The sequence below is a fragment of the Jaculus jaculus genome, chromosome 9, assembly GCF_020740685.1.
Source record: "Jaculus jaculus isolate mJacJac1 chromosome 9, mJacJac1.mat.Y.cur, whole genome shotgun sequence".
In the NCBI taxonomy this organism is placed as follows: Eukaryota; Metazoa; Chordata; class Mammalia; order Rodentia; family Dipodidae; genus Jaculus; species Jaculus jaculus.
In genome coordinates this window covers 77191202-77252462 of record NC_059110.1, presented here as the reverse complement: position 1 = coordinate 77252462, position 61261 = coordinate 77191202, and the positions used below count along the sequence as shown (strand labels likewise).

The window sequence follows — 61261 nt, the reverse complement described above, 5'->3', positions numbered from 1 at the left end:
GAACCCAGATCTATAGTATTTGGCCTTATAGTAAGTATAAAAGAAATAGTAGCTCCTGTTTAAGGACTTTTATTGAACACGTACTACATAGTCGGACTATTCATTTTTTATTTATTTGTGCTCACATGTATATGTGCATGGGTGTACCAGGGCCTATTGCCACTGCAAACAAATGCTCATATGGCTTTATATTGGGAGGCTGGCAAATGGAACCTGGGCTGGAAGGATTTGCAAGCAATTGCCTTTAACTGCTGAGCCATCTCCCCAGCTCCTATACACATACACACCACACACACACGCGTGCGTGCACACACAATTTTATTTGGGGGGGGGGAATATGAATGTGTGCACCAGAGCTTCTATCCATTGCAAACAAACTCCAGATGCATGTGCATGTACCACCTTGGGTTACTTACACAGGTACTGGAGAATTGAACTTGGGTCCTTGGGCTTCACAGGTAAATGCCTTAACCACTAAGCCATCTCTCCAGCCCTTTGTTTTAAAGGAGGCTTAGTAAATATTGTTATTGATTTTTATTGAGTAAGAAAGTGTGGCTCAATACCACAAGGCATAAGAATCTTCAGTTTTTCCCAGCAGGAAGCTTGGTGCTCAGACCTCAGGTCCTCAGTCACTTTGCTTCCTCTGTGGAATCTCTCTGTGGTTCATATGCTCTTTTGCAACACTGGCCCAGCCTTAATGAGATCTTGTTGTCATGTCAGAGTTAAGTTTGCCCACCAGACTCCTGAGGACTAAATGGAATCTAAGACATGACCGTGGGGAATGGGAAATAAGAACGACAATGTGAAAACGTAAAGGGAGGTGCTTGAACAGCGCCCTTTCTATTTGAGATTCTCAAACCCTTCCGATTGTTCCCAGATTGAGGCCCTTATTATGGGGGAGGGGACAGAACGCGCCTGCGCTGATTCGGGTCCCTGCGCCTGCGCACAGCCAGGCTTCCGGTGGCTTCTCTGAGGCGTGACCTTCGATGGTGGCTGACTGAGCGCAGTCTGTGGCGCCTGGTGGAGGCGAGGTGAGCCTCAGGGTTTCAGTTGTCAGGGAGTTGGAGCGGGAAAGACAGACTGCGCCCAGTCGGGGTTGTGGAAGGGAGCACACAGAGACTCTGCCAGGACATTTTCTCCTTCCTTCAAGGAGCCGCTAAAGTGGGCCCTTCCGGCTGAGGCTCGGGTGACGCCCTCGGCAGGCGGCCAGGTGGCATGCGCGGGATGGGGGTGGGGGCTGGGGCGGGGGGAGTATCCTCTCGTCTTCCCTCCTCTCCCATCTTCCTTCCCTCCCCTCATCTCCACTCCCCTCCTAGTCTCCCTCCTCTCCCTTTCCCTCCCCTCATCTCTACTCCCCTGCTATTCTCCTTCCTTCCCTTCCCTTCCCCCTCCCCTCCTCTCCCCTCTCCTCTCCTCCATTCGACCTCCCCTCCCCTCCCCTTCCCATTGGAGCAAGGCTCGTTGACAGCTGGAGTCAAGGAAACTGAGGGGTCTCTGCCTTCACGGTTGTGGTCCAAGGGGACATTTGGCACTTAGAAATGTATTTTGTTGAGTCTCACGTGGTGTGGTCCATGCCTGCAATCTCAGTTCTTGGGAAGTGGAGACAGGAAGATCAGGAGTTCTAGGTTATCTCTGCTTGTGGAGACAGGAAGATCAGGAGTTCTAGGTTATCTCTACTTTGAGACCAGCCTGGCTGGCCTGCATAAGAGCGTATCTTTTAAAAAACTGTCATCTATCACCTACTACTTATTTATTCCACTTGTATAATATCTTACATAAGTCTCCTTAAGTTTAGGATGTGAGTTGGTATTTCTTGTTGAGAAAAAAATAATTGTATAACTTCTGTTGCAGTTCCTAGAATGGCACAGAAATATTCTATAAGTCTCTTGACACCTTTGCTGGAAGTCCAAGACATAGAAACAAAATTGAAGCAGTCCTGAACTTCTTGTTTCCCAAGTTTTACTTTTGCCAATGATATTTGGAAATTAATATTTACCTCAGTGCGCCTTTCATTGTTAACTGTGTTTGCATTTGTGTTTGTCTCTTTGGGTAGTGAGGGTGGAGCAGAAATAATCTTATTTGGGTTTGTACTGACTTTTTCATGCAATGAGCAAGTGCTATCAGAATAAAAATATACTAGCAGGCTGAAAGCAGTAAGATTACAACAGAAAATCTGTCCAGAAGACAAAACATCTTGTTTCACATTTTGAAGTTGTGAAAACTAAGTGGAAACATTGTTATTCCAGATATGAAGTGAAGATTTAGTCTGGCTTATCTCAACAGGATGGGCAGAGAGGGCTGGTGTATCAGACAGATTCAGGTTCACTGAGATGACCTTCCAGACCAGGCACAGTTATGGAGGAAGGAATATTTATTGAAGCTTCCAGATCCAGGAGAAGTTCCATAATGGCAGAAGAAGCTGGCCTGCCTTCACAGTCCCAAGCAGACACAGAAAAGTACAAGCCTAAAAGTCGAAAGCCACAGCACACTTCAGGAACTCCAGCTAGGCACACTTTGCACATCTTTATATTGAAATCTGAAACCTACCACCACACCTTAAGATCCACTCAGTGACATTGCCTCCAGTCAGATGGCTGCAGAATGCATACTACAAACAAATAACTGAATATATTGGGGGCCACCTATTCTATTCAAACCACCACAGCTGGGGAAATGGCTTAGCGGTTAAGGCGTTTGCCTGAAGCCTAAGGACTACAGTTCGATTCCCCAGGACCTGCATAAGCCAGATGCAGAAAGGAGTGCATGTGTCTGGAGTTTGCAGTGGCTGGAGGGCTTGGCGTGCCCATTCTCTCTTTCTATCTGCCTCTTTCTATCTCTCTCTCTGAAATAAATAAATAATACATTTAAAATATTTAAAAAAAAAACCAGAAAGGGCAAAGAGAAGAATCTGCATAGGGCCTTAAAGTGTAGCATGGAAAATATTCTCACATGTCTTATATTCCTTCCTACCAGTCTGCCAATTTGATGATGGATCCTGAATTCTGAAATAAATTCTCTTTGCTGAAAAAAAATTGCCTATATTTAGAAAACAAAATTATATTTGTTTTGGTAAGTATTTTGAGTGGATCTGGAAAAATATGCTACGAATTCTTAAAAAGTAGAGAACTCCCTATAGTGTTTACATTATTAGATTTGAAATTAATTTTTGGCATGTATATGTGTGTGGTGTGTATGCATGCATGTGTATGTAGGTGCATGTGTGTGCATCTGAGTGTGGAGGCCAGAGAGCAGACACCTTCCCAGTTCCTCTCCACCTTATTTATGGGTGCAGGGTCCCTCATCTGAATCTAAGGCTTGCTAATTTGGTTAGTGTAGCTAGATAACTTGCTCCAGGGAACTTCCATCTCTACCTCCTGAGCATGGGATTTATAGGTTGCCCACCACACCCTTGTGGCATTTATGTGGGTGCTGGGGGTTAGAGCTCTGTTCCTTAGGCTTGCACAGCAACTCACTTTACTCACCAAGCTATCACCCCAGCCTGAAAGTGATTTAAAACCATAATTTCTATAATTAGTGCAATGAGAAGTTATCTTGTTGTTGATAAAGATGAGTTGCAAGTTTATTTCTTTGAAGGTTTAGTCAACTTCATTTTGTGAATTTGGAGTGCCAAAGAAAAAAAATTATAGACTTGATATTGAAGAAAATGAATAGAAACCTAAATGAAAATTCAGCTCGGAGCACAGCAGGTATTGAACAACTTTTAAGCCTTTCTATATTTTGCATATACCATCTTAAACACATATGTATCTTGTAGATGGAGCATTTTGAAAGAGACTTTTAAAAAGATTAAATATGGGCTGGAGGGATGGCTTAGCAGTTAAGGCACTTGTCTGCAAAGCCAAAGGACTAAGGTTCAATTTCCCAGGATCCACGTAAGCCATGCACAGGTGGCACATGTTTCTGAAGTTTGTTTGCAGTGGTTAAAGGCCCTGGTGTGCCCATTCTCTCTCTCTCTGTCAAATAAAATAAATAAATAATTTAAAAAGATTAAATATGCTGGGCATGGTGGCACATACCTTTAGTCCCAGCATTCAGGAGGCTGAGGTAAGCCTGAGACTGCATAGTGAATTCCAGGTCAGCATAGGCTGGAGCAAGACCCTATCTTGAAAAGCCAAAAAACAAAAACAAAACAACAACAAAAAACCCCCAAACAAAAAACAAACAAACAAACAAAAAAAACAAAAAAAAACCCAAATTAAATATTTAGCTGCTTTTATTTTTAGGTTCAAAGCCATAAAATAACTTTGTAAGGCAAAATATTGAGTGGTATTATATAGATTTATCCTAGTACTCTTTCTATAAAACTTGTGTGATTGACTTGTTTATGCTTTTAAACTGAAAACAAAGAATTACATCTATTTTATGTCTTTTAAAGATTGGCTTATTCAAAATATTTTTAGAATTTTTATCTCATAATATTTTATATAATTTATGTTTTCCCAACTTGTTAAAGAAGTGTAAGGTCAGAGTTCAAAAATGATGTCAGAGGCACAATGATCATAATTATCATTTTTGGTAGATATACCATATTCTACACACTTAATCATAAGTGTTTATTTAATCTTTACACCAACCCTCCAAGTAATCTGTTAAAAGATAGGAACAGACCTGGTTGAGGTGGTACACACCTTTAATCCCAGCACTTGAGAACAGAGGTGGAAGAAAAGATGGCTTAGCTGTTAAGGTGCTTGCTTATGAAGCCTGAGAGCCTAGGTTTCATTCCTAGTGCCCACCTAAAGCCAAATGCACAAAGTGGTGCATGATTCTGGAGCCCTGGTGTGCCCATTCTGTCTCTCTCTCTTCTGTCTCTGTCTCTCTTTGAAAATAAATAAAAACATTTAAAAAATCTTACTTATTTTTATTTACTTGAGAAAGAAAGAGGGAGAGAGAGAGAGAGAGAGAGAGAGAGAGAATGAGAATTGGTATGCCATGGCCTCTAGCCACTGCAAACAAATTCCGGACTCATGCACCACTATGTGCATCTGGCTTATGTGGGTACTGGGGAATTGAACCTGGGACCCTAGGCTTCTCAGGCAAGAGTCTTAACTGTTAAGCAATCTCTTCAGCCCAAATTAAAAAAAAAAATTAAAAGAGATAGAAACAGGATTGAACCCAGAAATCTGGTTGTAGAGTCCATGCTCTTACTCATTATGTTATGCCTCTCTTTATGTGATATTGGCACAAAGAGTTCAAGGGAATTTCTCACATTTATACTTTGAAGTTATATTTCAGATTTACTTTGAAGTCATTGTTAAAACCTAGGAAGCCTGACCCAAAAGCCAAGTCATTCTCCTACCCTTCATCAGAGAGTTTTTAGAGGCAGTATTCTCCTGCAGTACAGCAATGACGGGTAAAGTGGCAAGAGAGCTAAACTAAGATTTAGTAAGTCTGAGTACTACTAGGTTCTTTCAGTGACTTGCTTTGAAGGAATGGGGAGGTTTTTGTGTCACATTTACCCCTAAGTCTTCTTGTCAACTTTAAAGTTTATTTTTATTTGGATTGGATAGTATCATTCTCTAAGTCAGTCCTAATGATTCATAGAAAGATATTATAGACAACTGAGGTGTTTGTTAAAATGAGATTTTTGCTTTCTAGACCAAACCTATTGAAATAAAGTTTGTAACAGTGAGCTTATTATCTTGGAATGTGCATGTTAAAGCAGAATTCCAGATGAAGTCTTAGACTAAAGTTTGATAACCATGATCTTCAAAGTTGGCTGCTATAGTCCCAAGTATAGGTTTCTGGGAAGCATCATTTAAAGTTTGGTTCTTCCTTGCCTTTATTCTAGCACAGAGGCTCCCTGTAGTTGATATGGGAATAGACAATACAGGAGGGAAATAAGGAAAACAGAGGTGGGTTTGTGGATGAGAGCAAACAAGAAGAATGAAGGTCACATTAATATAGAATGAGAAAGGACCTTTAAAAGAGTGATAAATGGGACTATATATGATTAAAAAAATGATAACCAGATTTGATGGCTCACATGTTTATTCCCAGCACTCAGGAGGCTGAGGCAGGAGGATTGCCATAGGTTCCAGGCCATCCTGAACTACAGGGTGAGTTCCAGGTCAGTGGAGGCTAGAGCAAGATCCTGCCTCAAAACAAACAAACAAACAAACAAACAGACAGACAGACAGACAGACAAACACACACCAGAAAATTTAAAAAAGATGATTAAAACCAGTTTAAGGACATATAATTATATCTATAGATACATTAATATATAGAAATTGACCTTCAAAATGTGCATTAGTATATATGTCTAATTATTTACCTGTTTTCTGCTAATTTTTTGCTATATGCAATGTAGGCTGTTTGCCTGTGCCACTATTCAATCAGAAAAAGAGGAGCAGACAGCCGTTAACTTCTAATCCAGTTAAAAATGACCCAGGTATCAATACTGTTTCTGACAGTTATGATTTTCCCCCTCTACCAACAGGTAAGAAAATGAGTAAGGTGAAAATTTTCAAGAAATGAGACTACAGTTGTAGAAAGTTACAATTTCTTTCTTATTGTAATAAGTCATTCCTCCACTTATTTTCACTATCCAAATACAGAGATTTTTACTTGTCTCTTTCTGAACATTCCAGTACAGGAGTTTGAGTTTCCTTATCTACAAGGGTGGCTTAGTGTTTAAATAGAGTATCTTAGGTCTGGACCCTTTGTTCTAATAAAGTAGTAACTTATATTGCAAAGATTTTTTTCTTTCTGAAATAAAGATACCATGGTAGTAAAAAAAAAAAAAAAAAAGGAAGAACTTGAGTTTCCTACAGAACGGAGGACGTGTGTATGGAGTACAGGAAAAATGGGAAAGATAGGCTGTGGAAAGGGCAGAAGCTAGGAATTTCTGGTTCTTGGTCTTGCCCTTTTTTCTTTAATTATCTTACTTGGGGGAGAAAGGGGGGGAAGAGAGGGAGAGAGAGAGAAAGAAAAAGAGAAAGAGAAAGAGGTAGATAGAGAGAAAGAAAGAATGGGCACACCAGGGCCTCTAGCCACTGCAAACAAACTCCAAATGCATGTGCATCGGTCCTGGGAAATAGAACCACGATCCTTAGGCTTCACAGGCAAATGCCTTAACTGCTAAGCCATTTCCCCAGCCCCTTAGCCCGTTTTCTATTGGCATTTTTGCTTTTCTTTGCCCATTCTACTCTCAGCTATGTCCTGAAAATTCATATGTTGAAATGTAATCACTAATGTGATCATATTAAGAGATGGGTCCCTAGGAGGTGGTTGAGACTTTTCAAATCCTGTCCTAGCTTTATGGTTAGGCCTCTGACTTCTGAATCAGTTAACTGCAGTGGTGAGTGCTGGGAGAGCTTTGCTGACTTTTTACTTCCTTTTGGAAGAAGACAGGGCAAGCAAACCATCTGAACCAGATTTGGCACATGCTGGTAATGCACACTTAAAATTACTTTAAAATTATTAATAGAGTCCTATATGACTAGAAATTTAAAATATTTATATATAAATAGCAGTATTTGAAGTGTTAATTTCATTCATTATGCTTCTTTAGACCTCAGTGAAGTCCTATAGTTGCTATCCTTCTGCATCATAAAGTTAATATTATTTCCATTTTTTATGGATAATACTTAAGACATTCACATGGATATGTACAAGTTAGCGTTTATCTGGTCATTCCCCACTATTTAAAATGTGTTTGTAAGTAGCATAAGAACCTTGAAGAATAAGTTTGAGCTGCTCTGTAAGGAAATATGCATCTTCTGAATTACTGGATAGGTCTAGCTCTGGTCAGGATTACTATTTTTTTTTTTTTTTTTGATTTTTCGAGGTAGGGTCTCACTCTAGCCCAGGCTGACCTGGAATTCACTATGGAGTCTCAGGGTGGCCTCGAACTCATGGCAATCCTCCTACCTCTGCCTCCCGAGTGCTGGGATTAAAGGCGTGTGCCCCCACGCCCGGCTAGGATTACTATTTATTGGGGATATAATAATAAGATTCTTAATCTAGGGAAGAGAAAGGATTTCATTAGTGTTTTTAATTTTTTTCCCTTGACCCGTTGTTGAGCTGGGATACAATCAATCTGTAAACAGAAAAGAGACTAACAGAGTAGAATACAGTACCAGTTGTCATGTATTTATTTCAACGGGAGAGGAAAAAAGCTTAGAAACACTGCATTTGGCTGAATTTATGTCACAAAGTATAAGATACTATATTAGGATTGTGGAAAAGATACAGATTATAACTATTATCTTTCCTTAAATTCAGTCGGGAAGAAAGACATCTATAAAAATGAATTAGGCAGGTTGTGAAAGATTCTGCCACAAAGTGTTATTGAAGACCATGTGTATATTTTCATATTTTGAAGCCTTTGAAATTATAAATTATTCTGAAAAATTCTGTATATCTTTTGTCTGTGTTCTTATATTCTTGAGACTGGGCATGGGAAGCTTTGAATCCAGAGGTGGCTCCTTTAAAGAAAACAGCAAATACAGGGTATGTGGCAATCTGTGAGAAATAAATGTGTGTGTATTACTGACTGATGTTATTCTTTTATGTAAAATTTTCTTTTCTCAATTTGAAAACAAGCTATATTTAACAAACCGTATTTCCTTGCAAGGCAAATACCATCTTTAGCTTCTTGTCCTCCAAGAAATCAAGATTCTATGTCTAAATCTATTTGGTCAAATACTGGGAGACTTCAAAGTAGTTGGAGGTGAGTCAACTTAAATTTTCTCTTTTCTATCTCCTCTGTCATGCCTCTTTCCTTAAAATTGCATGTAGGACATTATACATTAATGACTAACTTCCATAAATTATGTACATTTTCCTTTATACTTTAAGTTATCTGTAAAATACATATACTACTCAGCACAATGTAAATGGTATATAAATAGTTGTTATACTATAAGGAATAACAACAGTGAAATAATTCTGTATATGTTCAGTACATATAAATTTTTTCCAAATACTTTTAAATTGTGGTTGTTTTTGATCTGAGGATACAGAAGTTGTTGGTATGGGAAGTTGACTATTTTGTTTTTGTTCATATAGTTACTTTAGCAAGGAGTTTCATGTTTTCTTATAATCTCATGTTGCTGTTTAGCATATTTTTGTTTAAATTGAAGAACTCTTTACCATAATGTTAACCTATTGAGATCATAAAGCTCCTTGGTGAGTTGATGGACAGCTTTAGCTTGAATACTCACAGTTTCTATGTCTCTCATAGTCACTTGATAAGTGGTAAGAGAATTTTAGTATCATTCTTTTATTATTAAAATGTTTTTTCGCTGGCCATGGTGGTGTACGCCTTTAATCCCAGCATTGGGGAGGCAAAGGTAGGAGGATTGCTGTGAGTTCGAGGACACCCTGAGACTACATAGTGAATTCCAGGTCAGCCTGAGCTAGAGTGAAACCAAAAAAAAAAAAAAAAAAAAAAAGTTTTTTTCATTTATTATTTGGGGGAGAGGGAGAAAGAGAGAGGGAGCGAATGGTCACGCCTGGGATTTCACTCACTGTGAACAAACTCCATGCACCCTCTTGTGTGCATGTGTGGCATTGCGTGCTTGTGTCACTGCATCTGGCAATGTGGAACGTAGAAATTCAAACAAGAGTTCTTAGGCTTCAGGCAAGCCCTTTAACTGCTAAGCCATATCTCCAGCCATAAAATGTCTTTTGTGTCAGTGTGTTGTCCTATTCCAGTAGCTGCTGCTGCTCCTTTTTTTTTTTTTTTAAGGTGATTTAGGCTTTTCTGGAGAAGGCAATTTTTTTAATTTAATTTTTTAAAATTAGTTTTCTATTCAGCAAATACAGGCAGTTTGGTACCATTATTAGGCTCATCCGTGACCTACCCCCTCTCCAATGGCCCCTCCTTGTTGATATATATGGTTAGTGCATTGTGGAGTTAGCCCACAGTTATTGGTATGATAAATGTCTCTGTATATTATGACCCAACATGTGGCTCTGACATACTTTCCGCCACCTCTTCCGCAAAATTTCCCTGAGCTATGTTGGGTTCATTTTTGGTCTGTTTCAGTGATGTGTTGGGGGCCTCTGAGGCTCTGGCTTTCTGATTTGATAGGAGTTGATTTTTCTCTGCGTTGGTCTCCTTCCCCCTTATGCTGGTATCAGGTTTATCAGAAAAACAGCACCTTTGCTTGTTTTGCCAGTTTTCCTTAGTTTTAGTCGGGGCCTTTTTGAGGTATGATGGGGTGGCTCTATCCTTAGGATCTGCATCTATCTGAAAAAGAGAACCAGAATCTCCAACGGAGAGTAAGTTAGCACCAGGATAAATGAGATAACCCTTACTTTTTAAATAGAGAGTTTAATAGTTGTAGGCCCTCTTGTACCCCATGATTGATGTTAGCTTGATATTGGAGAGTGGGCTTATGTTTGGATATGGTTCTGACTTGTTTCCCAGCTCCAGCTATGGGTCCCGCATCACTGAGGGGATCAGTTAGCCAAATCAAGAGCAGTTGGTTCCCCACCATGTTGAGTGTCATTATTGCACTTGTGTGGGCATCACAACAGGTTATTTGTTGCTAAGTACCTTACCCCAATAAGTACAGCAAACATCAAAAAAATCAAACGAAAATAAATGCTGGCAAGGATGTGGAGAAGCAGGAACACTCATCCGCTGTTGGTGGGGATGTAGGATGGTACAACAACCACTTTGGAAAGCAATATGGAGACTCATGAAAAAGCTGACTATACAGATACCAACAGACCCAGTTATTCCCTTACTGGGCATCTACCCTAAAACCTTCAAACCACAGGCCAGAGAGATTTGCTCAACCATGTTTGTACCAGCACAATTCATAATAGCTAAGAGCTGGAATCAACCCAGATGTCCATCAATAGAAGAATGGATAACTAAGATGTGGTATATCTACACAATGGAATTCTATACAGCGTAAGAAAAACTGACACAAAGAAATTTGAGGAAGAATGGTTGAGCCTAGAATAGATCATTCTCAGTGAACTTACCCAATCACAGAAAAAAAATCGCCACATAGTCTCACTCATCTATAGCACCTAACCTTAATCTACCCAAGATACCTGACATACCCAGCAAGCATCTCATGGACTAGACACTAGGATAGAGGGTGAGGGAGGGGAGGGCATTGAAGGGGTGGGAAACACTAATCTAGACCCAAATGGCAATGGTACCATAAAATTCTACTTCGTAAAAGGCAGACCAAATGGCTGAACCTTCACCAGGCCCTTACAGGAAACACCTAAACCACAAGACACTGGAGAGGGTAGGATCAGGTCTAACCTAAATCTTGTACTTCTTCTCTCCTTCCCTCTTCCTCCCCTCCCCTCCCTAACTCTTGTATATTAGTTATCTTTTTCCTCATTTTCATAGTGGGCACTGACCTGTAACTCCCAGTACCAGCATGGGGCTATCATCCACAATGAGCTTTTGATCAGAAAAACCTACAAGGTTTCCTAAAAGAATGACAGATTTCTGTCAGAGTACTTGAAGACCCACCAAAGATCAGTGGTAAGACCCTATTGCTGAAGACTCCATATGCAGCTGACGCGTAAAATGGAATGGCATGGCTGGAGGCCAGGAGAGAGTCAGTCCCCAGACAGTCAGTGTGTCTAGTGCCAGAAGGTGCTACATGGGTGACTGGGGGAAATGACCAATATTTGTCCAAGCAACTCATGGTCTAACCTACTTAGAAGGCCATTTTTTAAAAAAAACATTTAAGACATTTCTAGTCTGTTGTAGTTACTTTCTTGTTGCTAGGATAAAACACATGATGAGAGGAAAGTTTTTATTTTGGTTTACAGTTGACAGAAAGCTTCATGATGGCAGGGAAAAGCCTGGCATGTGTAGAGCCTTGACATTTCTTTTGGCACAGCAGGTAGAAAACAGTAGCAGTAAGTCAAGCTTTGGCAAGGGGGAGCTGGCTTTAAAATCCCAAAACCTGCCCCCCAATAATATACCTCCTCTAGCAAGGCTCCAACTTTTCAAATTGCCACCATCTGAAGACCAAGTATTCAGAACATAGGAGTTTATGGGGGACATCTGATTCAAACATCACAATTTCACTTCTCTCATAATTATGTAGAATACTTTATAGAATCTTTACCATTTTGAGATATTTTCCATTTATTCTGTTAAAGAATATGAGAATATTAGTACCATGAAAGTTAAAGCCTAAATTTTAGAAAGATGCTCCTTAAAATGATACATACCTATGAATTTTGCTTGAATTATCATGGTATTTTATGATAATTTAGGAGTTGTTATTTGTTTTCTTGCTGCTTTTAACTGGAAGAGGTTGAGTATAGTCTAAGATAATTGAAATTTAGAAGTTTTCATTAACAGACTAATGCTTAAGCATCAAGGCCTTATTTACCTTGTCTTCTTCAAAGTCATGTCCTCATCCATAGATCAGAGAAGACAGCAGCAACAGAGTAGAAGCTTTGTCTCTTGTCTGATCCTGTATACACTCACTATAGCCTTATGATAGTCCTGGTGCCACAGACCTGGTTGTAGAGTAGCCAGCACATCCATATGGTTCCAGCAATAACCTGCTCTTGAGGTCTTTGTTATACACTTAGACCTAACTTTTTCCCAAAGAGAAGGGTCATATTACTTCCTTCCCTATCTAGAACCCATTGCAGCTGTGTGTCTTGATCTGGGTGGGGTACTGAGACAGCTGAATTGAATTGGCTTCTGAGGCCTAATCTCTGTGTGTTGGTGCACGTGAGTGGTGAAAGGACTGTGGTAGCCCCAGGGCTTAGTCTACAAGCTAGAAACTCTCTCTGACCCAAATTGTTAGAGGAAATTTCAGTTGTATTATTGCCAATTAGTAATAATGAAGCTGAAAGAAACTTTCTACATTATAAATGATAATAAGAATTTCAGTACCTGTGAGAGGAAATCATTCTATTTGTTATCACTATTGACAATATTACAAAATTGTTGCCATATGAAGAAGTGATCAATATAGGAAAAATTCTTTAAAGAGACACAGTGTGTGACTTTTTCTTAGGAGATGTGAAAAAAAATCTCTTCATGCTAGATAGGGCACCCATGACAAACCAAAGACACGGTTCCACCCAAGTCTAGCCTGATGAACCAGAGTTTATTGGAGGTATTTACAGGAACATAGGTGAGAGGTTAGTTACAGGAACATGGCGGACACAAAGGCAGCTGCATCACTGAAAAGCCCATCTCAGCATGGGTGATGAAGCCCATCTCTTGAGCTCCCTGCCCAACTTGCAGGAAGTGACACTAGAAGAACCTTCACTCTCTAGGAACTGTTTGTTCACTGCTTTTGTTTCCTAGGGCCAGGACCTTGTGCATTTTCTAACTTTCTGATCTTCCTGCTTCTTGTATGTTTAATTAGCTTTATTAATTGATTAGTCTTAAGAGGCTCCCTTCTCCCTGTAGAAGGGAATGTTTTCAATTTTTACGAAATAGATGCATAACAAGGTATATCATATACTTAATGAATAATAAGTCTAATCATTTTTTAATGTTTGTGACATTTATAACTTACCTAATTTTGTAATACTGGTTTCTTAATATAGTTTATACTCAACTCATTTAGCAATACTTCTCAGGGCCCATAAAAGCTTAGGCTTATTGCTATTCATTATACCCCTTTTGGTTGGATTATTTCCTTAAAGTTGGGTTGAGAATTGATTGCCTTCTTGTAATGCTTGCAATACTTCTAACCATCCCATGCTGTGCCAAATGAGCTAGCCAGGCACTCTAACTTGCAATATCCTAAGAAAATTCTTCACGATTGAGAATATTTGGGCTAGTTTTTTTCCCTGTGCAACTCTTAGCTAGCTGATTAGAAATATGCTTTTGATTTTGGATTTATTAACATCATATTCTGGCCAGCTGGTACAACCCCCTTAGATTACTGTAGCAAGTAAAGGCTACAACTGATTAGTAGGGCTTCTCAAAGCACAAAACATAAAATAGCTATTCACCTTATGGCAAGCCATACTTTGCTTTGTAGAAAATTTACAGGTAAATGTATAAAGACTCAAGCAAAAGTCCTCTAAGTCATTCTACCTGGAAATAAAGCACTATCATATGAAGGCTATGGGATAGTTTGAACATGTATTGTAGCATTGTATTTTCAGTTGGGAGACAAGTATTCTCTTAGTTCTGAACTTGCTATGTGGCTTTAGACATGTTATTTCTACTCTGTCTCCTCATCTGGAAAAAGAGATAGTAACCTACTAGATGGTTATATGATGATGTGTTTGAAATTGAAATTTCTAACTCATAGTTAAAAAGTAGTTTTATAAACCACAAGTTGCCATAAAATTTGTATCAGTTGTTTCTTAAATTAAAAAGGACATAAAAACAAATGTTTCTGTACATATATGTATCTATATATTTATATCTGTATCTGTAGCTATCTATCTATCTATCTATCTATCTATCTATCTATTCATTTTTAACTGTTACAGCTATAGAGATGACAACAAAAATTTCAACTTGAAAACTTGGGATAAAAATAATTTTAGACCTCAATATAAAACAACAAACCTAGCAACAAATGATGGAATACCATTTTGTCCGGTGAATTTGGGAGCTCAACAAACCCAGCAATTAAAAATGTCTGAACCACATCACTTTTCTGGACACAAAGAAACTGAGGAACTCAGGCAAGCAAGTTTATCAACAATACCAGGTGCAACAAAAAAAGGCCTAGACAAAAACAGTGCATTACAGGCATTTAAGCCTAATTTTCAGCAAAATCAATGTAAGAAAAAAAAGTTGGATGGTGTTTCAGAAGGAAACGCTGTGAAGGTAAACATTTAAATATTAATGAGTGGCTTATTTATATTTTGAAAATTATTTTATTTATTTTGGTGGTCCTGGTAATTTTGTTTTCTTGTTACCCTTTCAGCCTAGAAATGGAGCAGCTACTTACAGTTGTTAGTGTTTGTGTGTTTAAATAGTATGTATTTATTCTGATCAAATGTCTGAAAAATCAGTGTTTTTAATAAGCTCTTAAGGTAAATTTGAAGTAATCTTCAATGGGAAGCATATTAGAATCTTGGTTAGGAGGGAAACAGTGGAGGACAGCAATAACATTTTGAAAATGTCCCATCAAGAGCTCTTCACAGTGTTCACTCTCAAAAGGGACATTATCCTGCTTTCCTTGAAATTAGTATTTTGTACTATATTTTAGATCTTAAAAAATACCAAATATCTTTCTATCTCAGAACCTTTACACTTGGTATTCTGTCTCCATTTAACTACTTGTTTAAAATATTAACTAACACCTGTCTCTTTAAACTTCTAACCCATTATTATTATTACTATTTTCACTCTCTCCATTTTTTTATAATTTTTTTAAAAAATTTTATTTATTTATTTGAGAGCGACAGACACAGAGAGAAAGACAGATAGAGGGAGAGAGAGAGAATGGGCGAGCCAGGGCTTCCAGCCTCTGCAAATGAACTCCAGATGCGTGCGCCCCCTTGTGCATTTGGCTAACGTGGGACCTGGGGAACCGAGCCTCGAACCGGGGTCCTTAGGCTTCACAGGCAAGCGCTTAACCGCTACGCCATCTCTCCAGCCCCATTTTTTAAAATTAGATACGGACATATTTAGTATGTAAACGACACATTGTTGGCACCATCCTTTCCTTCCTCCCTGCCCTTTTTCTGAAAAGGCCATTCTTGTTGGGGATGCAGGTCAATCCATGGGGATTGTGGGTCATGCATTATGGGTGGGGGGGGAGGGGGAGGGGAAATGTGTCTGTGCAAAATGCCCCAACTTATGGCTCTCACAATTTTCCCGCTCCCTCTTCCACAAAATTCCCTGAGCCATGCTGGGAGCATTTCAAGTCTACTTCAGTGATAGGCACTTAGGAGCCTCTGGATCTCTGGTTTGGTAGGTGTTGAGTGTCCTTCACCCTTGTGCTGATATCAGATTTACTAAGAAAGCAATACTGTTGCTCATTTCCCCAATTTCTTTGTGGTTTCATCTTGGGTTGGGGTGAAGTGCACTGGGTCATTTATCAACTCAGGTCCAGCTCCCATCTGTAAAAGAGAAGCAGATTCTCCAACGAAGAGTGAAGTCAGCACCAGTTAAATGGGATAACCATTATTAATTCAGAGAGAATTTAAAGGTGTAGATCCTCTTATAGCCCAAGGTCAGTGGGAGCTTGATAATGCAAAGCAGAGTCATTATCGGGATATGCTTCTGACTTGTTTGCCAGTTCCAGATATGGTTTAATTTCCACTGAGAGGATCTGTTAGCCAATCCAAGAGCAGTTGGTTACCCACCATAGCTGTGTGCCACTGTTGCACTTGTGTGAGCATTACATCAGGTTGTTTGCTTCTGAGTGGCTTAGCTTATGAATTGCTTGGACAGATGTTGGCCCCTTTCCACCAGAAGCTCATGTAGCACCTTCCAGCACTAGATGGGCTAATTGCCTGGGGACTGGCTCTCCTCCGGATTCCAACCAGGTCTTTCCATGGTCTGTGCCAACAGTGTATGGTCTCACCTATTATTTTTAGTGTGTAGAATATATCAATTCCTAATGATGTTATCAGTGATGCATCAATTTCAAATTACTATGTAGAATAAATCAATTTCATATTGATATATAGAATGTATAAATTCCTAATTGATATGTAGACTGTATCAGTTCTAAGATGTAGAATACATCAACTCATATTATGCGTTTTTCACTTATTTTATGAATACCCTTTCAAATGATAAATTATGTGACAACAGATACCTTGTCTGTAATGTGCACTACTATTTCCTTAGTAGTTTTGTTACAGAATGGGTACATCAAAAACACTTTTTGATTTTTCATTAATGTACATTAGTTATACAAAATAGGTTTCATTTGGAAATTTTCATATATGTATATAAAGTACTTTGACTGCATTTGTCTACTGTTACTAATATTTATCTCCCCTTTCACTCCCTTTGGTCCTCTTACTTCTCTTACACTTTTATATATGCTTTTTCTGATTCTGATAAATACTTATAAGGTAAATGAATGAATGTGTGAGAGCATTAGGGAAAGAATTGTTTTACTTGGCTGTTCATCAGAGGATCTGGCATATGATACTTTTAAACAAGTGACCAAGTGAATGGACGGAATGACCATTTAAATAATACTCTTCTTTTTTAAAAAAGTATTTATTTACAGAGAAAGACAGAGAGAGAGAGAGAGAGAGAATGAGAATGAGAATTAGAATGAATGAGAATAGGCATGCCAGGGCCTCTAGCAACTGCAAACAAACTCCAGACTCATTTCCACCTTGCATCTGGCTATGTGGTACTGGGGAATCAAACCTGGGTCCTTAGGCTTTGCAGACAAATGCTTTAACCACTAAGTCATCTCTCCAGCCCTAATTCATTTCTTTTTTAAATTATATATTTATTTATTAGAGACAGCAATGGAGAGGGAGAGAGAAAGGGCATGCAAGGGCCTCTAGCCACTGCAAATGAACTCCAGATGCATGCACCATCATGTGCATCTGGCTTATGTGGGATCTGGAGAATTGAACCCGGGTCCTTAGGCTTTGCAGGCATGCACCTTAACCACTAAGCCATCTCTCCAGCCCCCTAATTTATTTCTTGATTGTCTCAAAGCACATACATGTTGTTTTTTCATACTATGTTGTCATAACACAATAGTTTTTAATTTGTGGTAATTGTATTAAAATTTTGATATTTCTTTTTACACATTCCATGCATTTATGTATTAGAAGTACCTAGATTTTACATAGATGATGAAAGAATATAATGAATAAAATGAAACGTTTTTTCTAATGCTGTACTTTAATTTTTTCAAAAGGAAACCTATTTGTGTCAGTCACAGTTTAATGAAAAAGATAATTCTTTAAGAATTATTTCTGCTGTTATTGAAAGCATGAAGTATTGGCGTGAACATGTACAGAAAGCTGTACTTCTTTTTGAAGTACTGGGTAAGTATAGTATTTCAAAAATACTTTAGTTGGGCTGGAGAGATGGCTTAGCAGTTAAGCGCTTGCCTGTGAAGCCTAAGGACCCTGGTTCGAGGCTCGGTTCCCCAGGCCCCACGTTAGCCAGATGCACAAGGGGGCGCACGTGTCTGGAGTTCGTTTGCAGAGGCTGGAAGCCCTGGCGCGCCCATTCTCTCTCTCTCCCTCTGTCTTTCTCTCTCTGTCTGTTGCTCTCAAATAAATAAATAAAAAATTAAAAAAAATACTTTAGCAATACTATTTGGATAATATTTTAAATTCCAACAGGAATTCTGAGAGGCTCATGAAGGAAAACAAAATTTTGAAAAAGATCATGATTTATAAAGAGAAATGTAGGCTGACCTCAAAATAACAAATACCTACTACAAGTACTGAGATGTAGTTATTAAATGAATGAATAATACCATTTGATAAAAATTGCTGTAGGTAAACATGAATTGGAATTTATATTTTATAGATGGGAAAACAGCTTTGAAAGAAATTGTGGTAGTTTGAATGGATGTTCCCCAATGTATTCTGGAGTTTATTAAAGATTATAATTTAGATTTCCAACCACCTGGCTGGAGGAGGTGTCACTGTGGGTGGATCCTAGGGTCTAGCTCTAATGTGTGGTGGTGGATCTGGAATTTCCAGCCAAAGATATTCAGAGTGCTGGAGCTTTGTCTGGAGTTCCTGAAGTGTGCTTGCTTTTGGTGGTGGTGGCTGATTATCTCTCTAGGTATGGACCTGTGAAAAGAGGCTAGCTTCTTCCACCATTATAGAACTTTCTATCTGTATCTTCCTCCATAACTGTGCCTGTTTTGAAAGTTCATCCCAGCAATGTGAAGCTGTCTGCTTCAGAAGTTGGCTGTTAATTTGCTTAGTACCATCTATTTTACTGTCTATCTTAAATGTATATAATAAAATAAATCAAGTTAACACAATGTCACAGAGTACTAGTAAGTTGAAGATGTGGCATTAGAATTCTAATTCCATCTCTCTTTTTTTTAATTAAAATTTGCTGATTAGCCGAGTGCGGTGGCACATGCCTTTAATCCCAGCACTTGGGAGGCAGAGGTAGGAGGATCACCACAAGTTTGAGGCCACCCTGAGAGACTACATAGTGAATTCCAGGTCAGCCTGAGCTAGAGTGAGGCCCTACCTTGAAAAACCTAAAATAAAATAAAAAATTGCTGATTATTTGTTATAATGCATTTTATTGTTGTAATGTTGTAGACTGGGAATTTATACATTCAAAGGATAAAACTTCAGATGCTTACCTGTTGTGAATTTTGTGACCTTGGCATTTAATTTGTTCCTAAATTGGAGAGGAGAGAGAAAACTTTCCTGTAAAATTGTTTCAGAAATACTGTTTCTCTTTAAAACACCTTCTTTATTGTTGTATGAATAAAACTATAAGAGATTGGTATGGAAAGCTTAAATGTTGACTTTTTTTTGGTAAATATTATTTGTATTTTACCAACACTTATTTTTCTCCCATTTTAATGTTGCTTAGGTGTTCTTGATTCAGCTGTTACACCTGGCCCGTATTACTCAAAGTCCTTTCTTATGAGAGATGGGAAGAATATTCTGTCTTGTATATTTTATGAAATTGTAAGTATTTACTTGTGTACACACATACGTGTCATATGAAGGCCAGATGATAGTGTTGAGTGTCATGCTTCCCACCTCTTCCTGAGACAGAGTCTCCCATTGGCCTGGTATTTGCAGGAAGGCAAGATTGCCTGGTTGATCTGCCTGTCTCTACCTGCCCAGCACTGGGATTAAATGCTCAAGTCACTATGCGCTCGCTCTCGCTCTCGCTCTTGCGCTCTCTCTCTCTCTCTCTCTCTCTGTGTGTGTGTGTGTGTGTGTGTGTGTGTGTGTGTGTGTTCTGGGGATTGAATTCAGGTATCCAAGCTTGCAAGGCAAGCATTTCACTGGCTGTAATTCAAAATACTGTGAGTATTTTAAAGTATTCTTTTGCAAAATCTATGGTAATAAGACATAATGCAGGCCATAATTTCACTGCAATAGAACTTCTCTTAACAGTTTACTAGTACTTGAAACATTTTGTTTGGTTTTAGTTCTATTAGAGTTTGTTTATTTGGTTATGTATAGTCTCCTGTGTGCCAGGCACTACACTTAGTTTAAGGGACATAATGTGGAATAGTAGTGGCATATGTTTTTTTTTTTCTCAAGAGTTTTAAAAAATATTGTCTATCTGTATGTATGTATTTATTTATTTTTTTGAGTAGGGTCTCATTCTAGCTCAGGCTGACCTGGAACTTAACTATGTAGTCTCAGGCTGGCTTCAAACTCACAGTGATCCTTCTACCTCTGCCTCCTGAAGTTCTGACACTAAAGGTTGTGTGCCATCATGCCTGGCCTTTATTTACTTTTTTTCAAGGAGGAAGAGGGAGGAAGAGATGGAGGGAGGGAAGGAAGAAGGGAGAGAGAAAGAATGGGTGTGCCAGGGCCTTCTGCTGCTGCAAATGTACTTCCAATGCATGTCCTACCCTGTGCATCTGGTTCTACATGGGTACTGAGGAATAGAACCCTGGACCATCAGGCTTTGCCAGCAAGTACCTTAACTGCTAAGCCTTCTGTCCAGCCCCTCTTAAAAAGTTTTTTTTTTTTTTTTTTCGAGGTAGGGTTTCACTCTAGCTCAGGCTGACCTGGAATTCACTATGAGGTCTCAGGGTGGCCTAGAACTCATGGCGGTCCTCCTACCTCTGCCTCCTGAGTGCTGGGATTAAAGGCATGCACCACCACACCTGGCTTCTTAAAGAGTTTTTAATTTTAGGTAGAGAAAAGATCATAAGCATTACACCCCGGTATGATAAATGATATGACACAGGTGTAAGCGAATGCCAAAGAAGTAGTTAGGAAGGAAGGACGGACAAATCAGAGATTTTCAGAGATGATAGTAACTCATATTAGGTTAAGGACTGATAAGGATCAATTAACCCAAAGTGTGTTGGGAGGGTAAGAGGTGAGGACATGCATCTTTGCATGTGTGGTATGGTTTGTGTTTATGTGTATATGTGTCCATATGCATGTGGGCGGGTGCACATGTATTCATGTGGAGGCCAGAGATGACATTTGGTATTGTCTTCTATTGCTTTTCACTTTATTTGCTGAGGGAGGATCTCATATTTGAACCAAGCACTAACCAACTTGGCTAGGTTAGCTAGCCAGCTTTGTCCTGGGGATCCCCTGTCTCTGCCTTCCAAATGCTAGGGTTACAGGTGAGTTGCCATATCTGTTCAGCATCTATATGAAGTACTAGACTTGGGTCCTCGTGCTTGCTGGGCTAGTTCTTTATCTGCTGAGCCATCTCCCTACCCCAGAAAAGTGCATTTGGGATGAGGAAACATATGCTAAGACATGAAGCTAAGAGAACTTGACTTGTTCAGAAATCTGAAAGCAGCGCATAATTACTAAAGCACAGAGTTTCCATGAGACAGGAGTTAGGGTAAGACTGAAGTGAAAGTAGGAGTGAGCTTGGGTGTAAGAGGCCTGGTGACAAGGCTGGAAATCACAAAGGTCCCTGGAGATCTTATTATTTCATAAAAGAATGTGGCTTTAATTCTGAAATTGACCTCCATTCTGCAATTGGAATTTGATTTGTTTTGGTCTTTTATTTCACAATTGAATAGCTTTATAGCCTAAATAAGCTGTTTAAGCTACCTGAGAATCACTTAAAAAAAGTTGTAAAGGGCTAGAGAGATGGCTTAGCAGTTAAGGTGCCTGCCTGCAAAGCCTAAGGACCCAGGTTTGATTTCATGTACCCATGTAAAGCCAGATGAACAAGGTGGTACATGCATCTGGAGCTTGTTTTTAGTGGTTAGAGGCCCAGGTATGCCCATTATCTTTCTCTCTCTGCCTCTTGTTCTCTTATAAATAAACAAATAAATAAATAAAATGTTTAATAAGAGAGAGAATGGGTGCACCACCAGGGTCTCTAGTCACTACAAACAAACGAGACACATGTGCCACCTTGTACATCTGGCATTATGTGGGTACTGGGGAATTGAATTCAGGTTCTTAGGTTTTACAGGCAAGCATCTTAACTGCTGAGCCATTTCTCCAGCTCCAGCTCCATTTGTAGGATTAAACTATATTGGAGCTATATTGCGTGTGTGTGTGTGTGTGTGTGTGTGTGTGTATGTGTATAGAAGCTGTAGTTCAAACATTTATAATGCTACATATATCCTGTTGTAGTACTATACCATAATTTAGCTTTCCATTTAATGTTGATGGACATTTAGGTTGTTTTAGAGTTTTTTTGTTACTGTGATTAATGCTATATGAACATTTTAATGTATTTTTTTGCACGTATGTGTGCATTTATGTGTAGTATATACCTAGAAGTAAAAGTCCTGTGCCACAGTAGGCTGTTGTTATGCATAACTATAAACTGGCACTTGGGAGGCTGAGGCAGGAGGTGTGCAAGTTTAGGATAACCTATGTTACATGGTGAGACTTTGTATCAAAAACAAAACCAACTAACCAAACAGAAAAAAAAGTGCTGGTTCATATGGCATGTTTATGTTTGAATGTAGTAGTTATTGCCAAATAATTTTCTAAAATGTTATATCAGTTTACCTAGACAAGTGATATAGGACATTGTGACTTTTCTGTATCCTCATCAATACTTTTTTATCTTTTCTGATGGGTAATTTTATTTTTAAGTTTAATTTAATAGTTTATTTTTATTTATTTATGTGAGAGGAAGAGAGACGGAGACAGAGAAAATGACATGCCAGGGCCTCCAGCTGTTGCAAACAGATTCCAGATGCATGCTCCATCCACCTTGTGTATCTGGCTAACATGGATCCTGGGAATTGAACCTGGGTCCTTCCAGCCCTAATTTATTGATTTTTTTAAAATAAAAAAATTGCACACATGGATCTCTTCTTCCCCACCCCAATTCTGTTGAGGGTCTTCAGTGGGGTTATTGGTATGTATTGTGGGGATCAAATAGCCTCAGTCTCTGCAGGAATGGGAGAAACAGTGTCTCAGGCTATTCTTACCCACCCTGAGGCTCTTATAATCATTCCGCTCCCTCTTCTGCAATGCTCCCTGAGCCTTGGTGGGCAGGATAGAGATCTAATTAAGTGTTGCTTTCTCTGTAGACTCTGCATATCTGTTTTTATGAGGTTTGAGTGGCCACACTCATTTCCCTGGAACTGGTTTTCAGGCTAGCTATGAGAACAGTAATTGTGTCACTTTTTCCCCTGTAATGACTTCTGGGTCCACACAGATGAAATAGAGGTGACCCATCTCCCAGAAGACAGTCAGCTTTCCTTTCTTAATGTATTGATGTATGCTTGTTCTCCTTCATCTGTAAAATAGAATATATTCTCCAACCAAAAGTGAGAACAGTTTGAATAAAAGGGGATAAGCCTAATAATTAGAAACACATATTGATGTGTGTTCTTAGAGAACAGTGGGTGTTCTCATTGAAGCCTATTGATTCCCTGTTCTAGGGAATCTGGCTTGGTTCTCAGACCCAGATAAGAATCTCTCCCCCCCCCCCAACACACATTGAGTTGAGCAGTTGTTACCTACATCAGCTGTGTGTCACTATTGCACAATTGTGTACTTCTAGCTTGGCTGGTTGATTTTGTAACTGGCAGGATCTCCTGCTTAATCATTCTTTTGGCAACTGCTATTATCTAGCTGCTCTCACAGCATTTTCCAGCACTATGAGGACTAACCAGGAGGGAACTGGATTCCTTCTCAGTTCCAGCATGATAAATTGATGTCCTGTGGCTGCAGGCTGTGGTGTCTTCAGCAATAGGGATTTACCTTTTAGCTCTTGCAGGTAACCAAGATAATAGCCTACATTATTTTGGGGACCTCATGTCTCCCTGACCAACAGCTCACTGTGTGTGTGGGAAGTCCGGTTTTTTCCCTGGGAATTACCAGGCAGAGCCCATTATTTTAGGTTAATGCTTTCTCTACTTTTTATGGAGCTCTTATGTTTGGGTCCTTTTCTCCTTCATTGAGGGTAATGACTTGTAGAGTGGTATTCTGGAAGAAGGTTTCTATAGGATTGATTCATGTTGCCCTCATTTCCTCTACCTCCTAGGCCTTTCTCCTCCTCTTCCCCTCTTTTTCCTCCCTCCCCTTCCTCTCCCTTTCATCCCTCTCTCTCTAGGATTGAATTGTTGTCCAGTAGACCTTCCTCCCTTCCCTCATTATTTCCCCATTTTTCCTATCTTCATTCCAATGCCATGTCCATATTGTAGATATTTATTATGGCTCACAATGAACTGATGCTGGACCAGGTTAGGAACTGCATGTGAGAGGTCATGTGGTGTTTGTATTTTTGAGCCTGTGTGACCTCACTCAGCATTATTTTTTCCAAGTTCCTCTACTTTCCTGCAAATTTTAGTCTTAGTTCATTTTTCTAAAATTCCCTGGTAACCAATGAAGTTGAACACCTTAATGCCATTTAGATATCTCCTTTTGTATAGTCTCTTCAAAGCTTTTGATCTCTTTTTAAAAAAAAAATAAATTATTTTCCTTAATGATTGCTAGAAGGCTTAAAAGGGCTAATTTAGGTACAAGTTCTTTGCTATAGATATTATAAAAGTTTTCGCATGATCTGATTTCTTCATGCTTTATAGTCCTTTTTCAATCCTAAGTCTTTCCCCCTTAGAGTTCTTGGGATTTTTAGTGAAAGAAACTTCAGAATATTTTAATTATATTCACAATTGAGATGATGTGGAGATTTAAGTCATTTCCTAGTACCCTTAAACATCTCTCTCTCTCTCTCTCTCTCTCTTTTTCCAAGGTAGCATCTCACTCTAGCCAGGCTGACCTGGAACTCACTCTGTAGTCCCAATAATGGTCGGTAAATTCACAGTGATCCTCCTAACCTCTCCATCCCAAGTGCTGGGATTTAAGGTGTGTACCACCACTACTACAACCAGCAGACTTTCTTTTTTGAGGGGTTCACACTCCATTTGTTGCCCTCCCAGCTCTTAGTCTGTCAGTAACTCTTCTCATTTTCTTAGATTCTCAGCTGCCATTTGGTAATTGGCAGATAGCTCAGGGGGAAAGCACCACCAAGCCAGGCCCCATTCTGGATTCTTACACTTTCCCAGATGAGTACTCTGTAATTCCTCACTGCTTCAATGTGTCTCTGATGCCTACCAGGAGATTTACCCAGAGATTCTAGTCATCAGCTGGAGGGTTGATGTGAGTGACCTGTCATACTGACAGGAGAATTCTGGCCATCTGACTAAAAAGCCATAGCATAGGGAATTATTAAGTTTTTCAGAATGCAGCATCTTGATAGTGTGTAAGAAGCTCTATCCAAGCTAAGGTATTTCCTCTGTGACAGGGCACGCATATGTGCCAGCTGCCACAGTCTTGTAGATAATGTGGCCTGACTTATGTGAGGGAATTATAGCATTTGGGGTCATTCCTGCCTTGTTAATCATATTAATTAAAAGTTGTGGGCTGGGGAAACAGCTTTGTCAGTAAAGTACTTGTGTTGCAAACATGAGGACCTGATTTCAATCCCCAGAACCCATGCAAAAAGCCAGGCATGGTGGTGCATGCTTGTAATCCCAGTTCTGGGGATGGCAGAGACAGGCAGATCACTGGGGCTGGATGGCCAGCCAGTCTTGCTAAGTAGCCGAGTTCCAGATTAATGAGACACTTGTCTCAGAAAAACGAAAAAAAAAAATAGCAGGGCATGGTGGTGCACGCCTTTAATCCCAGCACTTAGGAGGCTGAGGCAGAAGGGTCTCAAGTTCTAAGATAGCTTGGACTACATAGTAAAACCCTGTCTCAAAAAAATAATGGGCGTGGTGGCGCATGTATTTAATCCCAGCACTTGGGAGGCAGAAGTAGGTGGATCACTGTGAGTTCGAGGCCACCCTGAGACTGCATAGTGAATTCCAGGTCAGTCTGGGCCAGAATGAGACCCTACCTCGAAAAACCAAAAAGGATAAATAAATAAATAAACAAACAAACAAACAAACAAACTGGTACCTGAGGAACACCACCCAAGCTTGTCTGGCCTCCACACACATGTGCACACACGTGCACACCGAAAAAATTGAAAGTTAGATGAAGTAATAATTTTTTGATTTTTATGTTTTGTAAAACAGGACCGTGAACTTCCAAGACTGATTAGAGGCCGAGTTCACAGGTGTGTTGGGAACTATGACCTAGAGAAGAACATTTTCAAATGTGTTTCTGTCAGACCAGCGTCTGTTTCTGAACAAAAAACTTTCCAAGCATTTGTTAAAATTGCAGATACTGAGATGAGGTATTACACTAAAGTAACGAATGAAATTTAGATAGTGATAAAACGAATTTAAACAGTATAAACTGAAACATTTCCTTTACTGTTGAATTTATCATTTCCATGGTCCTGTCACTGTCATATTTTTCTGTATTTTACTTGTTGAATTAACATTTTAAAATTAAATAAATTTTAAATGTGGCATTTTGAAAAGTAGTTTTACTGATTTTACAAAAATGGTGGATTTGGGAGTGGGGAGATGGCGTAGTTGGTAAGGTGCTTGCTTCCAAAACCAAAGGACCTGGGTTCGATTCCCAAGGACCCACGTAAACCAGATGTACAAGGTGGCACATGTGTCTGGAGTTTGTTTGTAGTGGCTGGAGGCCCTGGTGTGCTCATTCTCCCTCTCTCTGATTCTCTCAAATAAATAAATAGAAATAAAAAAAATGGTGGATTTGTTGAAATTTAACAGCCATTTCAGATAAAAATGGTTTCTGCAATAGATATAAATCAGCATTTCTGTGTTTTGCATGTGTGTGTATGTGTAGAGTGCATGTATATCTGTGTGCTCATATGCATGTAGGTGTACGTGCACATGAGTGAGAGCATGTGGAGGCCTGAGGCTGACACTGGATGTTTTCCTTAATCACTTTTCTCTGTATTTTACTGAAGCAGGATCTCACTTCAAATCCAGGGCATGCCAGTTCAGCTAGTCCAGCTTGCCAGCTTGCCCCTGACATCCTTTCTCTGCCTCCCAAGCACTGGGATTACAGGGAACCGCCATGCCACCTGACATTATGTGGGTAATGGGATCTAAACTGGTCCTCATGCTTGTGTGGCAAGTGCTTCATCTACCAAAGCTATCTCCCCAGCCCCAAATTGGTACTTCTTGACCTGACTTGAAAGGCTGTGAAGTGACAGTAAATACTTCTTTAATGTGGCATAATGCATCTTGGGCCCCAAACCACCATCAATCTTTAAAAAATGCTTATTATTATTATTATTATTATTATCATCATCATCATCATCATCATCATCAACATATTTCGTGTGGGTGTATCATGTGTTGATACCCTTTTTTCCCTTGTCCCTGCCTCCATTCTGTTGGGGAAGTTCCTCAGTGGGGTTGCAGGTATTTCCCATGGGGTTGTGATTTATGCATTGTGAGAGAAGCAGTTGGTTATTTTGGGGGGAGGGAATACCTCTGGGCATGATGTTTCAACCTGTGGCTCTTACAGTCTTTTGCCCCTCTTCCACAAAACTCCCTGAGCCATGATGGGTGAGTTTTAAGTCTACTTTAGTGATAAGCTGTTAGGAGCTTCTCGATCTCTGCTTTGGTAAGTATTGAGTATCCTCAGGGTCTGTCTCCTACACCCTGGTGCTGATTATTAGGTTTATCATTGAAGCAGCATTCATGCTCATCTCCCCAATTCCTCTGGTTTCAGCTGTGGCTTGGCTGAAGTGCAAGGGGTCTAGCTACCTTCTAAAAAAAATAAAAAGCAGATTTCTGTGCATGCACCCGCTGGAGCAGGGAATCTGGGAATAGCATCAGTCTTTTTCAAAAATATTTTTATCAGAGAGGGAGATGTGTGAGGAGAGAAAGTGAGAGAAGAGAGAAACAGAGACACAGAGAAAATGGATGCCCCAGGGCCTCTTAACCACTACAAATGAACTCCAGATGCATGTGCCACTTTATGCATTTGGCTTTATGTGGGTATGGGGGTCTCCAACCCTGGTTGGCAGGCTTTGAAAGCAAGCACCTTTAGACTGCTGAGCCATCTCCCCATTCCCCACCACTAGTCTTAAAGAGGTAATACTAGAGGTATCCTCACTGTCAGGGGATACAACCACTGTACAACAATACAACCATCAATACTATTGACACGCATAAATCTGGAACTGTTCACACAGGTCATTTAGTTATTTTACATATTTTAAAAACAAGATTCTGAGAACTTTTTAGTTGTTCCTCTGATATTGTAATTCAGGGAAATGCTAACACATCAAGGATCTAAAAGATGTTTGCTTATTATGGTTTTAAGTTATGAAAGGCAATAATAGCCTTATATACTTTTAATTACATTTAAATAGTGATGTCCAAATGAAAGCAAACAAACAGACAAAACAAACAAAATTTCCCTGGACTCATTTCCTTGATCCATCCCACTTCAGTCTTCAGCCATACTTAATTTGACTGACATTTCTCAGTCTAAAATACATTTTTCTGCCTTTTATTAAAGATACCTGAGTCTTGCATAATTTTTCTTCCCACCTCTACAATTTTGGGTATTATCAGCTTAGGGATCTTCATTTATGTCATAGCCTGAGACACCCCAAAACCCAAATGAGACAACTGTTTATTGGAGAATGTTATCTCTTGGAAGTGAGAGGTAGAAGGATATTAAATAGTGAAGAGCAGAGACACAATCCTATGGTAGCTTCCTAACTTGGCTCCCACTAGGAGTGACAGGCATATATCCACCATCTAGCACCTGCAAGGGTAGACACAGAGGCATTATGATATAGATTAGGAGGAACCCAGTGGCAGGGCAAAAGAAGCAGATGGAGGAGACCTGAAGGTAATTCTGTCAGATTGTATGAAGCAAATTGAGGTCTGCATACAGTTGTGTACTACAGCTATGTCTACATTAGAGATTATAGATGAGAGAACTTGAGGTGGTACACAAGAAGTGTTTGACACAATTGCCAAGAAAAAAGTATCTCAGTGGCATTCTTGTGGGGACAGGGAAGTGCCAGTGCCCTCAGCAGCTTGCTTATGGGGACAGGAAAATGCTGGTACCCTTGGTGACTCATGAAGGCAGGGATGTCCTGTATCCCAGTGGCTGTGGCTACTGTGTGTGGGACAAGGAAATCTAGCACCATGGGGAGGGTCCTGTGAAGTTTATTAAGCCTTGGTGTGCAGGAAGGGTACTACTGGATCCCCACACAAGACATGTTGGGACAGACTGGCAAACAGGGCTCTGCCCGCAATCATCAATCCCAGACCATCACCACAATCACATGACCCAGGCAGGCCCCATAACCATGAGGACTGAGATTCATCCTCCCAAGCTGGATCTCCACTATCCCCTCACCCTGCCAGCCACCAGTTTCCACAGCGAAGCCCACTAAGGGCCAGGAATCAAGTACCAGAGAGACAACAGGACCCTGCCTGGTCACTGAGTTGGCCAGATAGCCTAGGGTCCCATGCAGAATTCCCAAGAGAGTAAAGATACAAGAAAGACTTAGCTCAGGTTCAAGAACACCTAGCCATAACTTGTAAATATACCACTGTCTCATTCCTGCCTTGACCAAACCTGAACAAGGCAATCAACATGTATTCCACAAGAGATACTAGTTGGTGTAGTCTCTGAAAAATAAGACAATTACTTCAAGATGAGCAAACCCCACAAATCCTACAGGGACTATTCCACAGAATAACCAAAACTGAAGAGATTAACAATCTCACCCAAAAAAGCAAGAGGGAAAAAGAGCAACCATGAGAAGAACAAACAGGAAAATATGTAAAGTTCAAGAAAATACCAAAATTCATAAAGCCCCCAATTGATAGGGATTAACTCATATCTCACAGTTATAACCCTATACATCACTGGCCCCAGGCTAAAGAGCTGGGTCAGAAAAATGGACCCATCAATTTCCTGTCCGTAGGAAACCCAGCTTACCAATAATGGTAGACCTTACCTTGGGATAATGGAAATAAGAAACAAGCAGGGGTGGCTGTGATAATATCAGACAAAATAGACTTCAAACCAAAATAAAAGAAATAAAGAAGGAAAAATACAATACAATAAAGCAAGAGGATATTACAATCATAAACCTATATGCACCAAACAAAGGTACACACAATTTTATAAATCAAATTCTGTTAGATAAAAAACCAGAAATAACCCCCAACACAATTATAACAGGAGATTTTAACACTCTACTATCATCATTAGACAGATCATCTAAGCAGAAATTCATGAAACAAGGGAGTAAAACAATACCAAAGAACAATTGGAATTAACAGACATCTATAGAATATTCCACCCTAATTCCATGGAATACACATTCTTCTCAGCAGCTCATGGAGCCTTCTTCTAAAATAGATGATATACAGGGGCATAAGACATGTCTCAGCAAATATAGGAACATCAACATAATTATGTGCAGTATATCAGACCACAATGCAACAAAGCTAGACATTAACAATAAGGGAACAACAGAAAATCCACCAACACCTGAAGACTGAACACTCAGTATTAAATGCTGCATGGATAGTTGAAGAAATAAAAAAGAGGACTTCCGGTCAAGATGGTGTTCACCTAACCCCACCGTACCTTCTGGGGAAGGAAAAGTAGTTTAGGGCTCATTGGGTCTTCTAGGGGAAAGCAAAGTCTAATAAACCTCCAGTGGGAGGGCGTGGAGGAACAAAGCAGGGAATCCACCAATCCCCTCAAGCAGCCATCCTAGCCACAGTCCAAACTGTAGATTCCTCCTCCATTAACTGCAGGCCAGGGGACCCAAGCTAGCAGGTCAGCGTAGCTCCACGTGCTTCTCCATGATCTCAAATTCCATCCCATTCGCCAGTGGCCCCCACTCCCCACCCCCCATTCCCATGCATGGACCCAGGCCATCAGGCTAGAGTTCCCTCAGAGGACCTTCACGTGTGAATGCCATCCCACTTGCTGCCACCCCCCACTTCCTTATACAGACCTAGGTAAGCCACAAGGGACCTCCACATGCCATTGCCCCTCCGTGCATGGACCCAGGCCAGCAGGCTAGAGTTCTCCCCTCCCTAGGCTATCTCACCACTGGGCACCTCTATGGGCCCCTGCATGTCACCTAACCCAAAGCAGTCCTATGTCCCCACCCTGCCCTGTCACAGGACCTGACAATTTCACCCACCCCCTGCTACAGGGTTCCAAGGGACCTGTTGTCCCATCCCTTCACCCTTCAGCATTGTGGAACCACCACACATTGCAATTCTCCCCCACCCCCAAAGCCAAGTCACACCACCAGTCTGCTTTGGCCCATTCCCTTCTATCCCGTCTCCTCGGGTGACCTAACTATGCAATCCCATACCCCAAATCACAGAACACAAGCCCCTTCATCAGGTCCCTGGGCCCTCACCAGAGCCTCATGGGCTCCTTCCCTCTGAGCAGGAAGGCCCAGTTGCCATCAGAAGCCTAGTGGAAGTAAATATAAAAGGAATAATCACTGAAGACACTTACAAAGGTTGACTACAGCTTCCTCCTAAATTAAATAAGACTCCTACACTGTGATGGGAAGACCACAGTGCAAGAGGAATAACATGAAAAATCAAATGCAAGTAAATCCCATAAGATTGCACAGTCCTACAATGGATGTCTCTAATCAAAACATAGAAGAGGCTGCCGGCCATGGTGGCCGCGGGGGCCGCGTCGCTGTTGGGTGTGGTGAGCTGGGTGGAAGAGCTCGGGGACCAGGCCCAGGCCCACATTCAGCAGCTGAGCAAAGCGGCGGGTGAGGATGATCACTTTTTAATTCGGGCCTCTGCAACTCTAGAAAAATTGAAACTCGTGTGGAGAAGAGAAAGAATTTTCAAATCCATCACATCTTCTGGAACTACACACACAGGCTATCTTGGACATGACATATTTTGAAGAGAATAAACTAGTAGATGAAGATTTTCCTGAAGACTCTTCTCCAGAGAAAGTAGAAGAGCTGATTAGTTTTCTTTCAGAACCAGAAATTTTAGTCAAAGAAAACAATGTGAATTCAGAATCCTGCGATTTGTTTGGGGATGAGCTACTAGAATGTCTCTCTTGGAGACGAGGAGCCCTGCTGTCTATGTATTGTCACTCGCTAACTAAGAGAAGGGAATGGCTCTCAAGAAAATCTAATTTTCTTCAAAAGTACCTTGTTGATGGAATCAGTTACTTGCTGCAGATGCTAAATTACCGGTGCCCTATCCAGTTAAATGAATGAGTTTCTTTGCAAGACTAGACACAGCTAGGTTACTGAGTGCAGGAATATTCAGTGACATTCATGTGCTGGCTATGATGTACAGTGGAGAGATGTGCTACTGGGGACTGATGCATTGTGCATATCAACAGCTGGAAAGTTGTGAAGTCGATACTGGTGTTTCTGGAGCAGGCTGCACTCTACACAAAGAGCCATTAGACTTCCGAGAAGTAGGAGAAAAATTTTTGAAGAAGTATGTATTTGTATGTGAAGGAACTCTGAAAGAACAAGAATGGAATACAATAAATGCAAAACAAATTTTAAACTACTTTCAGCATTGCTATAACTAGTAGCTTATCTCATCCTTTGCAAATTAAAACAAAAATCATTAAGTGGAAAAGAAAGTTTCAGAAAAGAAGATTCACTACCACTGATAATTGAGAATACTACACCACATAAAGATATTTAGTATGGTTATCATTCTTTAAATGCTATTACCTGTTATTATATAGTCTTAAATCTGTGAAGAAATGATTTCTTTCATTTCTAAATTGGCATATATGTTATTGTAATTCACCTTGAACTATATATAATCCTGTTGCTACTAAGGAGGAATCCAATTTAGCATCACAAAGTTTTTGTTTATTATTTTTGATTATCATTGTTTCAGTGTAGGAAAAGTACATGGAACATAAGATTCAATCTTCCTTTCTTCTTCTGTGTTTTGTTTGTTTGATTTTTGTTTTTTTTTGATGTAGGGCCTCTTTCTAGTCCATGCTGACCTGGAATTCACTATGTAGTGTTAGGCTGGTCTGGAACTTATAGTGATCCTCCTACCTCAGCCTCCCAAGTGCTGGGGTTAAAGGTGTGTGCCACCATGCCTGGCTAATCTCCCTTTCTTAAACTTTGCCATGCTTCAGAGATTAAAATCAACTCACCCCATTGTTTCCTTTATGTACTATGGGTATTAATATAGGCAAAATGAAAGATTCTGACTAATTCTCAGATTTCATTTCAATAAGGTGAATAACAAAAGATCACAAAGGAGTCACTGTGCTTATGTTGTATGTATTACAATCATGCTTCAATTTTTAACTTACTCATTTCATGAAACTTCAGAAATTGATTTCTTACCTTGATTAAAATGAAATTCATGGTTTCTCAATGAAAAAAAAAAAACCATAGAAGAGGTAATAGGATCAGAACACCAAAATGAATATACGAGCTAGAAACCCTGACCAAGAAAATAGCAGAACTTGCAAGAAAGCAACAAAGGGCTGATAATCATAATGCTGTCCTCTCTAGATTAGACCTAACAGGTAAGAACTGGGAAGGGTTCCAAAGACAGTTAAATGCTCTGAAGGACAGTGGAAAAAAAAGACCTCAATAACGGGCTGGCTAACCTCAATGAAAACATAAAGAAATGCAAGAATTAGCTGGGTGTGGTGGCACACACCTTTAATCCCAGCACAGAGGTAGGAGGATTGACATGAATTCGAGGCCACCATGAGATTACATAGTGAATTCCAGGTCTGGGCTAGAGTGAAACCCTACTTGCCTCAGGGTGGGGGGGACGAAATGCAAGGATGAATTCCAAGAAGCATTAAGAAAATGAGAAAATGATGTGAAAAGGGAACTCAACAGAGGGATGGAAACTATACATTAAAAAGGCAGTAGAAAATACAAACCAAATTGAACAAGCCCAAAACTCTATAGAAGCTCTCAAGAGTAGGGTCAGCCATGTGGAAGATAGAAACCCAGACCTAGAAGACAAACAGAAGAAACAGTTTGTGAACCTAAAAGTTTCAATAAGTTCAAAAATTTCTGTGAACAGAGTATGAAGGAATTGTGGGATACCCTTAAATGTCCCAATATTTGAATCATGGGAATACCAGAAGGGGAAGAAATTCAGACCAAAGGCATGATGAACTTATTCAACAAAATTATTGAAGAAAACTTACCCATTATCTCAAAAAAAAAAAAAAATCCCATCAAGTTACAAGAAGCTAACAGAACTCCAAACAGACTGGACCAAAGGGGAAATTCTCCAAGACATATTATCATTAAGACCCTAAATATCAATACCAAAGAGAAATTTCTAAAAGCAGCTAGGGAAAAACAACATATTACATATAAAAGAAACCCCATCAGAATTACTTCAGACCTCTCAATGGAAACCCTGAAAGCCAGAAGGGCCTGGAATGGAACACTGCAAAGTCTAAGAACTTATGGCTTCCAACCCAAACTACTCTACCCAGCAAAAGTATCCCTCATAATAGATGGTGAAAGAAAAACTTTCCATGATAAAACTCAGCTTTGTAACTATATGAACACAAAGCCAAACCTGCAGAGAGTACTTCAGGGAATTCTCCACACAGAAGAGTCAAATGACCAACCTCAAGTATCTACACTTGATCACAATAACCAACCTCAGAGAAGGCCACAAAAAACTACAAGGTCCAAGAAGACACTAAACCACATGAATCACCACAATATGGCAGGGATAAAATCAAACTTTAAAGTTGTGACTCTAAATATTAATGGCCTTACTTCACCCATCAAGAGACATAAACTAACAGGGTAGATCAGAAAATTAGACCCCTCAATCTGCTAGCTTCAAGAAACCTACCTCACCACTAAGAACAGACACCTTCCCAGGGTGGAAGGGTAGAAATTGATATCCCAAGCAAATGGAAATAAGAAACAAGCAGGCATAGCTATAATAATATTGGGTAAAATAGACTTCAAACCAAAAGTAATCAAAGAGGACAAAGAAGGCCATTTCCTACTTATCAAGGGAACAATCCAACAGGAGAATATCACAATCATCAATCTTTATGCACCAAACACAGGTGCACCACAAGGTATAAAACAAAACCTACTTAACAAATCAGAAATAACCACCAACACCATCACAGTTGGGGACTTCAGTACTCCACTATCAGCAATAGATTATTCAAACAGAAAATTAACAGGGAAGTGAGAGAGCTCAACAGAACCATAAATCAATTAGACCTAATGGACACCTACAGAACATCATGCCTGAAATCCACAGACTAAACATTCTTCTTAGCAGCCCATGAATCTTCTCTAAAATAGATCATATACTGGTTCATAAAGCCTACCGCCATATATTTAGGAAGATCGACATACTTTCCTGCATGATATCAGATCACAATGCTGTATTGCTAGAAATTAACAACAGATGATGCGCCAAGAATCCCATTCCCTGGAAACTGAGCAATACATTTTTAAACAATAAATGGGTAGTAGACAAAATAAAAAATGCAATTGTGAAATTTCTAGAAATGAGTGACAATGAGAACACATCATACCAAAACTTATGGGACACAATGAAGGTAGTCATCAGGGGAAAATTTATAGCAGTAAATGCTTTCATAAGAAAGACAGAGAGATCCCAAATCAATAACCTAACCATTCACCTAAAGGCACTGGAAAAGCAAGAAGAATCCAACCCAAAAAGCTCCAGACAGAAAGAAAGAATTAAGATCAGAGAAGAAATTAATGATTTGGAAACTAAGAAAACAATTAAGAAAATAGATGAAACAAAGTGCTGGTTCTTTGAAAAATAAACAAGATTGATAGTAAACCCCTGGCCAATTTAATCAAGTGAAAAAAAGAGATGCTTCAAATTAACAAAATTAAAAATGAAAAGGAGAGATCACAAAAGATAGATCAGGACTTATTTCAAAAACCTGTACTCCACAAAACTTGATGATATGGAAGAAATGCATGAATTCTTAGACACATACCACTTACTAAAGCTAAACTCAGAGCAGATTAATCTCCTAAACAAACCTATCATACTCATCAAGATTGAAAGGGTAATCAAAAACCTCCTCCAAAAGAAGAGCCCAGGACCAGATGGCTTCTCAGCTGAATTCTATCAAGCCTTCATGGAAGAACTGAAACCAATTTTTCTCAAACTATGCCACACAATTGGAGAACAGAGAGAGCTCTACAACTTCTATAAAGCTACTATCACCCTAATTCCAAAACCAGGCAAAGATGCCATAAGAAAAGAAAACTACTAGCTTATTACCCTGATGAACTTAGATGCAAAGATTCTGAACAAAATCCTCACAAATAGAATGCAACAACACATCAAAAGCATTATCTACCTTGATCAAGTAGGCTTCATACCAGGCATGCAGGGGTGGTTCCTCATATGGAAATCTGTCAATGTAATATTCCACATAAACAAGGTTAAACACAAAAATCACATGATCATTTCGATAGCTGCAGAAAAGGCCTTTGACAAAATACAACATCACTTCATGATCAAAACATTGGAGAGAATAGGCATAGATGTTTATATCTCAACATAATAAAGGCTATTTAGAAAGCTCCTAAAGCCCAAATAATACCGAATGGAGAGAGACTGGAGGAATTCCCATTGAGATCAGGAACATGACAGGAGTGTTCACTCTCACCTCTGCTCTTCAACATAGTACTGGAAGCCCTAGCTCAAGCAATAAGACAGAAAGGGATACAAATTGGAAAGGAAGAAGTTAAGTTAGCCATATTTGCAGATGACGTGATTCTATACATAAGAGACCTGAGAACCTCCATCTCAAAACTCTTAAAGGTGATTAACACCTTCAGCAAAGTAACTGGATATAAACCAATGCACAAAATCAGTAGCCTTTGTATATGCACAAGACAAAGATACAGAGAAAGAAATAAGCAACACTGTCCTATTTTCAGTAGCAACAAAAAAATAAAATACCTCAAAATAACATTAACCAAGGATGTAAAAGACCTATACAATGAAAACATAAGGACACTCAAGAAAGAAATTGAGGAAAAATTGAGAAAATGGAAAGACCTCCCATGTTCCTGTATAGGCAGAATTAACATTGTGAAAATGGCAATCTTACCAAAGGCAATATACAGATTTAATGCAAAACAAATCAAAATACCAACATTTTTCTTCACAGAGATAGAAAAAAATGATCTCAAAATTCATATGGAAAGGCAGAAGGCCTCAGAGATCCAAGCATATCCTCAGAAAAGAAGCCCCACTAGTTCAGGAACTTAAATAATCACTCAACCATTGGGATCTCATGAAGCTGAAAAGGTTTTTCACAAACAAACATACAATAAGCAGAGCCAAAAGATCGCCAACAGAATGGGAGAACATTTTTGTTGGCTATACAACTGACAGAGGCCTAATTTCTAGAATCTACAAAGAACTCAAAAACCTAAACAATAAAAAGTCAAACAACCCACTCACCAAATGGGGCAAAGAATTGTACAGGGAGTTCTCAGAGGAAGAAATGCAAATGGCAAACACACACTTAAGAAAACGTTCATTATCCCTAATCATCAGGGAAATACAAATTAGAACAACTATAAGATTCCTCCTTACCCCAGTAAGGATAGCAAACATTAAAAAAATCAAATGAAAACAAATGCGGGTGAGAATGTGGAGATATAGGAACCCTCATTAACTGTTGGTGGGAATGAAAAATGGTACAACCACTATGGAAAGTAATATGGAAACTCCTAAAAAGGTTGACTATAGAGTTACCAACAGACCCAGTTATTTCCTTACTAGGCATAAAAGCTCCATGTCTCAGTTCAGAAAGATTTGCTCAATCATGTTCAATAGCTGCTGAATTCATAACAGCTAACAGCTGGAATCATCCCAGATGTCCATCATTAGAAGAATGTATAACCAAGATGTGGTATATCTACATGATGGAATTCTACACAGCAGTAAGGAAAAATGACACAATGAAATTTGAAGAAAAATGATCAAATCTGGAACAGATAATTCTCAGTGAGCTCACCCAATCACAGGAGGATGATTGTCACATGGTCTCACTCATCTGCGGCTCCTAACCTGAATCTGCCCAAGATGCTGACATACCTAATAAGCATCTCTAGAATCAGACCATAAGGAGGGTAGGGTGGGGGTGGGGGGACACAAAACTGGACCCAAATGGCAATGGTACCATGGAATTCTACATCCTAAAAGATAGACTAAATGGTTGGACCTTCACCAGGCCCTTAGAGGGAACACCTGAATCATAGGGCCCTGGAGAGGGTATGATGAAGACTAACATTAATCTCCTGTTTCTCACTCTCTCCCTCTTCTATCTCTTTTATATTACCTATCTTTTTCTTCCTTATTTTTCTTGGCATTGGCCTGTAACTCCCAGTACCAGCATATGGTTAATATCCACAATGAGCTGTTGATCAGAGACACCTACAAGGTTTCCCAAAAGAAGACAGATTTCTGTCAGAGTACTTTATGACCCACCGAAGTAAGTGGTAAGACACTACTACTGAAGACACCATATGCTGTTGGTATGGAACATGGAGTGACCTGGCTGGAATGTGGAAGAGAGTCAATTCCAAACAGTTAGCTTGTCTAGTGCCAGAAGGTGCTACATAAGCGACTGGGGGAAAATGGCCAACATCTGTCCAAGTAACTCGTGTTCTAAGCTACTCAGCAGCAAACAACCTGACATGAAGCTCACACAATAGTGGCTTACAGCCATGGTGGGTAACCAACTGCTCTTGATTTGACTAACTGATCCACTCAGTGGAGCAGAACCCATAGCTGGAGGTGGGAAGTAAGTCAGAACCATATCCAAAAAACAAGCCTGCTCTCCATTATCAAGCTCTCACCAATCATGGGCTACAAATGGGTCTACACCTATTAATTTATCTCTAAAATAATAATGGTTATACCATTTATCCAGTGCTGATTTCACTCTCCACTGGAGAATTTGCTTCTTTTTATTCAGATGGACACAGATCCTAAGGAAAGAATCAGCCCATCAGACCTCACTAGGGCCCCAGGTGAAACCAAGAGTAATTGGGGAAATGAGAAAGAGTGCTGCTTTCTTTGTAAACCTGGTACCAGCATAAGGGTGAAGGAGATAGACACAGAGAACACTCAACTCCTACAAACCAGATATCCAGAGACACAGAGGCTCCTAAGACCTCATCACTGAAGACCTAAATGAACCCAACATGACTCAGGGAAATTTGCAGAAAAGGGGGCGAAAGATTGTTAGAGCCACATGTTGGGACATTATGCACAGAGACATTGCCTCTTACCCATAACTGATAGCTAACCCCACAATGCGCGACCCACATTACTCAATGAGGAGGGTCCCTGCAGAGGGGAAAGGACAGGGAAGAGGCTAACAATGGTACAAACATGGCTATATACGCACTGTGTACATAATTAATAATAAAACAAAATAAAATAAAATTTAAAAAGTGAAAAAGAATAAAAAATAAATTAAAACTTTCTTGAGCTTAATGATGAAACACAACATATTAAAACTTATGGGACACAATGTAGGCATTATTAAGAGGGAAGTTTATAGCACTAAATGCCTTCATTCCAAAAACAAAAAGTGCTCAAGTCAATAATTTAACTATTTAGCTTAAGGCATTGGAAAAAACAAGAACAACTCAAACCCAATAATATCAGACATAAAGAAATAAGATCAGAGCAGAAAACAAATCTGTAATAAATAAATCAAAAACTGATGAAATAAAGAGCTTTTTCCTCAAAAAATTAAACAAGATTATAAACTCTTATCTGATTTGATTAAAATAAAAAAAAGAAGGCTCAAATCAACATGATCAGAAATGAAAAAGGAGATGTTACAGCAGACCCTCGTGAAGTGGGGAGAATTATCAGGACATATTTCAAATATCTACACAAAATTAGAAAGCTTGGAAGAAATGGGTGAATTCCTTAACTCATGCCACCTACCAAAACTAAACCCAGACAAGATAAACTACGTGAATAGAGACATAACATCAAATGAGATTGGAGCTGTAATTAAAAGCTTCCCAACAAAACAAAGTCCAGGCCCAGATGTTTTCACTGCTAAATTCTACCAAATCTTCATTGAAGAACTAAAGCCAATTTTCCTCAAGTTATTCCACACAATTGAAAAGGAGTGAATCCTCCTGTTTCCTTCTATGAAGCTACCATTACACTAATACGAAAATGAGACAGACACACACAATAAAAGAGAACTATAGACTGATATCCCTGATAAATTGTAATGCAAAAATTTTTACTAAAGCTATTCTTACAAACCAAATTTAAGAACAAAAGCCTCATCAACCTTGATCAAATGAGTTTCATCCCAGGGATGTCAGGATGGTTCAACATATAGAGTTTGATAAACATAATAAATCCCACAAACAGACTCAAAGACAGGAAGCACATGATCATCTCAACAGATGTAGAAAAGGCCTTGGACAAAATCCAACATCCTGTCATGATTAAAACACTAAAGAAAGGCTAAAGAGATGGTTTCGTTGTTAAGGCACTTGCATGCAAACCCTAAGGACCCAGACTTGATTCTCCAGATCCCACTAAGCCAGATGTACATTGTAGTGCATGCATATGGAGTTTGTTTGCATTGGCTAGAGGCCCATTCTCTCTCTCTCCAAAAAATAAGTAAAAATAAAGTATTTTAAATAAAAAACAAGAGAAGATAGAGATGGAGGAACCATATTACAATAAAAGCAATAATATACAACAGACCTAAAGCCCGTATCATACTAAATGGGGAAGAACTCAAAGCAGTCCCATTAAGGTCTGGAACTAGGCAGGAATGCCCACTCTCACCACTGCCTTTCAACATAGTACCTGAAGTCCCAGCTCAAGCAATAAGACAAAAGAAAGAAATCAGAGGGATATAAATTAGAAAGGAAGAAGTCCACCCCTATTTGCAGGTGATATGATTCTTTACAAGAGACCCAAAAGCACCACCAAAAAACTCCTAGAAGTGATAAATGCTTTCAGTAACATAGAAGGATATAAAATCAACACACAAAAATCACTAGCCTTGTATATATCAATGATAACAGTATGCAAAAAGAAATCAAGTACTCTGTTCCGTTTTCAATAGCCACAAAACAAATCCCGTACCTTGGAATCTCCCTAATGAGGGAAATAAAAGACCTATACAATGAAAACATAAAAGCATTGCAGAAAGAACTGGAGGAAGACACGAGAAGATGGAATGACCTCCCACACTCATGGATTGGTAGAATTAATATTGTTAACATGGCCATCCTACCAAAGCAATATGAAGATTCAATGAAATTCCAATCAAAATCCCAGCCACATTCTTCACAGAGTTAGAAAAAATAGTCCCTACATTCATATGGAAGTACAAAAGGCTGCAGATAGCCCAAAATGTACTGAGTAATAAGAAGAATACTTCAGGTGGTATCTCCATACCTGATTTCAATTCACACCGAAAGGTCATGGTAATAAAAACAGCAGGGTATTGGCATAAAACCAGGCACACAGAGTAATGGGATAGAACTGAAGATCCAGGTATGAGTTGTCATAACTACAGCTACCTGATCTTTGACTAAGAGGTCAAAAATATTCACTGGAATAAAGTTAGCATCTTCAGCATATGGTGCTTGAGAAATTGCAAAGCTGCCTGTAGAAGATTGAGTGCCTCCTCTCACCTTGCACAAAAATCAACTCCAGGGCTGGAGAGATGGCTTAGCAGTTAAATGCTTGCCTGTGAAGCCTAAGGACCCCGGTTCGAGGCTCGGTTCCCCAGGTCCCACGTTAGCTAGATGCACAAGGGGGCGCACGCGTCTGGAGTTTGTTTGCAGAGGCTGGAAGCCCTGGCACGCCCATTCTCTCTCTCCCTCTATCTGTCTTTCTCTCTGTGTCTGTTGCTCTCAAATAAACAAATAATAAATTAAAAAAAAACAACAAAAAAAAATCAACTCCAAATGGACCAAGGACCTCAGTATAAGACCTGAAACTCTAAACTAATGAGTAGAAAAAGTAGAGAGAACACTCCAAGATACAGGAGTAGGGAAAGACTTTCTGAATAAGACTCCAGTAGCCCAGGGAATTCTGCAAACATTCAACAATTGAGACCTCATGAAAATAAAAAGCTATTGCCCAGATAAGCAAATCATTAACAGGTCAATATATACCCTACTCAATGGGAGAAAACTTTCACCAGCCATACCACTGACAAAAGTTTAATATCTAGAGTTTGCAAAGAACTGAAATACCTAAACAATAAAATTCAAGAACCCAACTCAAAAATGGGGCAAGGAACTGAACAGAGTGTTCTCAAAGGAAGAAACACAATGCCCATTAAACACCTAAAGAAGTGTTCAACATCTCTACTCATCAAAGAAATACTAATTAAAACAATTATGAGATTCCATTTCACTCCAGTCAGAAAAGCAATCATCAAAAAGTCAAATGATAGCACATGCTAGTGCGGGGGTTAAATGGTAGATCTAGTTTTAGAATTCTCAGGACTGTCCCTCTTGATTTCCATAGTGACTGTACAAGTTTATACTCCTGACAATAGTAGATAAGGGTTCTTCTTTCCCCACACACCCACCAACATTTGTTGTCATTTTATTTTTATTTATTTGACAGAGAAAGGGGGAGAGAGGGGGGGGAGGGAGAGAGAGAGAGATAATGGACGTAAAAGGGGCCTCCAGCCACTGCAGATGAATTCCAGACTTGTGCATCTGGCTAATGTGGATCCTGGGGAATCAATCCTGGGTCCTTTGACTTTGCAGGCAGATGTCTAAACTCCTAAGCCATCCCTCCAGCCCTGCCATTTGACTTTTAAATTTATTTTTATTTATTTGAGATAAATAGATAGAGATAGAGGGAGGGAGGAAGGGAAGGAGAGAGAGACAGAGAGGGGGGGGAGAGAGGGAGGGAGAGAGACAGAGAGACAGAGAGACAGAGAAAGAGGGAGAGAAAATGGACATGCCAGGGCCTCCAGCCCACAAACAGACTATGAGAGAAAGCACAATAAAAAACTCACACTTAAGTTTTTTCCTTCACTGGGAAAATTACACAGCAGCATGTGAACTATCTAGCTGTCTGTACTGTTAAGACTGCATGAGGCCACCTGTTTGACTCATTAATCACAGGAACCCAAACATGCTCATGAATTTGACTTCACTGCACCCAAACTCCCGGTGCTTGAGAAACGTCTTCTTCTCTATGGGTGACTCTCCAACATGGTCTTCAGTCTCCACTCTGCTACGTCCACGGCGACCTTGCCTGTGTAGCAAGCAGAAATGCTTCTGCACTGGAAGAGAGCTGAGGACAGAGGGCCAGCACTCCTCGGAGGGATGCCCCCGGTGACCCCTTGGCAGTCAGTTACTGTAAAGGTTCCTGCTGCCCATGAAGTCACGACGACCTAATTGCTGGCGCCAATGCTGTTTCTTTCCTGCTTTCTTCTAGCTGTTTGTCTAAGAACAGCTAATTCAACACTTATTAGTAATCATGCACGCAATCAGAGTACAAGAAACAATCTGAGTATTGAATGTGCCCCTCCTATGATTAGGGCAATGGAGGAAATGTATAACTCTACTAGGAATAAAAGATTAACTCTAGAACAGTTTTTAGATGGTATAGAGTAGAAACAGCTTATGATGTTTTAGAACAATACTGATCCTGAGAAAGTGAAAGTAGAAATGTTAATCGGTAATGTTCATTAGAAGTATAACAGTTAAGGAGTTGTAAAACTTAGGCTTCCCCACCAGGAAACTTCCTGGGGGATATGTTCAGTACTTGATCAAGGGCTAATAGTAGACTCCCAGAGCTGGGAACTACCTAGATCCACTCCCCTATGAGGGAGGATATGATAAATTCGGTAATAGATGGGTGAATTATGAAGAAAAAAGGAGGCTATGGCATTCTCTTCCATTTATGGGAACGCTTAACAAGGAAGCGTAAGCCTTGGTGTTTATACAGTCCTTGGGGCATAAGAAATAAGTAACCTGTTATTCACCTTACACCTAGTTTCTGTTTGTATAATGTTGTGGTCAATGATACAAGGCGTCCTTCTTAAAAAATGGGTACAGTTCCTGCCTGATCAACATTACATGTATGCTTACAATAGAACAATACTCAAGATTGTTTAGATTAATGATTTCTGAGATCACTTGTTGGCTTGCTAAGTTTCCCTGTTCAATCTGTATAAAATCTTCATGAAACCTTCAGTAAATTGCAACAGCATATTCTACCTAGAGTGTGTCTGTCTGTCATTTCCTCGCCGAATCCCGAGTTCTCCTTGAGCCTTCGCCCTTGTTCTCCCTCGGTCCTGATCTCCCCGAGAGTCAGTCCGTGGCACCACTCCATTTACCTGGCCTCATACCCCAGCATGGCAGAGAATGCTCAAGCCTTAAAGTTCCATTGAAGCTGCTGCAAGGGGAAGGAAGCTTCACTAAGTACCACACAGATGTCACTCTGTGAGAATATAGACAACACAGGGGTGTAGTGGCTCCCACCTGTGATCTTATCACTTAGAAGGCTGATGCAGGAGGATTGCCCATGGTCCAGCTAATCAGATATTAATTTGCAGTCTGACATTTCATTCTCAACAGCAAGAGACCCTGTGTCAAAGAAAATGGAGCATAGATTCCTTGAAGTCCTTTGGCTTCCACAATTCATGCTAAGTCTCTCTCTCACACACACACACAGACACACACACACACACACACACACACACACACACACGCTGTATTTCTTAGAAGATGTGGTTGCTTGAGGAAGTAAAGGTAAAGAACTGGGTGAATATGGTCAAAAAGGATAAACTTGAATGAAATTGTCTTTGAAAACCCCATCACTTGAGAACTGGGGATATGGATTAGCATGTAAAAATGCTTGCTATGCAAGTCCCTAATCTCCAACACCCACATAAAAACCAGGCATGGCCAAACATGCCTGTAACTCAAGTGTTAAATGGGAGGAGACAAGAGAATCACTGAAGCTCACTGTTCAAAAGTATGACTAAAAAGCAGCAATTCCAGATTTTGTAAGACTCCACCTCAAGAACTATCACAGAAGAGCAATAGAGGATGACACCCAATGTTCTCCCTGGCTTCTTCACCCATGCACAGGAGTATGTCATCTTCACACACACACACATGCATCTACTATACACAAATAAATACTGTATTTAGGTGCAGTGAATACGTACCGGTAACAAATTTATAAATAGGACTGGGGACATACATCAGTTGGTAAAGTTCTTGCTTCTCAAGCATAAGGGCCTGAATTTGGTCCCCAGAACACATGTTCAATGCCAGATGTGATTGCATATGCTCATAGTCCCAGGCCTGGACAGGTAGAGATGGGAAATCCCTGGGGCTCATGGATAGACAGTCTCACCTAACTGATGAGCTCCAGTCCAAAGAAAAACCCAATGCTAGAAAAAGTGTTCCAGGGCCAGGTATGGTGGCACATACCTTTAATCTCAGCACTTGGCACACCAAGGTAGGAGGACTGATGTGCGTCTTAGGCCAGTCTAAGACTACATACTGAATTCCAGGTCAGCCTGGGTTAGAGGCAGATAATACCTCAAAGCACCAAAAAAAAAAAAAAAAAAAAAAAAGGATTCTTCTGAGGAATGACACTCAGGTTAGCCTCTGGTATCCACATGTGCACACAAGTACATTTTCACAGTCACAAACATGCACACACACACACAAATGTATAACTAAAAATTAAAAATACCTGAGATGATTAATTATATGATAAACAGTTTCTTCAGATAATATTGCAGTCCAAGGTCAGGTGGCCCACTGCTTTGGGCCTCTGTTGGGTGTGCTGAATGGAAGCAGTGGGAAGCACATGGCAGAGCAAATAGCTCTCCTCGAGTGCCAAAAAGCAGTAACAAAAAATCTAAAGAGGCCAGCCTCCTATTATCCCCTTCCTTCATAGGCTGTTTCCCTCCATGAGGCTCCACCATCTTCCAGTAGCAACAATCCCTATCTACCAGTGCCCTACACACACACAAACATGCATGCACACACAGACATGACCAAGCCTTTAATACATGGGACTTTAGGAGACTTTGAAGATCCAGACAAAAATACTTGTGCAGTTCAAAATTCTACATCCTTCCTGGCTGACAAGCAACTCTGCACCCACCCTCAAATGCCAAGTATTTCTCATGACTCAGGCCTAACTGGGACCAATACATGCACAAAATAGTACTACGAATTGTAATGGGTCAGCATTCAAATGAAAACCCTTTGCCTTTCAAATTTTTATGACAATATTTGATACCATTACCATCTTTCTTCTTAAAGTTTTCTCACCAAATATATGAATTGGGAGGAAAAGGAGAAAGGGGAGAAGACTCCTGTCAACTTCCTGTCACTTGGGCACAGGAAACATCAGAGCATTAGTGAGGACACTGGAAATAGCCTTTAAACCTTTGTTTTCTAGGTCCAGCTGCTAGGTGCAACATTCCCTTGACCAGGTTGGTAAAATGAAATCTCCTGGACACCCACAGGAGTTGAGGATGTGAATGTCCTGGTTTGTATCCAGAGAGATACCACACAACAATATACTTTCCAATCAGTATGCACTGTGAGAACTGATGTACTAAACATTAACATCATTGATCATTATTAAAATTCACAGTTCTTTTATGATGGATGTTACAGATCAAGTACCTGATTAAAAAGTGTGGGAAGTGGGGCTGGAGAGATGGCTTAGCAGTTAACTGCTTGCCTTTGAAGCCAAAGGACCCACAAGACTCTATTCCCCAGGACCCATGTTAGCCAGATGCACAAGGGGGCACATTCATCTGGAGTTTGTTTGCATTGGCTGGAGGCCCTGGCATGCCCACTCTTTCTCTCTCTCTGCCTCTTTCTCTGTCTGTCACTCTCAAATAAATAAAAATAAATCAAAAAAAATATGTGGGAAGGACCTCTTTGGCCACTAGAGTGAATTCATGTGCCCCTCTCGTGGACCACAGGGTCCACCTGGAGGGAGAGAAGGATCAGTGGTTGAAGGTGCTTACTTGCCAAGCCTGCTGGCCTGGCTTTGATTCCTTAGTAATCACGTAAGGCCAGACACACAAAGTGTCACATGCCTCTACAGTTTCTGTCAGACATTAAGAACTGTCGGCACACCTATACACATAATCTCTTTCTCCCCGTTTCCCTCCCTCCTCCTCTCCTCTATCACAAATAAATACATAAACGTAGTTTAATGAACAGACCACCTTCACATACCATGAGAAATTCACTTGTGCTCTCAGAGTATAGGAGAAGTGTAGGCATCTCCAGAAGGAAGGGAAATGGAGAATTTCCCAGATAAAGAGGTTGGGACACACTAAACAGCATGTGGGTCTCAGCCAGGCCAGGCAAACTGACCCATTTCATAGATGTTGCAAGGAACGTGGGCTTTTCTTCCCACCACTCTAGTGAGCCACCCTCCTACCACAGTTTTTTGGGATCATGGGTGGAATGCTTCTAAGTAATAATGACAAGAAACAAGTCATATATCCCTAGTTACATACAACTGAGATATGTCAAGCATATGTAATGGCTAAACAAGGATCTCTATAGTCAAGAGTAGAATCTTTAGGGTATATGACCAGTAGTGGTATATGTGACTTAAATGGTAGACCTAGTTTTAGATTGTTGAGGAACTTTTATATTGATTTCCATAGTGTCTGTACAAGTTTAATACTCAGGACAATAGTCCATAAGAGTTCATGTTTCCTCAACCTCATCAACATTTGTTGCCATTTGATTTTTTTAAAAAAATATTTATTTATTTAGTAGAAAGAGGGAGAGAGAGGGAAGAGGACAGGAGAGGAGGGAGAGAGAGGATGGACATACCAGGTCCTCTAGCCATTGCATATGAAGTCCAAATGTATGTACTCCACCATGTGCATCTGGCTCAAAAGGGTTCTGGTGAATCGAACCTGGGTTCTTATACTTCACAGGCAAGAGCCTTAACAGTTAAGCCATCTTTCTAGCCCTCATTAATTAAATTTAATTAATTTAAATTAAATTAATTAAATTTTTTATGATGGACATTCTGACCAGAGTGAGATGGGATGTCTAAGTATTTTTAGTTTACATTCTGTGATGACTAAACTAGTTGAATATCATTTAAGATATTTATTGGCCATTTGTATTTCTTTCTTTGAAAACTGTTCAGTTCCCCCACCCCATTTTTTTCTGATGATTTCAAGAAGTTCATGGCTGTTGTGATATATCCTTTTTTCAGCCCTGTGGCATTAATTAGTGACTTCCCCTCCTTTGTGCTATTGTGGATAGGGCTCACTGAACTTTGTTATCTTTTGAAAGAACAAGATCCTTGTTCTTTCAAAAGATAACAATAATATTTTCTAGTCACTTCTAGTGACTTCTAGTGACTTCTAGTCACTGCAAAGGAACCCCAAACACATGTGGTCCCCTTGTGCATGTGGCTCACTTGGGTCCTGGGGAAAATAGCCAACATCCTTTGCTTTGCCGGCAAATGCCTTAGCCACTAAGCCATCTCTCCAGAACTTGCTTGTTTTCTTTTGGAATTTTTCAGGCATTTTAATATCTGCATCATTAATGTCTGCATTGATCTTGATTATTTCTTTCCCTCTGCTATTGGAGTTTCATTTGTTCTTGATTTTCCAATGAGCTAAGGTGCATTATTAAGTCATCTACTTAAACTTCCTGTTTTCTTAAAGTAGGCATGCATCTCTACAAACTTCCCTGTTAAGAATGAAGTGGTTTTTACCATGGCTTTTGGCATGTGCATTTTCCCTCAATTTTAGGAATTGATTTCTGTCATTCTTGAGCTCTTTGATGATCCACTCATCATTCAATAACATGCTGTTCAAACTCCATGAGTTTCTATGTGATTTTTAGGTTTTCTTGATTCTTAATCTCTACTGAGGTATAAGAAATAATTTCAAATATCATCTACATGAATTTTGATGACCTCCTGAGAAGAATGTGTATAGTGAGGTATTTGGAAGGAATGGCCTATAAATATTTGGTGGGTCATTTGTCTGTGATGTCATTAAACTCAGATGTTTCTCTGCTCATTTTTATTTTTATTTTTTATTTTTTATTTTTTGGTCAGGCTCAACTATTCATTGGTGACAGCAGGGTACTTGTATCACCACATGTTATTTTGTGGTGGTTAACCCATGTCATTATATTAATAGTATATTACCTACTTATTTGAGACGGCGGGGGGGGGGGGGGGAGGAATGGATACGCCAGGGCTTCTCAGTGCTTCAAATGAACTCCAAATGTATGCACTTCTTTGTGTACCTGGTTTTATGTGGGTACTGTGGAATTAAACCTTTGCCAGCAGCTTTGCAAGTATGAACTGAGCCATCTCCCTAGAATCCATAATATTATATATATTTTAAAATAAAATACAGTGCTCCTATGTCCGGTGTGTAGGTATTTATAACTGTAACATCTTCTGGATGGACTGTTTCTTTAATCAGCATAAAGTAACTTTCTTTATGTACTAACTGGATTTCATCACAGATAAGAACACTTACAACTGCTCATTTTTCTGTTCCATTTCTTGGGCTTCTCTTTATTCTCTTCTTCTTGTTGAATTCCACTTTCATATCTTGTATTAAATTCCTTATTTCATAGAGGTATTTGTTGTTTTCTTTTTAAAAATATTTTAAAACTTATCTTATTTGCCAGGCGTGGTGGTGCACGCCTTTAATCCCAGCACTCGGGAGGCAGAGGTAGGAGGATTGCCGAGAGTTCGAGGCCACCCTGAGACTACATAGTGAATTCCAGGTCAGCCTGAGCCAGAGTGAGATCCTACCTCGAAAAACCAAAACCAAAACCAAAACCAAAACAAAAACAAAAACAAACAAACAAACAAAAAAACCCTTATTTATTATTTGAGAGAAAATGAGAGAGAGGGAGAGAAAGAAATAGGCAGTGAGAGAGATAGAGAATGGATGTGCCAGGGCTTCTAGTCACTGCAAAGGAACCCCAAACACATGTGGTCCCCTTGTGCATGTGGCTCACTTGGGTCCTGGGGAATATAGCCAACATCCTTTGCTTTGCCGGCAAATGCCTTAGCCACTAAGCCATCTCTCCAGAACTTGCTTGTTTTCTTTTGGAATTTTTCAGGCATTTTTTGGTGTCCTCTTTGATTTTTTTTTTTCTCGATGTTTGCTATTCTTATTGGGGTAAGGTGGAATCTTATAGTTGTTTTAATTTGCATTTCCTTGATGATTAGGGATGACGAGCATTTCCTTAAGTGTGTGTTTTCCATTTGTATTTCTTCCTCTGTGAACTGCCTGTTCAGCTCTTTGCCCCATTTTGTGAGTGGGGTGTTTGACTTCTTCTTAATGTTTAGATTTTCTAGTTCTTTGTAGATTCTAGAGATTAGGCCTCTATCAGTTGGACAACCCACAAATATTTTCTCCCATTCTGTGGGTAATCTAATGGCTTTGCTTATTGTATGCTTGTCTGTAAAGAAACTCTTCGGCTTCATGTGATCCCATTGGTTGAGTGACTGTTTAAGATCGTGAGCTATGGGAGTTTTGTTCAGGAAGTCTTTTTCCATTCCTATATCGTGGAAAGTACTTCCTAAATTTTCTTTCAGTAGTATTCGAGTTTCTGGTCTTAATATTGAGGTCTTTGATCCATTTGGACTTGAGTGTTGTGCATGGCGAAATGTGTGGATCAAGTTTCAGTTTCCTGCATATGGTTATCCAGTTTGTCCAGCACCATTTGTTGAAGATGCTATCTTTTTTTCCAGCCTATATTGTTAGGGCTTTTGTCAAATATCAAGTATCTATAGTTGCTTGACCCAAAGTCCAGGTCCTCAAGTCTATTCCATTGGTCTATACTCCTGTTTTTATGCCAGTACCATGCTGTTTTTTATAATTATGGCTTTGTAATATAGTTTTATATCAGGTATGGTGATACCTCCAGAGGTATTTCTTTTTTGTTTTTCAGAGAAGGAGAGAAGGGATTAGCATGTCAAACTTTCAGCCACTACAATTAAATGCCAGACACTTGCACCACCTAGTATGCATTTGGAACTTTACACTTGTGTCACCTTTGTGCACCTGGTTTTTGTGGGTTTTGGAGGCAGATCAAATACTTCTCATTAGTATTCACAGGTAGGCACCTTAACTGCTAAGCCATATTTCCAGGCCCTTCTTTAATTGTTTTGAATGTACTTATACTCATCCTTTTAAATGATCACCTAGAGTTTCATTTAATGCACTCTCACTTTGGTGGACTTAATGGAAGACACATATTGACTTGGTTTTTAAATGTTTCTTATTTATTTATTTTTTATTAGTTATGTATGTAGTGTGTATACAGTCTGGATGGTACCATCGTTAGCCTTCTCCCTGAGGATTGTGGGTGTTGCATTCTGAGGTGGCCATCAGTTATAGGGATGCAAAGTCTCTATGCATAATGACCCAACTCATGGCTCTAAAAACCTTTCTGCCTCCCACCCCTTGTGCAAATCTCCCTGAGCCATGCAATATGGAGACTCCTAAAAAGGATGACTATAGAGGTATCAACAGATCCAGTTATTCCCTTACTGGGCATTTACCCTAAAAGCTCCAAACCTCAGCTCAGAGATATTTGCTCAACCATGTTTATATTTGCTCATTTCATAATAGCTAAATCAGGTGTCCAACATTAGATGAATGGATAACTAAGATGTGGTATATCTACATGAGGGAATCCTATGCAGCAGTAAGAAAAAAAATGACACAACAAAATTTGAAGAAAAACGATCAAACATGGAGCAGGCGATTCTCAGTGAACTCACCCAATCACAGAAAGATAATCATCACATGTTCTCACTTATCTGTGGCTCCTAACCTAAATCTGCCTGTGATGCTGACATACCTAATAAACATTTTGAGGACTGGGCAATAGGGATGGTGAGGCTGTAGAGGAGGGTAATAGTAGAGAAGGGGCAAAAAACTGGACCCAAATGGGAATGGTACCATGAAATCCTACCTCCTGAAAGACATACTAAAAAGTCTAACCTTCATCAGGGCTTAGAGAGAATATCTGATTCACAGATAAAGACTATCCTCAGTATTCTCCTCTTTCTCTCTTTCTCCTTTGTATTGCCTATATTTTTGTTACTACTTCTCTCTTGGCACTGACCTTTAATTCCCAGTACCAGCATATGTGTAACATATACAATGAGCTGTTGATCAGAGAGACCTACAAGGTTTCCCCAAAGAAGACAGAATTCTGTCACAATACTTGATGACCCACCAAAGGTTAATGGTAAGACCCTACTGTTGAAGACATCATATGTTGTTGGAACAGAACATGGAGTGACCTGGCTGGGAACTGGAAGAGAGTCAATCCTCAGATAGTTAGCTTGTCTGGTGCCAGAAGTTGTTACATGAATGACTGGGGGAAAATGACCAACATTTGTCTAAGCAACTCGTGTTCTAAGCTACTCAGTAGTCATAAACCTGATGTGATGCTCACACAAGTGTAATAGTGGCACATAGCCACGGTGGGTTACCAACTGATCTTGATTTGGCTAATGGATCTGCTCAGTGGAATGTAACCCATACCTGGAATGGGGAAACAAGTCAGAATCATATTAAAAAATGAGCCCCCTCTCCAATATCAAACTCCCATCAATAGTGTGCTACAAGGAGGCGTACACCTATTAAATTCTCTCTAAAATAATAATGGATATCCACTTTCTGTTGGAGAATTTTCTTCTCTTTTACAGATGGACACAGAACCTGAGGAGAGAATCAGCCCATTGTACCTCATCAGGGCACCAGCTGAGTTAATGGGGTAATAAGCACGAGCTGCTTTCTTGGTGAACCTGGTATCAGCACAAGGGTGAAGGAGATAGACACAGAGACCACTCAACTCATACCAAATTAGATATCCAGAGACACAGACACTCCCAAGACCTCATCACTGAAAGAGACCTAAAATTAATGTTTCTTTGGTTTTTGCTCTGGGTTCTACAATTCTGGCATTAGTTCTGTTGGTGAAATTTTTAATCACCCCTATTGTTCCAGTGAAGGCTGTAGGGGGCTCATACATAGAGAACCCACAAAGTTACTTGTAGTACATTTTTAATATTTTTTTTTGCAAGGATAAAGAGAGAGGGGGTTAGCAGAGTGAGAAAGAATGGTGTACCATGATTTTTAGCTTCAGCAAAGAAACTCCAGATGCATGTGCCACGTTTTGCGTCTGGTTTTATGTGGGCACTGCAGAATGAAATACAGGTTGTTAGGCTTTACATGCAAGCACGTTATCCCATGAGATATCTCTTGGGCCCAATTGTAGTGCATTTGACAGGTTATTTTTTCTCTGGTACCAGGCTCAGTCCACAGTAAACCACTGATAGACCCACTAGGAACATACAGCATGAGTCAAATATCAATCACTCCTTAAATTCCAATCATTCTAAGATGTAGGGACTTTGGTAATAGAGTATCCATTAAGATATTAGTACTGAATGAAATGGGATAGAAACAAGCAGAGACTCATAATTAGTATTGGTTGATAGGGAAAAGTAGAGGTGGGAAGGGCAATGGAACAATAAGAAGATCAGGTCATAGGTAATGGGGCAATTCTGGCTAAGGGTAGAAAGAAAACTGAGGTAAAGACATTCTATTGGCCTCAGGAGGCTCATACACGGAGAACCCACAATGTAGGTGACCATATAGTCTCGTGGGAAGCCAGAAACACAGAGACATCAGAATTCAGTCTATGTAGGTTCTTTGGGAAAGCTTATCAACAGAAAAAAAACCCCAAAAACAAAAAAACAGGAAACAGAAGGAAAGAGTAGAGGGAGAGAGCTTTGCTAATATGTCCAGTAACTCCTAAAGAGATGTGAGCAAGTGTCTGTTCACTCCAGATAGAGCACCACAGCAAGGGTTCCACCAAAGCACAACTTGATGGACTAGTGGGACACTGTGACAAGTCGCTTAGACAATGTCAGGTCACCAACACAATTACAGGTCACTTACACAAGGGCAAGTCACATAGTAACAGGTCACTTTTACAGTCAAAGGCTACTTACCTATGTGCAGTTCACTTACAGTCGCAGGACACTTACACAGTCTCAGGTCACTCACAGATTCACAGGTCGCTTACACAGTGAAACATCATTTCACAGTCACAGGACATCTACACAGTTGCATATCACTTACACAATGATAGGTCACTTACACAGTCACAGGTCACTTACCCAGTGTCAGGTCACTTTCACATACAGGTCACATACACAGTGACAGGACCATGACACATACACAATGGCAGGTCACTTACACATGGACAGGTCCCATACACAGTTACAGGATGATTACAAAGTCATGGGGCACTTACACAGTCACATTTCACTTATAGTGACAGGTGACTTACACAGTCACAGGATACTTATGCACTAGCAGGTCACGTACAAAGTGACAGGTCACATACATGGTCACAGGTCACATAAAATGTCAAAAGTCACTTACATAGTCACACATCAAACAATGGGAAGTTACTTTCACAGTGGCAGGGAACTTACATGGTCACAGGTCACATAAACTGTGGCAGGTCACATACACAGTCACAGATCACATATCCCATGACAGGTCACTCACACAGTCACAGGTCATTTACATAGTCCCATGTCATTTACACAGTCACACTTGAGAAGTTACTTATACAGTGGCAGGGGACTTACATGGTTAAAAGTCACATACAAAGACATAGGTCACATATCCAGTGACCAGTCACTCACACAGTAACAGGTCACTTACACAGTGGCAGCTTACAAGAGTGTGGATGAATATCCTGGTTCTTGTCCAGAGAGATACCACACAGCAATATACCTTCCAATCAGTGTGCAGTGTGAGAACTGATGTATACAACATTAATATCATTAGCAAAGTATATGGCACAGCTTTTTTTTCTGATAGGTGTTACAGATCAATTACCTGGGTTAAAAAGTGGGAAGGACCTCCTTGGCTATCAGAGGAAATTCATGTGTACCTCTCATGGACCACAGGGACCACATGGAGGGAGAGAAGGATCAGTGGTTAAAGGTGCTTGCTTGCCATGCCTGCTGGACTGGGTTTGATTCCTTAGTAACCACATAAGGCCAGAAACTCAAAGTGCCACATACACCTGCAGTTTCTGTCAGGCAGCAAGAGCTATCAACACACTTATACACACACAATCTCAGTCTCCCTCTCTGCCTCCCACCCTCCCCCTGCCCTATCACAAGTAAATATGTATTTTTTTCATGAACAGATAACTTTCATGCACCATGAGAAATTCATTTGTACTCTCAGAGTACAGGAGAAGTATAGGCATCTCCAGAAGGAAGGGAAAGAATATACACACCAGGGCCACTGCAAATGAATTCCAAATGCATGTACCCCACCATGTGCATCTGGCTCCAAAGGATTCAGGCAAATTGAACCTAGGTCCTTATGCTTGACAGACAAGTGCCTTAATAATTAAGCCATCTTTCCAGCCCTCATTTGATTTTTTTTTTCATGATGGCCATTCTGACCAGAGTAAGATGGGATGTCTAAGTACTTTTAGTTTACATTCTGTGACAGCTAAACTCATTGAACATCATTTAAGACATTTATTGGCCATTGTATTTCTGTCTTTGAAAACTCTGTTTAGTTTCCTCCCCATTGTTTTCTGATAATTTCATGAAGTCCATGGCATACATGTTGTGATATATCATTTTCAACCATTCTGGCAGTAATTATCGACTTCCCTTCCTTTGGGGCATTGTGGATAGATCCTTGTTTCATTGTATTTTTATATCTGCATCATTAATGTCTGCATTGATCTTGATTATTTCTTTCACTCTGCTCTTGGAGCTTCAATTATTCTTGATTTTCCAAGGAGTTAAGGAACATTATTAAGTTATCTATTTAAACTTCCTCTGTTTTCTTAAAGTAAACATGCATCCCTACAAACTTCCCTTTTAAGAATGAAGTGGTTTTTACCATGGCTTTTGGCATGTGCATTTTTACTCAATTCTAGGAATTAATTTCTGTGGGCCAAATATCAATCACCACTTAAATTCCAATCATTCTAAGATGTAGGAATTCTGGTAATAGACTATCCATTAAGATATTAGTACTGAATGAAATGGGATAGAAAAAAGCAGAGACTCATAATTAGTATTGGTTGATAGGGAAAAGTAGAGGTGGGAAGGGCAATGGAACAATAAACAGATCAGGTCATATGTAATGTGGCAGTTTTGGCTAAGGGGAGAAAGAAAATAGTGAGGTAAATTGAGCACCCTAAAACAATCCCAGACTTCAGGAGGCTCACACATGAAGAACCCACAATATAGGTGATGATATATTGTTGTGGAAAGCCAGAAACACAGAGTCGTTAGAATTCAGTATATATAGGTCCTTTGGGAAAGCTTATCAACAACAACAAAACAAAACAAAACAAAACAAAACAAAACAGGAAACATAAGAAGAGAAAGCTGTGCTAATATTTCCATTAATTCCTAAAGAGATATGAGCAAATGTCTATTCACCCCAGATGCAGCACCACAGCAAGGGTTCCACCAAAGCCCAACTTGATGGACTAGTGGTTCTATTGGACTTCCTTAAACTGTGGCAAGTTGCTTAGACAATGACAGGTCACAAACACAATTACAGCCCACTTAAACAAAGGCAAGTCACACAGTAACAGGCCACTCTAACAGTCAAAGCCAATTTACCTATACACAGGTCACTTACACAGTCATGGGACATTTACATAAAAGCAGGTCACTTACACAGGCACAGGACACTTACACAGTCTCAGGTCACTTACACAGTCACAGGTCTCTTTACAGAGTGAAAGCTCATTTACACAGTGTTATTTCACTTACACATTCACAGGATGCTGTTACAGTGAAATATCATTTACACAGTGGCATTTCACTTACATACTCACAGGACACCTACACAGTCGCATGTCACTTACACATTGACATGCCACTTACAATCACTGGTCACTTACCCAGTTGCAGATCACTTTCACTTACAGCTCCCATACAAACTGACAGGACCATTACACTATCAGAGGTCCCTTACACCAAGGCAAGTCACACAGTAACAGGTCACATTCATAGCCAAAGTTCACTTACCTATACACAGGTCACATACACTGTCTTGGGCACTTACATAAAAGCAGACCACTTACACAGTAATAGGACATTTACACAGTCTAAGGTCACACACACCATCACAGGTCACCACCCGAGTGAAACATCATTTACTCAGTGGTAGCACCTTTACACAGTCACAGTTTGCAGTCACAGTGAAACATCATTTACACAGTTGTAGTTCACTTACATAGTCACAGGACACGGACATAGTCACATGTCATTTACAGAAGGAGAGGTCATTTACACAGTCACAGTGACAGGACCATTACACAATCAGAGTTTACTTACACAGTTGCAGGTCACATGCACATTCAAAATCACTTATGGTGACAGGTCACATACACGGTTACAGGTCAATTAAAAAGTCCAAAATCACTTATACACAGTCACATGTCAAACAATAAAATATAAGCTCAGCTGAGTGGACAGTAGTTACCACCGACGCTCAGTGCCTACTACTAACTACTACTGATCAGCAGAAAGTCCCTCGCCTCCTGCCTCTGACACACATCCCAAGCAGGTCATGGCAGTACCTGTCTATAAACCCAGCTTACAGAGGGGCGACTCAGGAGAATTAAGAGTTTCATCCCACCAAGCAGTTTGTAGTGATAACCTGTCTCCAAATACCGCAAGACCGCATGGAGAGATGACCTGGTAGTCAAGGTCTTCTGTGTGAATCCAAAGTTCTTTCCTACATGGACAGAAATACACACCAATGCATGGCCTATTCTGTTTTTATGTGGGTATTCTGGAATTAAACCTTGGCCAGCAGCTTTGCAAATAAGAGCCTTTAACTGCTGAGCCATCTCCCTAGTACCCATAATATTATATTCTTTTAAAAGAAAAACACAATGCTCCTATGTCTGGTGTGTAGATGTTTAGAACTGTAATGTCTTCTGGATGGAATGTATCTTTTTTTTTAATATATTTTTTTAAATTATTTATTTATTTATTTGAGAGCAACAGACACAGAGAGAAAGACAGATAAAGGGAGAGAGAGAATGGGCGCGCCAGGGCTTCCAGCCTCTGCAAACGAACTCCAGACACGTGCGCCCCCTTGTGCATCGGGCTAACGTGGGACCTGGGGAACCGAGCCTTGAACCGGGGTCCTTAGGCTTCACAGGCAAGCGCTTAACCACTAAGCAATCTCTCCAGCCCATATCTTTAATCAGTATAAAATAACTTTTTTTTTTATATCCTAACAGATATTGTCTCAAGTCTATGTTGTCACAGATAAGAACACTTACAAGTGCTCATTTTCCCGTTCCACTTCTTGGGTTTATCTTTCTTCTTTTTATCTTCTTGCTGAATTCCACTTTTATATCCTGTACTAAATTCCTTATTTCATAGAGTTATTGGCTTCTTTTCTCATTTTCTAAATATAGGTTTTAAACTTTTTAATTTATTTATTTGAGAGAGAGAGAAAGAGGCAGAGAGGGAGAGAGAGAATGGGTGCTCAAGTGCCTCCAGCCACTGCAAATGAACGCCAGTTGCATGCGTCCCCTTGTGCATGTGACTTATGTGGGTCCTGGTGCATGCAGACAGATCCATTGGCTTTGCAGGCAAATGCCTTAACTGCTAAGCCATCTATCCAGCCCTTGCCTGGTTTAATTTGGAATTTTTCAGGCATTTACTTGTGCCCCCTTTGATTTTTTTGGTTAAAGAGAAAGAGAGAAAGGGGATTGGCATGCCAGGCCTTCAGCCACCACAGTGAAATGCCAAGCCTTACACATGTGCCACCTTTGTGCACCTGGTTTTTGTGGGTTCTGCAGACAAATCAAACACAGGCAAGCACCTTAGCCTCTAAGCCATCTTTGATTATTTTGAATGTACTTATATAGCTGATCATCTAGGGTTTCACTTGATGCACTCTCACTTCTGGGGAATTAGTAATTATGGAGGACATGTATTGACGTGGTTTTTAAAATTTTTTACATTTTATAAGTTATGTAAATAGTGTGTATACAGTCCATATTGTTACCATACTTAGCCTTCTCCCTGTCACCCCCCCCATGAGGATTGTGGGAGTTGCATTTTGGGGGAGGCCATCAGTTATGGGGGAGAGACAATGTCTCTGTGCATAATGACCAAACTTATGGGTCTAACCATCTTTCTGCTCCCTCTTCCACGAATTTTCCTGAGCCATACAATATGGAGACTCCTAAAAAGCATGACTATAGATGTATCAACAGACCCAGTTATTCCCTTACTGGGCATTTACCCTAAAAGCTCAAACCTCAGCTCAGAGATATTTGCTCAGCTATGTTTATCACTACTCATTTCATAATAGCTAAGAGCTGGAATCAACCCAGATATCTATCATTAGATGAATGTATAATGAAGATGTGGTTTCTCTCCATGACAGAATTCTATGCAGCAGTAAAGAGAAATGACACAATAAAATTTGAAGAAAATATTCACTTGGAGCAGGTCATTCCCAGCAAATTCACCTGATCAGAAAAAGGTAATTATTGCATGGCCTCAGTCATCTGTGGCTCCTAACTTAATTGTGCCCATGAAGCTAACATACCTAATAAACATCTTGAGGACTAGACCACAGAGATGGTGGGGCAGTAGGGGAGGATAACAGTGTGTGTGTGTGGGGCACCAAAAAACTGGACCCAAATGCCACCACATGGGTAACATGCACAATGATCTATGATCAGAGAGACTTACAAAGTTTCCTCAAAGAAGACAGAATTCTGGCATAGTAGTTGTTGAACCAACAAAGGTTAATGGTAAGATTCTACTTCATAATACACCATTTGATGTTGGGACAGAACATGGAGCAATCTGGCTAGGAAGCACAAGAGATTCATTTGCCAGATAGTTGGCTTGTCTAGTGCCAAAAGGTGATACATGAGCGACTGGGGTAAATGAACATCAGCGTAAGCAACTCGTGGTCTCAGCTCCTCAGCAGTATTCAACCTGATGTGATGCTCACACAAGTACAATAGTGCCACATAGCCATTGGGGGTTACCAACTGTTCTTAATTTGGCTAGTGGATCCACTCAGTGGAATGGAACACAAACCTGGAATGGGGATACAAGTCAGACTCATAGCCAAAAACGAGCCCACTCTCCAATATCAAGCTCCCACCAATAGTGGGGTTCAAAGGTGCCTACATTTATTAATCTCTCTCAAAATAATAATGTATATCCATGTATCTTGCACTGATCTCACTCTCCACTGGAGATTTTGCTTCTCTTTTTCAGATGGACACAGAACCTGGAGAGAGAATCAGCCCATCGCATCCGACCAGGGCACCAGCTAAACCAGAGAGCTAGTGAAGAAGTGATCAAGAGCTGCATTCTCAATGAACCTGATATCAGCACAAAGGTTACAGAGATAGACACAGAACACTCAACTCATACCAAATCAGATATCCAGAGACACAGACAGTCACAAGACCTTGCCACTGAAAGAGACCTAAAATTAATGTTTTCTTTGTTTTAGCCATGGGTTCTACAATTCTGGCATTATTACTGAGAGTGAAATTTTTAATCACCTTTATTGTGCCAGTGAAAGTACTTGCTGTGTTCAACAAGCTTACTTGCACATTTTAAATATTTATTTGTAGGATAAATAAATAGAGAAGGAGTGGGGGTCGGTACAGATTGACAGAGAATGGTGTACCAAGTTTCTAGCTGCTTCCAAGAAACTCCAGAGCCATGGGCCACTTTGAACATCTGGTTTTATGTGGGCACTATGGAAGGGGATCCAGGTTGTTAGGCTTTACATGCAAGTACCTTATCCAATGAGCCATCTCTCTGGCCTATTTGTAGTGTGTTTTACATGTCATTTTTTTCTCTGGTACCAGGCTCAGTACAAGTAAACCACTGATAGACCCACTAGGAACATCCTGTGTGAGCCAAACATCAAACACACTTTAAATTCCAATCATTCTACGATGCTGGAACTCTGGTAATAGAGTATCCATTAAGATATTAGTATTGCATGAGACAGTATAGAAAAAAATCAGAGACTCATAATTAGTTTTGGTTAATAGGGAAAAGTAGAGGTGGAAAAGGTAATAGAACAATAAGCAGATAAAGTCATATGCACTGAGGGAGTTTTGGCTAAGGGTAGAACGAAAACAGTGAGATAAAGACATTTTATTGGGCACCCTAAAACACTCCCAGGCCTCTGG

The 61261-nt window shown here is 40.0% G+C and overlaps 1 protein-coding gene and 1 pseudogene across 4 annotated transcripts; both read left to right on the top strand.

Moving 5' to 3' along the window:
* Positions 1 to 907: 907 nt before the first annotated feature.
* Positions 908 to 26410, top strand: Spata22 (spermatogenesis associated 22). Of its 4 annotated transcripts, none has more exons than XM_045159802.1 (10): positions 908 to 1031; positions 2974 to 3069; positions 3595 to 3707; positions 6332 to 6412; positions 8415 to 8475; positions 8600 to 8695; positions 14431 to 14773; positions 17793 to 17922; positions 19454 to 19551; positions 26073 to 26410. In XM_045159802.1, the coding sequence occupies exons 3-10, from the start codon at positions 3665 to 3667 to the stop codon at positions 26262 to 26264; spliced, it is 1044 nt and encodes a 347-aa protein (XP_045015737.1). In that variant the 5' UTR covers positions 908 to 1031; positions 2974 to 3069; positions 3595 to 3664; the 3' UTR covers positions 26265 to 26410. The 4 variants fall into 4 exon arrangements, with proteins under 4 accessions (XP_045015737.1, XP_004672439.1, XP_045015738.1 ...); XM_004672382.2 differs by having other exon boundaries at positions 6332 to 6460; XM_045159803.1 differs by lacking the exon at positions 6332 to 6412.
* A 5201-nt stretch (positions 26411 to 31611) lies between these two features.
* LOC101595127 lies at positions 31612 to 32534 on the top strand (annotated as a pseudogene).
* Positions 32535 to 61261: the final 28727 nt, after the last annotated feature.

Coding starts and splice junctions, on each gene's coding strand:
- Spata22 (XM_004672382.2), top strand. CDS start 3,665: ATGAATAGAAACCTAAATGAAAATTCAGCTCGGAGCACAGCAG. Junction 8,696..14,430: donor AGACTTCAAAGTAGTTGGAG/GTGAGTCAACTT, acceptor TAACTGTTACAG/CTATAGAGATGACAACAAAA. Junction 19,552..26,072: donor CTTGTATATTTTATGAAATT/GTAAGTATTTAC, acceptor TTTGTAAAACAG/GACCGTGAACTTCCAAGACT.